Source organism: Pseudopodoces humilis, chromosome 1 (genome assembly GCF_049639895.1).
Source record: "Pseudopodoces humilis isolate 2021_Gansu_Grassland_sample_001 chromosome 1, ASM4963989v1, whole genome shotgun sequence".
NCBI lineage: Eukaryota > Metazoa > Chordata > Aves > Passeriformes > Paridae > Pseudopodoces > Pseudopodoces humilis.
The window spans coordinates 20,825,572-20,886,519 of NC_142200.1; the positions used below are offsets into that span (position 1 = coordinate 20,825,572).

The 60,948-nt window shown below is 37.6% G+C and overlaps 1 protein-coding gene across 1 annotated transcript; it reads left to right on the forward strand.

The window, feature by feature from the left end:
• Positions 1-996: 996 nt before the first annotated feature.
• RGS22 (regulator of G protein signaling 22) lies at positions 997-60,595 on the forward strand. Its single transcript, XM_088057549.1, has 27 exons — positions 997-1,129; positions 1,733-1,761; positions 4,346-4,408; positions 12,507-12,728; positions 16,472-16,557; positions 18,375-18,549; positions 18,990-19,161; positions 20,173-20,436; positions 20,552-20,801; positions 21,327-21,488; positions 22,431-22,602; positions 24,244-24,320; positions 24,838-24,943; positions 26,826-26,951; positions 28,512-28,613; positions 34,323-34,517; positions 39,104-39,196; positions 39,690-39,838; positions 42,915-43,077; positions 43,696-43,854; positions 45,710-45,772; positions 47,752-47,913; positions 50,885-51,064; positions 52,558-52,698; positions 56,156-56,371; positions 58,100-58,199; positions 58,765-60,595. Exons 1-27 carry the CDS (start codon positions 1,105-1,107, stop codon positions 58,836-58,838), a joined length of 3,726 nt encoding a protein of 1,241 aa, XP_087913675.1. The 5' UTR covers positions 997-1,104; the 3' UTR covers positions 58,839-60,595.
• The last annotated feature ends 353 nt before the right edge of the window (positions 60,596-60,948 follow it).

A 60,948-nucleotide genomic window follows, 5' to 3' on the forward strand; every position in this document is an offset into this window, starting at 1 on the left:
TTCCTTGGAGTGGGAATGCACATCTGGACTAGAGGGTGCTAAATATAATGTGTTTCTAGGAGATGAAGCCATTTTCCCTGCCTCTATGGTAACAGATTTGCTGCTTGTTCATTATTAACACTCATCAGCTTCTGGACTTTAAGCTGCAGTCCCTGGGCATGTGCATTTGTTCTGTTTTTACTTAACCATGGATTGTACCAAAGTCATATATGAGTTAAAATAAAACTTTTTTTCACAGTTGAGTGTTACAACTGGATATACTACTCTGCTCTGTGAAGGGGGATACAAATTATAGTTTTCTGGGAATGGCAAGGTCTTAGTCCCTTTTGGGCACTTCCCAGGTCCAGCTGATGGATTTGGCTTCTCAAAGGAGCCCTTCGTGTACCTTGCATCCATGACATCTTGTACAACTCATCCCAGTGGGATTTTTGCCAAGCTACTAAAAGAAGTGCTGGTCTGGAAACAAGCAGAGGCAGAGAACCATTGAGTGAACTTTCATGCCAAAAAAATCCTGAAGGATTTATGCAGTTCTAGAATAAGCTACTTGCAAGGTAGGATGGTTTTCAGATCCCAGTTGTGAAACACCTAAATCCCTCTGAAATCCTCATATAGGACCCCGAATTCCTTCTCTGCACACAGCTTTCGCTGATCCCACCAGAAACGTGACTTTTTCTTACATGCTGGAGCCAAGGCAGAAACTAACATTCTGAGAGTGTTTCGTTTCATTTCTGGCTCCAAGTGTCCTCAGATTTCTGCTTCTCAGGCATCTCCTCTGGGACTGTTCTCCCTGAGGGAGCGCGGGGCCGGGCCGGGCACTGCCCGGGCCGTGTTTACAGCGCCATGGTAACGGCGCGGCGGCCACAGGCCCCGGCCGGGCCCAGCGGCCCCGAGGCGCTGCTCCCCGGGATCTCACCCGTGAGGCCGCTGCTGCCGCTGCCCCCCGGGATCTCACCCGTGAGGCCGCTGCTGCCGCTGCCCCCCGGGATCTCACCCGTGAGGCCGCTGCTGCCGCTGCCCCCCGGGATCTCACCCGTGAGGCCGCTGCTGCCGCTGCCCCCCGGGATCTCACCCGTGCGGGCGCGGCCGGCGGGTGCCGGAGCCGGGATGCGCTCCAAGAGGCTCACCACGGGTACGTGGCGCTCTCCCCGCAGGGCTGGGCTGGCTCCGTGGCGGCCTCAGGTACAGAGTCGGTGGCAGCAAACAGGGGCATTTTGAACTGACGGGTGTAAAGCTGCCCGGCAGAACTCATCACTCCGAAGAGAGAACTTTACTCCCTTCAAATGGCGTCACTAAAGGCAGGATGTTCTCCTAGACTGAATGAGAATCTTTTATTCGGGAACACAGTTGTATCTTTTTAATTTTATGACATGATTTGTAATATTTGCTGTTCAAATCTTTGAGAGTTTCTTATAAATCTGTATTCTCATTAAACAACCAAGCTTCTAGTTATTAATTTTGCAGGGGAAAGCTGACATGAAGTTAAATTATAAGAAATAATATATTTAAATAATACTTGACTTATATTTAAAGAATTCTTGTGATAGTTAATATTTTCATGCATAGGTCAACATTACAGCTTATTCTTAGTTTATTTTATTTCTTCAGACTAAGTTATTTTATTTCAGAATACCCAGGACAGTTGTCATGCCTCACTACTTTTTGTTGTATTGTAGTTGAAATAGATTAACTGCATTGCTTGGATAACATATGATATTTAATATCTTCTTTTCAGAACCTCCATGTATAACAGAAGAAATGTTAGTAAGTATGCTTATAAGGCTTGGTCATGATTTTCATCATGCAGCAATGGAGCAAAAAAAGCAAAAAAAACATTTTGAAAAACATAGTCTGTTTTTTTATTTCTTTTTTGTAAGTATGGATTACTGAGAAATTTCTTAAAATTTTGGCAGACAAAATACTTAGTTTGAAAATAATTAGAAAAAAAGTAATGAGACTATGGAGAATAAAGATGGAAATGAAAGTGAATTAGGATGAAAGAAGGAAACAAACTGGAAGATTCAACATGACAGGTTTAGCAATCTCCTTACTTTGCCTTTTTTGCCCTTTGCTCATAACACATTGTAGGTTTTCCCTGATGTTTGTCTTCTTGTTTGAAAGGTATATATGTTTGTCTGTTACCGCATAAGAAATGACATGTTTACTGTTGCAGCTCAGGTAATGTTTGCCTATTCCCTGTTTTGGATGCCTTTGTAAGTGTATATTTTAAAATAGAAATGTATTGCTATTGCTTTTGGGAATTTCTAGATACTGTTTTATTTATAGTGTTTATTACCATAAATAGAACCAACATAAGCACAAGTTTTGGACCAAATTTAGCACACCTTAACCTCCCATTGCAATTCTAAGGCAGGTTTTTCTAGTCATAATTTAGAATGTGCTGCAGGAGAAACGGCATGGAAGGAAAATGAAACCAAATGCTTTCTGAAACAAAAGTCTAAACTTTAGTTAAACTATAGTACATGCAACTCCCTAACCTATAATGTGCACATAAGAAAGTGCAACTGATTTTGAATGAAACTAAGACTGTCTACAAAACTCTCCAAAACCCAGAGGAAAGTGTATCATGTGTAGATGCAGTAAGTAATAAAGCCCACATTAATAAGATCATAAACCTTTTATCTATTAATCAGCCAGTGTGTCTACATTTCTTGCTTTTATATGAGACTACAGAGAGTAATATCCATGGGAAATTAAAAACATGTTACCTGCATGATCCTAAAGAGCTTATACTTCAGCCAATAATAAATTAATTGTTTTTAATAAGTCCTTTGAAATAATAAAATATTTTCATCATATGTTATCATTTCTAGTTCTATCTCAAGATTCATTCTTGTCAGTGTCAAGCCAAACATGAGGCTGACTATAGCTTGTTCTAATTAATTTCTTTTCCTAATTGTGTTAACATTTGGAGAATTGAAACTTCTGGATCTGGTTGCCTATTGACATTACTAAGAGGATTCTCTGTTGATTTCAAAATGGGTTAGACACTTTGGTAAATTCCCCTGTTTAATCAGTGCCCAAATATCTCTAGGTCCATGGCACTGCAATTGCATTGGGCCACAGGCCTGTGATCCAATAAGGCATGAAAGCCTTGCTTTCAGCACTGGCAGTATTTTCTAGGAATGAGCTCGGGCTACCTTGCCTGTTTTGCATCAGTCACCACAGCAAACACAAGCGCTAAGGAATAAATGCTGGCAGACTAGGGCCAGACAAACCCCATCGGGTCTAGTCCTGACTTGTCATGCATGCTATCTCAGATTTCTTCCTTATCTGGGAACATGCTATCTCTATTTAGGTTAAACCACTGGAGTTTGGATCAAGATACTGCCTGCCTGTACACAGTTCATAACCTCTCTTTAGTGCTATTCCTCACTTGTACAGTTCAGTGCTATCAACTTAAGAAAGAGAAAAAAGATTTGTGTTGCAACACCTTTGCTACTCTTGGCAAATATATTAAAGTGCATTCTCCTTGCCTTGCAAGGCTGAAATTATAGAATATTTAGATAAATTTAACTATTAAAAAATATTTAAATGTCTTCATTAAACTGAAGACGCATATCCGAAGACCAGTGGAATAATGATCCAGTTTTACCCTCTGTTGAATTGAAATGGGGATGGTGGAGATATTGAGTACAGTAAAAGTAAACTTGGAGCCATACTTTCGGATTTGTCAACAGCAGAAAAAATCAACTTCTAGTCTACAGTTTTTGAGTCATGTTAGCAGGATTTAAAATGCAGGGGTCAGAAGGGATGCAAAAACACCTGCAGATACAGTCTTCACTTCTGATGGGGTCAACAGGAAGCCTCTCAGTTCTGTCGGATTCAAAGTATGGCATACACTGCTTGCTTACTGAGTCTAATTATAGGTTAGTGTATTCCTTTTTAGTCCCCAACATCCCCAAGCAGCAGTGTGAGAGCAGAAGGTGGCCCTGATGAAATATTATACTCTCCTTCTTCCCAAGTGCAAGAGAGAAAGGTACAATGTGGGGAATTTCTAGATTAACTTACGCACATCTTTTCAAAAGTTAACGTGCAGACTTTTAGCATCTAGAAGCTGTTTGGTTTATGAAGGCTTTATCTGTAAATTCATTGGCAAAGGATTTACCTTCATGTGTGTGTTTTAAATTGCTAAAGACCTTGGTAGTGTGCAATGGCTAGAATATAACAGTGATGCAATGACTATATCCTCAAAAATGGGAAATAATGCTTTGCAAAAGCTTCCATGTCACGTCTCATGGAAAAAAATATTGTTTAAGGCAATAGTGCATTCAAATATTAGTGCAGATTATTACAAGCCATACTTTGTGGTTTTATCTCTCTATAGGAAGAATGCTTAGCCACAGATGATATGCTTGTGGATTACTTTAATGAATTTTTGAGTCTTCCGGTAAGTACCTTAAAGAAATCCCTTGCAAAATACAAAAAAATGCCTTACTAAGATTAAGAGGAACTTAATCCATCTTGGAAAATTTTGTGTTTTGCCATAGAGCTGTATTTTAATGGTAGTAACTCTTACTGCTCAGTGTTATAATCAGTAAGAATAGCCCAGTATCTGGACTTCTGGGGACAGATGTTCTCTTGCTAATTTACAGAATCACAGAAAGGGTCAGGTTGGAAGGGAGTACAGTGGGTCCTCTGGTCCAACCTCCCTGTTCAAGCAGGGCCATCCCAGAGCATGTAGCACAGGATTGTGTCCAGATGGTTCTTGAGTATCTCCAGTGAGGGGGACTCCACCACCTCTCTGGGCAGGCTGTTCCAGTGCTCAGTCACCCACAGAGTAAAGAAGTTCTTCTTTGTGTTCAGATGGAACTTCCTGTGCATCAGTATCTGTTCATTGCCTCTTGCCCTATTGCTCTGCACCACTGAGCAGAGCCTGGCATCATCCTCCCTTCAGATATTGATAGACATTGATAAGGGCCCCTCTTATTTCTCTCTTCTTGAGGGTGAACATGCCCAGCTCCCTCAGCCTTTCCTCATAAGAGAGCTGCTCCATATTCCTTAATATTTTTGTAGCCCTCTGCTGGACCACTCAAGTAGCTCCACATCTCTCATGTACTGAAGAGCCCTCAACCTGCTGGCAGTCCTCTTCCTAATGTACACCAGGCTTTCCTGGCCACAGGGACACACTGCTGGCTTGTGGACAGCTTGTTGTCCACCAAGATCCCTAGGTTATTTATGGATTTAAACTTATGTAATTAATCATTTATGTATTTAAATCACAGTGCACTAAAATGATATGAATGGGAAATGAAAAAGACATAAATAATTATTTGAAAGTTGTCCACTTCTATTACAGTGTCACAACATGATGACATAAGAAATGTTTTTCCTTTTGCAGTTTTCTGGCAATGCATTCAGTGATTAATTAACATTTAAGCTCAAGAAACAACTCTTCATGGCTTGGAAGGTTTTAAAGCTGTCACTTCCCTCCTCTTCCTCTCCCATTTGTAGCTAGAAGGATGCAGCCTTATACTGTATTCTGTTACAGTATCCAGTTACAGTTAGACCATCATACCCAATATCTTGTATTTAACCAGTTCTCCTATATTATGCTCCTTTTCCCTATTTACTAGCCTGCCTCCCCACACTCTGTTGAGAGTCACATGTACAGTCCTGCTTCCTTAGTGTGGCAACCTCATCCAACTTCATCTCAGTAGTCTTGGCTCTGACACTTACATTCAAAGTCCCTTGCCAGGTGACACAGGCCTTCCCACAGTGTCACTTGTGGCTCCCACTCGATGTGCCACAGAGCTGCCCCACAGCCTGTTCCCTTCCTAAGGCACTTCAGTCCAACAGGCTACACTACAAGAACATAGATCCATTCTACAGCTTGATTGGTAGGAACCAGTGCCAGTATTAGGAGAGGGCAGAATATTTCTTGATGCTCCTTGGACCTCAGACTTTGGTGAAGGCACTAATGAAGTAAGTTCAGTTGTGATTCATAACTGAATGATTTGGCTTACTAAATTGAACCAGACATAGCTGTCTCTCTAAGCCACATCACAGATTTGTGTAAATGTACACAGCATGGAAATTGCACTACTAAGGATGGTAGGATGGGCTCCTCATGCCAATTTTTAATCATAAAATAAAATCTGGGGGTATTAACTCTATGTCAGAGTGTGAGTTTTGTGCACAGTATCAATACTGACTTCTTTCAGGAATTCAGTCTTTTCATGCTTTCACCACACTGCAAGAGGAGTATACAAAGTTAGAGAGAGACAGATGGAACAAAACCTATGGTGAGAAGACTGATTTTTTACTTTCTCCAATACATTCACGTCCCCAACCCACCCCCCAGCTGCCTTAGGATATCTGTTTAAATCCAAGCCTAACTACTTAGGTTTTAAACCCAGACCTTCTTCCACAGGTTGTTCTAGCACAGGAATACCGTCCTCCATGTCTTTGCTGCTGATTTGGAAACTATGCTTCAAGTTTTCCCCAAATTTCAGAGGATGGAGTGGCTAAGAAGTTCAGCCTTTTTAGTCTCTTAATCTTCTTGAACATACACAAATTTCAGGACATCTGTTAGAGGCCAAAATTCTCCTTAGCCTCAGAGGGCTCCTCATCCCACAGTCCTGGCACAGCCCAGCAGCTCTGAACTGCAGCAATTGTCCAGACACTCCTGATTGCTCTGGAAGCCCACAGAAAAGAGTTCACAGTTACTCCTGAGTAAACACTGTTTTATGCTGGTAATCTTGGTAGGTTTCTAAGATGACGCATGGTCTCTATTCTACATATTTACATATCTTCATGAAAACAGATGCTCTATTAGCTATTTTTAACTGTAATGTTCTCATAATTGGTTTTACTTTCTCTTTGATCTTTTCCTAAGGATTTACTCTCTTCAGGATTAATTTCTATTAATGCCTTGAGTTCTGTGGTTTGAATACCTTACATTCCTGATTTCCCTCTCCTTCTCAGAAGGTTTCTACTAAAACAGTGCATTGAAATTTCCATTTCTTTATTCTTGTTGTGCTTATACACTGTTGCCTGGGAACAGTATTACCCAGGTGTGCTAGTAGTTAGGCAACAAGTTAAACTGAAAATATTGTGAGACTTGATACAAGAAATCAGGGGGAGCAAATGCTTATTTTAAGGGGCTGCTTCTGCATTGATTTATAATGCACCATTAGCAGATGGAAAATTGTATCACTGGGGACTTGCTATAGCAGCAGTAGGTTTTTCATGTGGTTTTTTTTTTTGGTTTATTTTGATTTACAGCATATCCCCTAAGTGATTCTTGTGTTATAATGACATTCAGTGTAATCTGACAAATATCTAGGTACTCCAAAGAGCTATATACTGTAATAAAGTGTAATTTACAGGAAGTATTTCTGAAATACATAATACAAAAAATCTCAGGAGGGAACTTGTTGCCAGTAGTACAGTGATTTCACAGTAGCAGAAACCAATTACATGACACACAAACGAGTTACACCTTCCTTAGTAACTAATGTAAAATGAAAGATTTAAGAGAAACATTGGCCTGGATACATTTCCATTTCTAGGAGTTCAGACTAGAATTTGAATCTCTGATCCATGTATTAAAAGCATCCAGGGATATGTTTAGTCAGGAATGAAAATTCAGAAGTCAGAAATTGCCATCTAGCTCAGTGTTGAAGGCAAGCACAGTAATGCCAACTTGTTTCTCCTGCACTCTGCAGGCTGCTTGCTACTCGTTCCATCCCAAGCCTGTGCTGGGTCTTACCTGTCATTTTTGGGTTACCAGTGATGCTGAGGAAGGCACACTCCTCTTTGCAACCTCAAGGAGTTACACTAGAGACAAAAGCACTACCTTGTGCCTCAATTGAAGCACATTCAGGAGATGATAATTTGGTGGCAAATCCCTGGTTCTTGGTTTCCCTTGAAGCAGAAATCCAGAAGTGATCATAATTTTATACATTTTAGATTTGAAGAATATTTCTTTTAAACATTGTTCTCACTGTGAAAGCTCTCCTCCAAGTAGTCTGGGGTCTAGCATTTGATGCAGGTGATGATTCTGAAAACAGTTAAAGCCCAAGTAACAAAGCTCAGGCCAGTCTGTCTTTCTGAAGACAGAAAGGTCCTGAAAACCTGCTGCTGTCACAAATAAAACTCTTGCTTGATCTGAATAGCAGATTACAGAAAGGGCAGAAAGCAAAAAAGCAATCCATTCTGCTGCACATTTCAGGTCCTTCAATGCTTTGAAGATGAGTGAATAATTCCATACATCAAATCATCAGTTCAAGGCATCAGTGCATGCTCATTAGTTTCCTCTTGTTTTTCCCAGGTGTGATGAGGGAGGCTGCAGTTGCCAATATAACCTCCCTTAAAAAGGCTTTGACAGAAGTAAGGGCATACATGCATGTTACATTGAGACTTACCCAGGACTAAAACTTGCATCATGTCTTTGACATTGAAGGAAACAAGCAAAGCATTCCTGACTACATTCCTTATTAATAGTGTGTTTAGTCTAAATGTTCTTCTCTCTTAATTAGATTGTGATATGTGATTATTACTTTTGTCTTACTCATCAACAGAAGGGAAATCCTGGGCTCATTAAAGTCAATTGGAGATTTTGCACTGACCATGTGTAGTGCTAATTTTTCCAGATACTTGATAGAGCAGCTCAAATTCTTTTCTGGTGTGGACTCTCACTGACATTTATTTGTGATATACATATACCCTTCTAAAGGAAGTTTTGGCAGTGCTCATGGATGAGATCTCTATTCACTCCCACTCTTAACCTAAGAAGCAGCCAAGCTGTGGTCATTCTATTTTTCTTGGGATCAAACTACTTTATTTGGGTCTGGCATGTGAGCATATTTACACATTTGTTAATTGTATCCAAAGTTGAGTGTATCTGAAAACTGTTAAGACAGAGAACAGTGAGATTTATATGTCTGATATCCTGGCAACATGGTGATGGATGCTGTTTTGGTTTCTGTTATGGGAGGACTGGGAGAAATTTGTCTTCCCTTCAGTTATGTGTATAACTTCAGGTTTCAGAATTATGTATTCTGTTTGTTTTTCAGCTGAAAACCATATTTAACGTGCATTTGACAGCTAAGAAATTTCTTTGCTGTCAAAAAAGTACATGCATTTGTTTATTTATTTAATAGTATTGCTGTATCACATTCTGAAAACAGCTTTTTGTTATTTGCTCAGAGATTTTTTTCTGAAGCTGAGATTACTACACTGAGTTGACATTGGTCATACTGGCTTTGGGGGGAGAACTGTCTGTGAGTTAAACAGTTTGCAAAGTCTGTATACTTCTTATTTGTTGGTATTCTCAAGTCCTTGATCTTATTTATTGTGCTACATTGACAATGTATGAAGCCCAAGCTTCAAGGCTCCTGCCAAACCTGATTTATTTTTTCTTAACATCTTGAGGTATAATTTTTCTGGAGAGTTCCTTTTCTATCTTCAAAGCATCAAAAATTGGCTCAAACTAAAGAGAATGATACACTTAGTCTTTGGTTAGTATATTTTACTTGTCTGTAAAAAGCCAAAACCACTTGCCAAATGTGGGGTAAGAAAGACATGTCTTAGTATATTAGATTGGCATGGATAATTTTTTCCCTTTATAGTGCAGACTATCATCCGCTCCTTAACACAGGCATCTTCACTGAAGAGATTCCTCTTTATTGCAATGACGAAATATTTGTGGTGCCATAAACCTCTCTCATTACTGTCCTGTGAAGTGTTATAGGGTTTTACAGTATTTGACTTCCACTGGAAAGGTTTTAATTTTGCTAAAGAGTACTGAACAGTTTATTGGTGCATTTTTTTTGTGGCTTGTAATGTGTGAGAATGGTTTGATTGTGTGTTTTGCCTCAAAGTTCTTCAGATACTGAAAGGGAAATGGATTGACTGATCCTCTTTCCTGTATGGTAACTGGGAAAATGTTTCCTACAAGAAATCAGGTTCTGGGGGTGTTTTTTTTGTAAAAAGCCTGGCTTTATCTGTTCAGCAATCTCCTTGTAAATATGCTAAGGCTGCTGCTAGTCCTCCTAGAGATTCTCCCTTAAGGGTGAGTCCTTCAGCCACTGACCATCTCGGTGATGTTCTGACGGACTTGATCAAATATGTGAATATCCTTCTTGTACAGGGGACCCAAAACTGGATGCAGTATTCCAGATGCATCCTTACTAGTGTCAAATCTGCTGGCTACTCTCTGACTGATTGAAGAAGTGTGCATGCCTTTTCATCTCCCTGGGGATGAGTAACTGCATCCAAACCCCAAAAGTCTGAACTAGAACCCCCTTTTTCAGTTAAGTATGTAGTGTATGAAGTCTAAATCTTCCTATCCCATCAGTCCATGTTCTTTTGCAACATTAGTATATGTCTCATAAATGATTGGTGGTCAGGCTCCCAAAACAACAATACACTTTACATTTACTAGCATCCATTTCACTACATTAAATTTGCCATAGTTTTCTGTTCAGCTAAATAGAATATTTATTACAAAACCATAGATCTAGAGTAAGTTACAAATGATTAAATAAAGGTAGATATATGTGCTAAACTAATACTGTATTTGCTTAGTTTTCAATTTGAAAAACATGGAACTAAATCTCATCATATCTAGTCACAAAGCCCTTTATTATGAAATTTGCATTTTGTTTGCTTTTTTTTCACAAGTGAAAGTGCTTCAAATCCTAACAGGTTCAAGTACTTTTTTTCTTAGTGTACTTTCTCCTGTTTCTTTATTTAAAACATGAAGGAATATATAAGGAAGAAAATATTTTAAGGCTATTAAGATTGCACAGTTAGTCACTTAAAAGCTGGTAGCAGCCTAAATTAGGTTTGAAAGTAAATGAAATGTGCACGTTGCAAACTAGGAGGAGTTCTGAATGTAGGGGAATCTACTACACATAAAAGGTTTTTAGATGCTGTTCAGTACATCTGGAAAAGAAAAAGCACTAAAACCCGCAGAGTGCCCTGGAGAAAATTAATGCCAAAAGAGGCAGAAGGTGTCAGAGAACAAAAACCAATCCATGATTTCAGCTGAAGTTAGGTAACTGGACAGACTCATGCAATTCAATGCAGGGCCCTGAGCAGTGACTGTCTGATGTCATAGGCACTAATCATACACTTAAAGCTCTCACATGCTGTGTGCTTTGCCAGGCTGAGCCTCCACAGTGAGACATTATGGGATAAGTAGGGAATGTTGAAAAAACATGTTGCAGCCACATGGTTCAATTCTGGGCATTGCTCTACAAGACACTGATCAACAAGGGGGCTTCAAACAGAAGTTACAAAATAGATGACACTAACATCATTACTTTGGACTTATACAGGTGTGAAGAATCAAATTGTTCTGTAATATATTTCTATGTTATATTTAGCATGTATTAAAATATTTAGAATGTATATGAGTTATGTCTATGTGTGCATATATGTGATATGTGAAAAAGTTCAAGGAAATTAAAAATACAGTACTTGAACAAATAAAATATTCTTGTTAAATGCAGGGGAATGACAACTGTACAAACACCAGGTGGGATCCTGTCTGGAACAAAATCAATATGAGTTTTGGCACTAGGTCTAGGTGTGGCCATAGTTTCCTGAGTACTTAAATACAACATGCTTTGTTGTCCAGCTGAGTACAGAGATGCTTATATATTCTACATAATATGAAGTCTATAATGCACATAAGTTCTATATAATCTCCTGTTCATAACTGTCATGGGTATCCTCTATGACTTCTGTAAAGTCCATCCATATTTTTCCTCTTCATTTCAAGTAAGAGAATTTGAAAGGTAGTCTTTTAAGGAAATACCCAATACCAGAGCTTAAAAGATGAAAGATGGCTCTGTTTTAGTGTGCACACATGCAGTGGGGCTTTGTGAGTTGTCAAAAGTCACAATTTTATGGCTAAAATTGAAGTTTAATCTATCTCAGCTATTATACAGTATTTGACTGAACAAGTGATGTATAATAAAATTTACTACAGGACATGGGTTTTGGTAGTTGTTTGACCTACAAGTAACAGTATGGTGAAAAACCTTTCCTACACATGAAAATCTTCTGCTTCATCCTCCTCAAATGCATCTCACATTTAAAAGGTCAGTTTCATTGCTAATATTTTCATGCCTTGATTGTTGATAATAACAAATGGAAGAACAATACTGGAGATCTGATCCTGTTGTAGGTGAGTACTTCTCTGTAGGACAGTTACTAAAGTCACAGTTAATTATATATTCTAGACATTAATGTACTGAATAAATTATTTACCTGTGAAAAAGAATGGTCTGTTATCTAGAATTAATTCAATTCTTGACAATTAAGCATTGTTGAGATAAAAGAAGTAGGAATGCTTTGGAAAGCTATACAGCAAAAACAAGAATGCAGAAAAATTACTATTTCAGGCCTCAAGAGAAAGAAGCCTCTTAATGCAATTTTTTATTCTGTAGGATGCCCCTATATGATAAAAAGTAACTTGTTAAATGACAATTGCCTTATTACAGTACCATAAACTTTCTTAACTTCTTTTGTAGACATTTGCCCAGCCAGTGAAGTTTAACTCTGATGTTGGGGCTTTTGAAGTAGTTAATTATGCCCCACAATGCCTGGAAAGCCAGCCGAAAAAAAATCTACATGATCAGAAACCTCCAAGCCCCATTTATGATGTTCTAAGCAAAGGAAAGAATGATGGGCAGCTCTCCAAAAGGCATGGTGCTTCTTCACCCTTCAGTATTGATCAAAATTACAACACTATGGTAAGCATCTTATAGACCCTGAGTTTATATTTAGATCTTACTGTAGAGATACTGCCAATAGTTATTGTTGTGTTTGGCTTGGTAGCTTGGGAAAAATGTTAATTTATGTTAGGAAAACATAATGATGGGCCAAATTATGCCCTGTAATGCACATGTGTCTAGCAGACAAGTGAATGGAATTACAGATGCACATCCTGTAGCACAGAATTTTGAAGATTCTGTAGGGCAGGGTTCAGCTGTGTGGTCTGAATACTTTTTAATATTAAAAGAAAAAATATTATGACAACAGTTACTTTACTAGTGATCCCTGGAATGTGCAAATTGACTGAAACTAATGCAGCTCAGTCTTTCCTTATTAATTAATTTCCTTGTGTGGCTATGAGCTCATCTGTGGTCTGGCAGCACATAAGTCTCTCTTCCATTAATTCCTAAAGGATTTACACAGTTAGCATCAATTGAAATGGCCAGAAAAAATAATCTTTGGCAAGAAGAAAGCTAAATTAATGGAAAGATGGGTTGGAATTTAGGGGGAAAAAAAAAATCTGGCTTCAGGTTTGCTTAGACAGTATCATCTTTGGTATTCTTACCTGCCTATTTCCAAGGTCATCTTCAGCACCAAGTTAGACAGGTTAAAATCAGGAGTTGAAGCATCTTATGTATCTGAGAGAATACAAGTCAGTATAATTTGATGTGGGATTTTACCTTTAAAAAACAGGTATCAAGGACAAAAAGTATTTCACTGGGATGATTGGTTTATTCTTTTCTTGCTTATTTTGCATGGTTGTGGCTGATGTGACTTCATTTTATTCAAGGCCAGTCTAAGGTCTTGGTCTATTTTTTGCAGTGGCTGCTCAAAACTATGTCATAGCTGGAAAGCTGAGAGCAAAGCAGGGAGTTGTAACAGACTGCTGCTTTTCCCAGTATAAGATGAATGTTTTTCAGAAAAAAAAACAGTGTTGAGAGAGGTCAAAAGGCAAGGATGTTTAACAAAATTATACTAATGTGATATTGCAATTATCTGCATTTAAACTGGGCAAATGATACAAAAGGACAAAGCTCACAGACATCCCTACCATGTTAAAGAATAATTTTCACAAATACTTTGCTTGAGAGCATGAAAGCAGAAGAGCTATTTTTGGTTTCTTATTTGGTCTCAGTATTAAACTGAGGAAATGCTGTGTGTTTGTGCAAGTGTGGCTAACATTGCTCTCTGGGCTAACCTCCCATCATTACCACTGTGGCCTTTCTTGAGCAATTCAAAGCCATTTCACTATTACTTTCTTCAAAAGTGTGGTCTGGAGAAACGGGGCTTCAGTATTATTTAAGATTCTATTTCTTTCCCTGGGATATTTTTCATAAATGGGAAGCATTATAGCATTTTGAGGAACAATATGCCTCAGTACCCTTTCTTCTCCTTTTGGGGCGAAAGGGTGATATTTCTTCTTATTTTCAATTCCTCCTTTACTTGATGGGTTACATAGATGCCTCATCCAGTTCAGCTTGGCATCTCAATCTGAGCAGGAACAAAAATAGCTTATGAAACAGCTTGCCCCAAATGGTTACTGCAGCTGCACAAGGTGAAAGGACTCATCTCCTTTCATTGCACTACAAGGACTGAACCAGGAGAAGCCACCCCAGATCAGCTCTATCAAATAGTTCTGTTCAAATCAAATAGGATTTGATCTTTCACTTGTCTTTCAGTTGATGCTGTCTGCTTTGCTTTGGCTGCCTTCACACAAACTAAAGAGATTGACAGTTGTTTTGAATGTTATATTGCTTACAAAAGGTCACCTTGATTTGTCATCACTGGAAGTTTACTTATGAAAGATCCTAGTAGGCTTTTCAGGCTATGGTCTGAATTTAAACACATCTTGACTAAGAAATGCATGCAGTGGTATTTTTCTTTGTATTTTAATTCCCACTCATATTGTTACAAATTTACAGATAAGCAAAAGTTCTCTTCATGTGTGTTTGCATGTTTGCAAATCATTGATATGGAAGTAAGTATCTTCTCACTGATAGCCAATATCGGTGGTGTGAAATACATTGAGAAAAAAAATCTGTGAACTTGCGTAGAATCGATCACAACTATGGAAAGAAACTGGCTGGCATCCCACAAACCTTACTTCAGAGAAACCCCAGTTCAGCAAAGCACTTAAGTATGTTTCTAACTTTAATCAAGTGAAGTTAAACACATGCTTAAACTTAAACACGTGCTAAAAGGTTTGCTGGACTGGGTCCTAGCAAAGACCAAGGCTCGTTGGGTAAAGAAACTAACCAAGGTAACAAACCCCATCAGATTAAATGTAGCATTTTTCTCTGGGGATGGGGAAAGAATAGACATTTTTTCCTTCTGATATGACATATAATTTTGTGTACCAGCCATGTACAGATGTGAGCATGTTATGAATCATTCAGATAAAAAACTGGGCTGTAAGTCAGTAAATGCATAAATATTAAATGCCAAAATAAAGAAACTATCTTCTGTATTTCAAAAAAAATTGTCAATTTCCAAGAAGAAGCATACACTATGTGGTTGGGAGTAATTAGTCTCCATCTCTGCAAATTACACTGTATGAGCCACTGCCAACATAAGCTTTCCATATTTTGAAATATTTTCTTCTCTCTAAATGAAACCACCCACTTTCTGAGTAATTCTGATTTTTTTAATCCCCTACAGATACGTATGAGGCAGAAATAAACCTTGCCCTGAATGGAATATTAGCTCATGGAAAGAAAATTCAAGCTGTGATCTACATAAACTGATTACCTGATATAACAAGTAGTATCCATCCTTGCCCACACTTCACCTGTTTTTATGGACAAGGGTGGTTACCGCATTCTTCACAATAATTAGTCTTATCTTCACTAAAAGGAAAAATACACCTCTGATGAATAAAATAGATCAATCCCCTAAGAGTGGAGAAAGTACACTATTAAAAATGAAAAAAAAATACTAGGAAGGGCTCTATGTAATTTCTAAGGGAAGCAGCTATGGATCATTGTGGCCCGTAGTCAGAGATCTTACTCTTATTTCATTGGAACTAGCTGTCTCTGTGTAGCTTGCTGCTCAACACTTCCCTTTCACCCCTCAAACCACTCCTTGGAGGCACTTATCTTTCTGCTTCAGCAAGGCACTGAAGCTTAGACTGCCTGAGCAGAAATTTCTTGTAGCCCCAGGTCATAACACACGTAGGTTTCCACTATGAGAATTATGTGTACAATGCAGTTATGCAGTGATCCAACATAAAAGCATGAGAGGTGAGAACTAATTGGATTTCTCTTTGTTTGATTTTGGTTTTAATATCCACAGCTTTCTCATTCTGAAAGTATAACTTAATTTAAGGGTTCCTTACTCCTCAAATTCTTGAGAAAAATAATAGCTATTCTTTATAAAATGTGTTAAAATCAGAAAGCAGCAGTTTCCTATTGCAGAATTTTTTTGTGCATCTAATTTGCATTTGAAATTGTACAGTAAAATAATGATTCATACATTATTTCTGAAGAAAAAACACTCATGATTTGTTACAAAAGTTGAACTCTAATAGGTGAAATCAGATTTAGATCTTTCTAGCTTTTAATAGGAAAGTAATTGTTCCAGCATAAAGGTGATGTTCATTCTGTATTTGTTTTCCTAAGACAATGCTTCTGTAGAAGGGGGATGTAGAGAATCAGTTACGTGGCAGATATGTCAAAAAAGTCAAGAATACTGCAAATCTTCGGCTTTTTTTTTTTTTTAATAGCAACTTGATCAAGAGCAAGCAATTGAGTGGATTAAGAAAGAAAGGCTTCCAGCATTTCTAGAAAGTGACTGTTATTTTGAATACAGGTAATGTAGTCTTTTATGCTGTCCTTCAGTTTTAAATTTGTATGTTTTCCTGTTTTGGTTAATTCATCCAGGTAGTATTCTTGAAGTGGTTTTGCCTTCCTCTTGTCCTGTTTTCTTTATTGTAGCATTTTAGTGATCTGGATAAAGTGACTTTTTTCACTCATCTTGATGTTATTTTCCTTGACCATGAATTACATCCTATACTACACCATTACAAAGAAAGAACAGGATTTTCTGATTTCCAAATCTCTGTTCCTTAGAGATATCATGGTAGCAATACATCTTTTGCTAATCAATATGTAAGCCATATAAGTAGAAGTCACAAGCCTGTTAAATGGATTTGGAAAAACAATGGCAAGTCTTTTTTGTTTAAATTATTAATTTTGTGTCTTTGGGCCTTCTGTCAGAGTTTAGCAAAGTTCTCTGTGGGATGCCATGGCATAGCTGGATGATTTAATGTTACAAACTTGCAGTGTTTTTCCAGATGTCCATTCAGCAGATGTTCAGGAGATCTAGTGTGCTTTTTTGGAAGGGTCTACCTCTATATCCCTTTAGCCTGTGTCTAGATGCAGATGATTATATCATGTTTTATGGGTCCAAAAGGAGAGGCAGCCTGGAAGCATGGTTCTCAAAACTCATACCTGCTGATTGTAATGGCAGAGTGGTTACTGGGGTATAGACTTCTACGTTAAAAAAAAATTAAAATGTTTTTTATTTTCAATAACCTGGAGACTGCACTTAAGTTCAAGGGAGAAAAGAACAAAGAATAAGCAAACTGTGAGAGTGAATTATACCTTTGTTAACAGCTTGCTTTGCACATTATCTGGGCCTCATGAAACAATAACTTTGATCTTCTGCTATAGCAAACTGTTTGATCAAGCAGAGTTACCAAGAGAATTGCATAAAACCAACTTGAAGCATGTACCTAATTTCAATTGACATAGTAGTTTAAGCTGCTTTCCTGAATCAGAATCAAGATAAGTTCAGATGCCAAAAGAGAAACTTGTGTTTAAAGATGAAGACACCCTAGCCCTAAAATTAAATCCTATTTGATCTCCAATAGTGGGCAAAAATAAAACTGAGCATTCATTTGGTTGTAGGCTCAAGCATAGGCTTCATCTTCCCTTCACATGTGACTTAGTTGGCTTTGTACTTCTTTCTAACTAAGTTCTGCCCAGTTCTTGAGGCCAGAGCATCCTCACTGTTGTCAAGTGGTTCTGAGATTGCCTTTCCTGAACATTGTAATATTCCCACTAATACAAAGCACATAATGCTGGAGAACAGTTCTATGAAATCCTCACAGAGCAGGCAGCTGAACATGAGAGTGCCAGCTGTGTTATCATCTGCAAGTTAGATCAGTGTGATCAGTGCCGTGGCATTCCTGCTGGAAGATTGCTTCTGTCAGGAGCCAGAGATGTAGGGTCTGGTCGTGATACAGGGCTTCTGCAATCTGGAAGAATAGTTCAGTTTTAGTGAACAAAATGTTCAAGGGATTCTTGGCAAAGCTTGGTAATGCCAGCAGGGCACTATCTGTGTGCTGATGAGCTGTGCAGTGGCAGTACTGGCATTTACAGACATGACAGCAGATGGAGGCTGAAATAATACCTAGCTGGACTCAGGGATCCTTGTGGGTCCCTTCCAAATCAGGATATTCTATAATTCCATTATTCTATGAAGAAAGCAGATGATGAAGTTCTCTGTAGCCATTTTTTTGATAGACAGTTTTTAAAAATTGCCAATTCTGTGGGAAAAATGAGCTGTTTCTCTGATTAAAAACTAAAATTAATCTTTTTTTTTGTCTCAACATTTAATTTCAGACTAGCTAAATTGATATCACAGGTAGAATGGAGCAAGACTGGCATTAATTTCATTATAGATAGTGACTACTCTCCCTGGATGAGGAAGCAAAGCCCTCGTTCTCCCCCTTCTGAGGAGGACGACTCTTCATTGACTTCATTGATGATGAAGAAGTTCTATGTAACACTTGGCGAGGTAAAATAAACATGTTTAGTGGGTGTAACATCAAGACAGATTGAATGACTTGAGTAGAATTATTGTGTCTGAGGTCACAACCTCATGGGACAACTGACTCTTGAATAACCTAGTCTTGTTCAGGGGGGGTGGAAATAGATGATCTTCAAGGTCCCTTTCAACTTAAACCATTTTCTGATTCTCTGATTCTCTAAATAGCTTTTATATTCAAAGTTTTTTGTACTATAGAAGAAGGTTGATAAGTTATAATACAACTTAAAGGGAAGCTCAGCTTATACAAGTATGCTCAGCTACTGTCATACAGCTTTCTGCATTGGGAACTATCCTTACAGAAATCCACACAGGCTGCATAAAATTCCTATGGACAGTAAGCTGTGGATCTCAGAAATACTGCAGTAAACAGAGAAATGTTAATTATTCTGTGAAATTTCTTTTCCTAGGCTACAGTTTCTCAGGTAAAGGATTGGTTTACATTGGCAAAACAAGGTGATTCTGTGAAAACTACAGATTCATCTACACATGCTGTAGCTTCTAGTAAAATTCAAGATACTCAGCATTTGTCTGGGCAGCATGAAAGAGATGAATCATTACCTGAAAAAGGTTCCCTTCTGGGTAAGTAACAAGGGCTCAACCCTGTGGTTTTTAACACAGCTCAGACTAGGTGGAAAGAAAAGGCCTTCGAAGGAATTGTTGCTAACTCCACTTGTTACCTTCTGAGTATCACATGGTATCTGAGGCTTCAGCCAGGCATTTGTTTCTTTCCATAACTATAACATTAAGTGAAAGTTTGAGCTAGAAGCCAAGTAATTTTATGATACTAGTAGTTTCTTTTCTTACACATTTCTATCTCACAGAAATCTGTAGGTTTCAGTTGAGTTGTTCTGCGTTTTGAGGGGGGAGAGGCATTCATATATTTTGAAAGACTTTCTTGTCTGGATTCTTTGGGTATTTGATAGCATATGATTGTGTCAGCCATCTTCTTAGAGCATTTATGTTGGGCACTTAAAGGTGTTTTGGCTGCCAATTTTTATGAACCTCATAAGATGTAACCATTTGGAATTCTGTCTTTCTTCAATTTATTTGAAATTGTTCAGCAAGTTCCAGAGGTTCTGGGAGAGAAAATACAGATGTACATATGGACATATACCTCATTGCAGAGCCTTGCTTCTGCTTTTTACACAGTAGCAAGAGGAAGAGAAGCCTTAGCTCATATGTTAGGAGCTTGCTCTCTCTCCATTCTCAGAGATATATCTCTTTCCCTAATTGCCTCAGGTCCCGAGAAATGATTTTCCATGTTTCACTTCATGTACCTGCTTCAAGAGGCTATAATTTTGATTTGTCAAGTGAAATAGTTTAAAATTAAGAAAAGTTATTTTAAATCACAGTGATTTTTTTGTTAATATCAACACATTTTGCCATATATAGTTAGGAAATGATGTAATTGCAGAGCAGGGAATCTCTCTGTCACGTTCCTAATCCAAGTATCTGTCTGTGACAGTGGCCAGCACTGGTTAGATGTGGCTTATTTTCAGAGAATGTTGAAAAGAATTTCTAAGTAGTTAGACAAAGAACCAGGTTACCTGTCTAAGGAATGCCACAAACAGAGTTTCCTTTCCCCTTCAGGGACATCATCTGCAAAAGCCTATGTTACCAGTGAGAGATCTGAAGAGGCTGAGGAGGGCTGCTCTGTGGCCATTGTTGAGTCTTCTTCCCACACACAGTCAAGAGTTTATCTAAACCCAAAATGGCACAGTGCAGCAAAAGAAGAAAATGAACAGGGAAGCACAACTTTTCAGACAGCAGAAGAATTCATACCAGCATCCTCTCAAATTGCAATGAAGGAACCCACTTCAGAGCTGACCCACCAGCCAGCTGCTGACACTGAAAGTAATGTGAAGTTCCACAAAAAAGCCTGAAGTGTTTACACACAAGTTAGTGAATAATGAATTTGCTCATGGTACTGCACAGTCACTCTTTAACCAAAGTTCTTCTCCACTTACAGCCTTGGACTGCAAGGAAGATGTAGAGAAACAAGGTCCTGAACAAGTAAGCTTGAGTTCAAGTTCAGAAAGTGTTGGGCCAGACAGCAGGGCTGCCTGGTGTATTAGTCACGGGACTTACGACACTGGCAACAGACATGAGTTTGAAAGATTCAAGAAGTTCATTAAAGGAACACTTGGGGAGAGGTACTGGTGGCTCTGGATGGATATTGAAAGACTAAAGGCTCTTAAGAACACTACAAGGCAACAAAGGTACTTCCCATTATTTAATAGTTACTCCCATGGCTTTAATACTTGTAACCTGGATAGATCAATGCAGGTTTTGAGATTTCAGAGTGAATTGTAATGTCTGAATAAGCAGACACAATTAAATGTTTGGAATGACTCTGCTGATAAAACTCTTTTTGCAGTCATGTTTGCAAAGCTTACATGAAGTCAGAATCATCATATTATTAAGGCTGTGTTAGAAAGAGATTTGGAAAACTGACCACAACAGAAAGAAACTAAAGAATAACAGAAATTAAATTCACAAGTAGGACATCAGAATGAAAAACAGCTTTAATGAAAGATCCTGCTGGATTCAGATAGTCTATACTACAGTGCTATACATTTTGACTTATACATAACTGTCTCTAATTTGTGGAAAAAATATTTTGGCTTCTGCCACTTGCAATTAAAAACATGTTGCATGGCAGTAGTTTAAGGAGTAGGAGGAACTGTAGTCAGTTCTGTACAGCACTTGATAAATGTTTATGTGACTATTTCTGTTGACTGCAGGCAACTCAGTAAGATGAAAAAACTGTACCTTCTGAGCAGTGGAGACTATTTCCTCAGTTCAGAAGTGTTGCTCAGACTTGAACTACTGCATGGAGATCAGTGGAATATAATGCATTTAAGACAGATTCAGCCTGAAGTAGTGAAACCGCTACTTCTTTACTGGTATGAAAAAATGGATGTGAAATAAAATTCTATTGTTTAATAAATGTCCATTTTCTTTGATAAGCCTATTATTTCATGTCACTTATCCCACTGCAATTATTAGAAGCAATGTCATTGTAAGTGCTAGCACATGAATTTTTGGCTGAGCCTAAACTACGTTACAATCTGCTGAGAACCAGGTAGAGCTGCCTTAATGAACCCTTGTTATTTTTCTACCAGATCATCTGAGCTACTTTGTGTATCTCTGCCTTGGATAAAGTTCAATTAAAGTTTAGTCTGCAGGACAGGGACACTCCTCCAGGCGCAGGAGGTTAATTCTGTCCTAACCTGTTCCCCATACTGCCCTTCCCAAGTTCTGAGGATGCTCTGTGCATACATCTTCGTGGAATTTAATCCTGAGACTTTAATGTTCAAAACCTGTCATACAAAATGCCTTTTACATATTAACAGCTTAAGTGAGGATATAAAATCTAACCTATTTCCAAAATGTGGGCTAAATTTTTGAAGGCGTTCTTTCCTCTCCAACGGGGTTCAACAAATTCTAGGCATAAACAAATACCTGCAATTGTGGATCCTCACATGACTTGTGGTCTCTGTCGTGGCCTACTATCCTTTCCTATGCTTTGCTGTAGGATGGATGGGGCATACCTTCCTGCAGACTGATAGAAAGGCAACTGTGTGCAATGGTGCAGAATTTGCAATATAAGTTTACTTATGTGAAGTTTGGTTTTAGATTTGGAAGCATGAAATATCTAAACATACCTTTGACAGTAGCTGATTTTTAATCCTAGGTGCATATAGCACCATATCTTGGTACAATAAACAACATCACTGGAAAAAATGAAAAAAGAAAAAAAAGCAAAAAACAAACAAAAAAAAAGCCAAATAGCCCAGTGTTTCATTATTTTGGAAAGTTCTACTTATTAGCTTTTTTCTCCCTAGGGGTCCCAGATTTTGTGTCACTCATTCAACAGCAATAGATGCTGCGAGTGCAAAACTGAAGTTCTGGCACACATGTCAAGAGAGACCAAGAGTGGATATTGATCCTTTCCCACAAATAGTATCATTGTTACCATTGACCCAAAAGTCTGACATACCACCTTCCCTTCTTCAGGTAAGTAGGATCACAACATTGGAAAACAAAGCTTTGCCCCATCAAAAATAATAACAAAACTCCTTGAATTCAATGGAACAATAACAAGGTACTTGGTTATTAGGAAAGATTCAGCAAGCTGGTATATTGAAGATAGTTAAACAAAAACATGCAATAAAATTCATTATACTTCATGCAACAAGTTGCTATAAGTTGAGTCAAATTATCTTCTCAGTTACCCTGGCTATTTCCTAAGTCCTTTGGATAGATATTTTAGCTGGAAGTTCTCAGAACTGCAAAATTAAGTCTCTAGCAATGCAGCTTTGCCACTCAGCCTTGTCTTAATCCAGAGTAATTCTTACAACTTCACTGCATTTAACCTGAATCTATTCCTCATGTCTGTAAAAAAGGCAGAATTCTGCTCATTTTCTGTCACTACAGCACTTCAGTCAGCTACACGTGGTTTTTGTTTTCTACAGAGGGCTGTGAGCCATTCCACAGACCTTTTCACAGTTTGTAGCTTTCAGGTGGCCAGTTCAGCTTTTGTCTCTTTTCTTTCTTGAAAGCCTGAGTGTGAGAGGTAACTGCAATAAAAACTACAGTTTTTCAGCAAGACAGTGTTAAGCTTCAGGATATGTGGTACTTGGAGAATGTGGATTGAAACTGTGATTCCAGTATCAAGAACTGTACAGGCTATGCTACAGATTTGTCAGCACATGCCTCTGTTACTTCAGGTTGGATAGTTTGGGGCTGCAATTACTTCCTTTGAAATCTGATTCATAGAGATAATGGAGGAAAACAGTGGGACAGATTTAGAAGAAACAAGGTTCAGAAGCCAGGTTCCTGTTGATCATGGCAGAAATGGAAGCAAGAAGCACCTATGTCTTACAGTGACCAGTTCACAACTGTGCTAATGAGCCAGGACTAGCTGTAGGTCAGGCAGACAGAAACCTGCAGGTTTTCCAGTCCCTGTTGAATTTGACAAAAATTAAGGCCTGGTACCATGAACATCACAGAGTCAGCTGATGGCCCATTTCTTGCTCTTATTTTTATTTTTTTCCTATGAGAAATTTGGACTTTTGAATCTTCGAGCTATACTGTGCTTGCGAGAGCTTAGATAGAGCAGCAGCTCTGGGTGAATTTCTGAGGGCACTCTGTATGCAGTTGGCATCTCCAAAAAGTCAGAGCGTGATTTTGTTAAAAATAATAAGTGATGGTGTGGCAGAATGACCCCTTTCTCTCCCAGGTTGAGTGATTGTATCTCTCTTCCAGTGAGCTAATTTAAGATAATTTTCCTAAAGTTTCACAAAACATGTTCACCTGCTCTTCACCTGACATCCTCTGTAGTTCTGCACAATGTGCTTTTAGCACATGTTAAAAATGCATTTTCTAAGCTCTAGTGGTTATTAAGGTATGCTGAAAAATATTGAAAAATATTCAGAAAGTTTTGCAACTTGCCATTTTACATGTTGTGATTGACAAGGAAGAATACTCTTGAAAACCCTTGACTGTTTTTGACCACTTAATGAAACATGTTAAGAAAACACAGAGGTGGAAAAAATAATCAGAATTGCCTTATTTTTCTGTTACATCTTTTACAAAAGTAGAGCAAACTCACCAAAAACTCTATTAAAACTAGCTAAACCAAATTTCTCTTTGAAGAGATCATCAGGATTACCACCTACTCTCACAGGGAGTCAGTTTCTCCAAAGGAATGACATTTCTAGCAGTAGAATGTGGTAAGTACTAAAGTCCCTTGTGTATCTTTCTACACAGCAATATACCTCAAGTATTTATGAAAGTATTTTAGATTCTACAGTTCTCATTATTGCTTTTCTTTAATACAATTATCTGCTTAGTGAAGCACAGTTATGGTACAGATTGTGGGCGAATTCCTCCCTGGCTGATTAGTTTCTTGCTTGTTTATGCCACAACCAAAAAGGTTTATTTCCCCAAACACAAGTGTCTTCTCTTATATAATAGTTGATATTCTATACATTCACATTCCTATAACCCATCTCAAATGTTAACCCTCAGAGTGGTGCTATGCCAATGATTTCCACAGGGCAATATGAAAAATGTATTCTTCTACATTTTTTTTTTTCATTATAAATTTGAACTCCATGCACCACGTTTTCCTCTACTATTCACTATGTAATTACACCGCTTTTCTGCCCCTTCTTATTTATTTATTCTATAAGCAGCCTTAGATTTTTTCTAAATATGTATTGATTTTTTTTTTTGTTTGTGATACAGGCCAATGTTTGTGAGCACAGACATGTTTCATAGCGTAGCTCTGGATGGGACCAAAGACTCAAAATACCAGGGTCATAGAAAGTATACCTATGCTGAGCTGCTCCATGTAAGTATGTCTTGAAAATATCAGCTGTCTTGAATCATGGGTTAAAATACTTTATTCTGCAATATGAAGTAGCCAATAATGGGGAGAAATTGGTTGAATTTTAACAATGTCAATACTTTATGCAGAGGTATCACTAGAATGTCAGCATTTTCTCTGTTGTATCTGTCACCATTTTATAGGAAATCATGGCGCACACAGAGATTTATTTTCACTAGAAAGTGCTGATCTTCTCCATAGTGACCATGTGTTCAGTAGGCTATTATGGAAAACTCTCTGGATAAATGCTTCAGTGCAATTATTACCTAGGAAAGTATATCAGACTTACAGTGAAAACTGAATCTGCCTTAGAAAGTCATTAAAATTATAGCACTCATAACAGGAAAATGGTTCATTTGTACAATCCCTCTTTATTGCTTATGTACTTCTTTTCTTTGTTGTATTATTGCCTGCTAAGCAGGTCTTCAGTCAAGCAAACCTCAGGAGAGACAGGCTGCACAGATAAGCCTTTTCTCAATAACTGTTAAAATGCTGACAAATCAAACCTATGAGATGTCAACATCAGGCAATCTAAAATATATCCAAAACCTTTCTTGTTTGTGGAATGGTCTCAAAACAGCCTGCTCTTTCATGGAGGCACTGATACCCATAGCCTTACAACTAAAAGAAAAAAATAAAGTTTAGAAATCCGGGCCCACTCATATGTGCATGGGGTTTGCTGAGCACTTCAGCATGAGTTTGTTTGTTTTGCAATTCAAAATCACACTTTATTTATTACTTCACTGCAATCATTTTACTTTGTTGTTTTTGACAGAAAAAAAGGTTAGTCTTTGCAGTTAGGGGATATTTGCAATTAGGAATGTATATTCAGCAAAAGTTCATACCATGAACTATTAGTTTTTATCCATCATATGCAGTTTCCCTCTTAGTGACAAAAGAAAATATCATACTTTAACACTGGCTAGACTGGAACATACAGTCAAGACCTTACAATTTGCCATCACAAATATGGTGCAAAGAGGAATGCAGGGATTCATAGTATAACTTCATATTGGGGAGAGAGATCTTCCTACTCTGCTTCAAAAGTCTGGTTTCCTCCTGCCTTTTTCCATCCTTGTTACTAGAGGATACTCTTATTAAATAACTAATACTAGGTATTTAGAAAGAAGCTGATTGCCAGCCACCACACTCATCTGCTTCCACTTCTGCTATCAGAGACAGCAAATTAGCCTTAATTTCTCTTTCGTGATCATCAGAAGCTAATTTACTTACAGAAGCCTCTTCTGGCTTCTCTGTGAGCATTGACAAATATATATTCTTCCTAAAATGCTCTATGAGCTAGCCATGGTAATGAGCATGGATTTCTTGCTCCCTAAATTGCTCATGATTTTGTTGCTCCTGTCAGTGGTGTATCTCCAGAAGATGTATCTTTTGTTCCATGATAATTAAATGTTTTGAATCTTGACCACCTCTTAACTTCTCTTAATTCAAAACACAGTAGCCTGAGCTGAGACAACCCTTGATAGTTAACTGGTGTCATTGAGTATCACTGGAATTCCCCAGAGCTAAAGACTTAATGACAGAATTAAGGCCAGGTCTGTTTTTCTGTTTTAAGTATTGAGGAATCACCTAAGGGATGCTATGATCACTTAGCTACTCTGCATGTCTTCAGTCATCAGATTTATTCCATTGGATGTGAATATATGTGGGAAAATGGTGTGGAGGGCAATGATCAACTGTGTATGTTGTAGAAAATGGAGTGTACTTCCTTGAGATGAAGATACTAATTGAACACGCTTCTTGGCCCTCCACTGTAATGTAGTGACATTTGAAAATAATGAAAGTCTGTTATTCCTTGCTGTTTAACTATGTTTTATTTGTCCAGGAGAAAAGTGCTGCTGGCAGTGTTGTCTTCAGGGGATCAGGAATTGAAAGCATGCTGCAGTCTCTTTATTTGGAGAACAGAGCAGGCTACTACTTCACACAATTCTGTGAGAAGTCAGGGAATAAGGTATGAATATTTTCCTACTCTGTGATAATTTAGTCCACAGTTGACTGAATGCCAAGTTATAGAGGGCAGCCAGACTGAAAAAAAAAAAGAAATGGAGAAAGAAAGATTGATGACTGGATGAATTATTACTTGTGAGACTTCAATCCCTCAACAACAATAAACTGTTCATGTATATATGCAAACTAATGACAGGTCTTAACCAAGCTGTCAGATTCTCACTGTCTCAAACCTATTGGAATTCTTATTATACCATCAGGGATAAAAAAAAAAAAAAAGAAGAAGAAGAATTTTAAAAATTAACCTTTAACTTGGCAGAAAAAAATGAGGTCTTAACCCACACAAACAATTATTTAAAAAAATGGGAAATCAGCTGTGCTATTACTCATGATAATCTGATTTCTTCTTACTTTTTGGGTTAGTGATGTCCAAAATCTCCAATATTTTTAAAATGTTCTTATGTTTCCATGAATCTCCTTGGATTTCTGAGACATACCACAATTTCTTCTATGTATTCAGCAGATCTATCATTCATTGCTGGGTGTAAATTGAGGATTGAATTAGAACAAGTTATGAATATTGAGTTAGTGTTTAGTGGCTTTGCAAAAAAAGTCTTTAGGGGAGGTTTGAATGCAATCAAGATGGACATCTATTTCACCACTAGCAAAACCCAGAATCCAGCATCAGTAGCTAAAAATGCCTCCGGCTTCTACAAGTCAAGATCCAATGTTTCCAAAGCTGAATACCTTCAGCTAAAAATATTAAATTGGTATAGATAGAAATCTAAATAAACTTATTTTTTCATTAGAGATAGGCAACCACCCACATGTCTCTAGCCTTTCCAGGTGCCAGAGTCCTTTCAAAATTATTTGCTTAAAGTTTTCTCTTCAGCTGTGAAACCTATTTCACTCATGGTTCAGGTCTGCAAGGCTACAGTTTGTGGAACAAAGTTCCCTACCCCTATCTTTTTGGAACTAATTCCTTATTGGTTAGTGATGGGGGTTTCAGGGTATTTTTAAGGTCTAATCACCATGAACATATGATTAAAACAAAGGACATGGGGAAAGATCTTTTGCTGTTTGTTTGATTGAATTTATGACATAAGGTGAAGACTCTGGGTTTCAGAAATGCATGTAATAAAAATATAATGATAATCCCTGTATGATATGTCAAGTACACAGTATTTAATTGTTTGGGGTATTGCTTCAAAATGCTATTTTACCATGGCACAAACTCTGCATGTTCATTATCAGCGTCTCTTCTTTTGCACTAGCTTTATGTCACTGAAATGTGGTTACTCTTCAAAAGTTAACTACAATGTTAATGATTTTAATGGCCAATTATGCATAAAGGATACAATAAAAGATAGAGTATCAATGTGATGATGCTATTAAATATGTTGTCCTTCTGCCAGTATGCAACAGAAGATTAAATCCATCTTAAATGGAGCTTGATTTATGATGACCCCAAGGAGCTAAATAATTACTTGCATTGGGAAGCCAGTTTTTTTTATAAAATTGTGATATTTGGGTAGCAATAACTTAAAATATTTTTCATTTCTAGTTGTGGAAGAACTGTGTGTACTTTTGGTTCGACCTACAGACTTATAGTCAGCTTTTTTACCAAGAAACACTTCAACATTTTCAAATACGCAATCAAGCTCAAGTAAGTTGTAAATAATGTGTTTTTCTTTCAAAAATACATTTATTCATTCCTTCACAAATGCATTTGTTCAGTATAAAGACTGAAAAGAAGATAGAAAATAGAAAAGTTTCCAAATCTTGACAACCCACAGCAAAGTAAATCTGTGTTGTGGACAATAAAAGAAGCTCTTTGGATTGTTTCCATGGAATTTCTTGATTCAAATGTTAAACATGCATAGTTTGATTTCCAGGCTCTGCAGCCTGTTCCCAGTTTAATCTGTTATACTCAGTTTACCTAAACTCCCCTTTGCTACATTGCGTCATATTTGGAAACTGTCTGCTTAGTGTTAACATCGGAGATAGTACTTTTTCTAAAACATCTAATTGTGCTGTACCTTTCCTTCCATCTCCTGTGGGGGTTAGAATTGCAGATCTCATAGTACAGACCTCAGAGAACAACCTCAATAATGAAAATTGATCTTTGTTGGCCCTTTTTGATTGTTATGATTGTCAGGGCATCATTCTTATCTTTCCCGTGGTTGTCATCCCCTAAATAGATTTTTAGACCCTCATTTGATGTTAAGTGGTGATTTTAAGTGATGTTAAGTGTTATTTCCTATAAAAGAGTATTTTAATTGAACATGCACTTTGCTCACAGTGGTGCTGAAGGCAGAGTAGATTGGTTCCATCAGGGAAAGAAACTGCAACAGTGTTATATAATTAGAACTACGAAGAGCTTTTAAAATCACTTTGTGGAATTTTGGTCTGATTTTCCTCTATAAAACTTGTGTAGGAGTATACCCTATCTGCATATTTCAATTTGTACTGTAATACAGAAAAGCTTCTTCACCTATCATTGTAACAAATATCTGTAGAGAGCACGTGAGAGTAATCTCTTTATATGACATGTTCCTGAGCATCTGGACATCCCTGAATTTGAAGTCTTGAAGTCTTCTTTTCCTTCTTGGAGGTTTGGGAAAATGGCAGAATTTTGCATATTTGTCCAGAATTCTCATCTGAATCGGTGTTGTTTGTACAGAAATTCCAAGTAGAGGCCAAGGCATGGATTCCTCCCTCTCTTCCGTCTCTATACTGCTACCCTATTTAGTTGTTTGCCCCTCCAGTTATGGCCTGAGGCTGTGGGCAACTGAATGTCCCCTTAAGTCTGACTGTCTCTTGTATCCATCCATGTGTGTGGCTGGGGACCTCCTCACAGCAGATATGCAAGTTGACCATATCTAGTCTGTGTCACCATTTTCCTACGTGTTTTATTGCAGGCCAAAACTTAGCTTATAGTCCCTGATGGTTTTCATTTTGGTTTCATTTCACACCAGTTTTCATTCTTTTTGCAGTGGTTGCATGGCTGAAAATTTAAGGTCCAGGTCTTTTTCACTAATCTTACTTCCAGTGCTGGCCTGGTGGTGACAGCAGAACATCATACAATCATTGTTACCAGGCAATTGCAGACAGTACATCCACACAGCCGTGAAAGTAAATACATCAAAACGAAATATGTGAAACTGTTCCATTAGCATAACTAACAGCTGAAATGTAACATAACAAATCAACACATGTGCTGCAACATTTGGTATCATTCTCAAGCTTGCCTTTTAAGGCTGCAGAAAAATTATACTTGTTTTCATTGGAACACCATAAAGAGTCAAGCTGCAACCAATCTACAGAGTCTGCTTACGGAGAGGATGCCTTCCCAAATTCTGCACTCACCTTTGGCATAAGAAGACAGTCGCTCCAAATACTCCTAAGAGAATGTGAATCAGATTCACATGACACATTGTCATATATATTTTACTGTTTATTACAGAAAGGGACATGTATAGACAAATAGAGTGTTCCATATGTGTGCTGCCTGCTTCCTGTTAGAAACAAGAACAAACCTTGTTTTATTTGTTAGGCATTGCTATTTCAGCAATAAAATAAAATAGAGTAATAAGATGCTTTCCAAGGTATATATGCATTCACCTGGGGAAAGAAACCACACTGAGAATGAAATCTGGTGGATAAGAACAATGACAAGTACCAGTAATCATCCAGGAACATACATGATTATTCACTATAAATATATGCACAGGAGGTGTAAAAAAATTTGAAAATTAAACCAATAAAGAAACATATAATGTCAGATTTTAATTTTAAAAAAAGTTATTAGAACTAGAAAATTTAATACAGTTGTGAAAAACACAGTATTTTAATTCTAGAATCAGTTTAGATAAAGGGAGTCCTCATTACTGTGGACTTTTAGGGTCAGATTCAAGATTTATGTTAGTGGGAAGTGATGATGGAGGTTAAGGCAGTTTAGCCTCTCTGTTTAACACCAGCCAGTGCATTGCATTCTTCCATCATACGATTCTGCCAAGCAGCTGCACAAGCCCCTCATTTAGATCAGAGCAATATTCATTCCTTTGGGCAGCAGTACAAAGCACTTGGACTTAAATCTTTCTCACATTTCTTGCTTCACTCCAGTCATTCTGAAATTGCTTATCAAAGCCTTCTCATCTGGGGATGAATTCACACCAGACCCCAAGGCCTATACAATCCCTGATTTGGAAAGTCATAAATGAGGCCAAAGTCTTAATCTGAATTTTGTAACCATTTTGTATAATCAGGTTTGTGCAATTTTAAGTAATTCCATTATGCAAACTGTTAAAGATAAGGTTTGGATTCATCACATATTTACATTTATAGGAGAATTTATAGCTGTCAGCTAGAAAAATTACTGTGTTTTTCAATAGGAACAAAACAATGGATCAACAAAGCTTGATATGCACTTGATGTCATATGCTTCAGATTTTTGTATGAATTTGTTTACCTATAAGTTCATTTAATGTAATTTTTCCTGTTGATCCCATAGGATATTGACCAATATAACAGTTTCAGTATTCCATGAGAATGAGAAAACCTCAGGAATTCCATGACATGGGAATAAAACGAGGCTATGATCATTACTTTTTATAAAATGTGTCTTGCAAACTGCATTGCCCTGTGTTGAAGGCTATGAACAGACACTTTTCCTCTTTTTGACATGTCTAGAACTCTTCTCAGTTTTTTTTCCTGCAGTCCTTGCAATCAAATCTGTGCAGATTTAGAGAGGCACCTCAACTCTGTGCAAGGGACACAGGGATGAAAGCTACTTCTCATTTCTCTCCTATCTGCAAATGCAGACGTATTCACTTACTTGGTCAAATGGGTCAAATCCCATTGCAATGGATTCTTATGAGAATTCAAGTAAAAAGATGCCAAACCCTCTGACACTGTAAATATGCATCCTTCAAATGAAGAGGCCATAATGATTACACCCCTGAGGGTCTGGTTCTTTGAGTTTGGATAAGTACATTCCTCTAGCTAGCTTAACCACTTCTAAATTTTTCCTTCATGTGTATTGCCTGCCCTAACTATTGGTTCTGGAGAAAAATGTCTGTCTTTACTATGTTCTGGTTTTGCATGTGAAATGAAAAAGAACCGGGGGCAGTTCTGCAGGTAGAGCAGCCTACAAAAGCAGTCCCTAATGTGGCAATATATTACAACAGCATTCATGTGAGCAGATTATCAATAGCTTTTGGTCAACATTTCTTGGTCTGGGCAATTTCTAACTTGGTAGGCTGATATTTTTTGCCAACTCTAAAGAAGAGTAGCAAATATACTCAGGTTAACCTATTTCATACAAGATCATTGGGAAAGGGAATTCCAGCCAAGAAACTAGTGGTGTGTTTGTTTTTATTTTATTCTTAAATCTATGCTCAAATGATCACTCATTTAAGGAACCAGGTCAATTTGTGCTGAAATATTGAGGACCTCTTTTTGAAGCTTTTTGTTATTTTACAGATCCCTTGTGTGGTAAGTCATAACAGGTGGAGTAACGTAGTCCTAATGACAACTGAAATGGTTAACCCCTTTTTAAAAAGGCTATTTTTAAAGATACCACATCTTGGTATCATTGGACTTGTCCCTTCTAATTTGGCTAATTTTATATATTAAATGTTTTGGATCAGAGTAAACATGATTTAGCTGAAACTTTCCTAGTGTTAGGGCTCTTCAAAGTATCATTCAACTTTTGAAATCTATTTAAAGCTGTTAAATTTAAATGTACTTAGGGATTTACTGAGAAGGATTTAATTTAGGATAAATACAGTCTTGTTTTCAGGTAAGACTCTCCCTATGGATGTTCTATTTCTCTTACACCTTGCACCTGCATATCATTATTGCACTGATAATAGTAGGCACAGTAGGCACAAACCATCTTTGTTTGCAGGGAAAATATAGACATGTGGAAAGAGTGTAGAATCCTGCCTGCACAATAAATACAGTAATAATAACAAGAGCTAACTGGGGGATGGATGTCAGCCATCACAGTCCTATATTCCTCAGTGACCTAATACCAGGAGAATCTAAAGGGTTTGTTTCAAATTGTAAAAAAAATTCAAAATAATGGGGGTATATCTATTGCTGTTTGAAAGAGAGAGTCTAATAAATAAGCATTTAATTTAAAACAAACAGAAACATAGTTAATTAATGTACTCAAACATTATTCCTTTGTGCTTGAAATCTAAGAACACCAGTGTTTTACTGCTGCCTGAACACAGAGTAAATGTATTATTTTCTTCTCTTCTAGTGCTTTGTACATCTACTAGTTACAGATGGATTTTAGCAACTTAGGGAAAATAAGAATTATCAGAATCCTGAATTCTTCATTGTCAAACCTGTGATAATAAATAGTGAAAATGGACTTGTGAATGCTATCCTAGAGAGAAATTCTGATTTGTGCTACTAATCAGGTCCCTGACTGTATGTTTAAAATATAGTTAGACTTCCACAATATGAAGAAGAGAAAATATTTATAAGGATATGAAATATATTTTGGCAGCATCTTTTTTTACTTGAGTTCCTAGCTGAAGTCAGAATCTTGAAGTTTTAGAAAACTATTTTGGAATATCTTCTTCCGAGATGTTCCTGGAAAACAAGTGTTTTACTCTGAGTTTTCAATAATCATTTTCATAGCATAATTTACAGAACATTTAGAAAACAAGACTTTTACATAGGGGACTGTATGAAAAAATAAAATTGAAATACATAACATTACTCTGTGCTTTAAGGATGAGCTGTATGGGAGAAGGAAATATCCTGCAGGTTCAGTTTTCTGCTTCTTGTGCATGTTGAATGGCAAACTCTGTGCTTCAGATATGAAGCATGTTGTGATTCTTGTTTGGGTAAGGGCTTAGACCTTAGCTGTGCAGTGATATCTTCTGCATGGATCCTATACTATGATAAGAGTCTCACCATTGTCAAAAAACTAAATAAGTGAACCTCCACACAGAATGAAATAGTATAATTTTTCATTAGTTTTAACCTCACATTTACAAATTACATCTCTTTGAAGAAGTAAGATGCCTTCACTAATTGGCCCAGCACATATTCTTCAAAACAACAGTGGGACTTCATGAAGAGTGCAGTTGCTGTAATAATTATTACAGTGATTATCTGAATCTAAGTATCAGCCAAATCTATCCAAGTGAAAATTTCATTAACCATTTTAACAAGTAAGAGTAAAAATGGCAGGGAGATCCATTATGCCAATAACTGAATTTTGGACTAATACTAATTCTGAACATACAGCCGGGCAGTGAGGAACAAATATGCATTAATTCTCTCCTTCAAGGGTCTGTGGCCATTGAAATGAATGATGGCTAAGATACAGTTTTCTTCTGTTTTATTGTAGTTCCTTTATGCAAATTACATTGCTCCATCTGCCAGTATGGACATTGGACTTAATCAGAATAAGAAAAACATGATTTATCACAAAATTCACCCAGCTTTTGAGGACCTTTTTGACACAGCAGAAGAACATATCCTCGCTATTCTGCTGGAACCATGGATGAAGATGGTGGAAGCAGATGAATACACTTATAGAAAGGTAATATCTGGATGGCACCATGAAAAATTCTTATTTCAGGGAAGAAAATCAAAAGAGCATTCATATGCAAACCTGTTGTATTTATACTCAGGAAGGGAGAAGTATTAAAGATGATTTACTTCTTTCCATCCTGATATGTGGAAATCCGCTGAGCTTCTTGTAGAGAGTAGACTTCTCATCTGAAAGGAAGGTGTGGGCTTCATAGACTCCTTGGCCTGTGAACTGGGGAGGAGCACATCTTGCTGTGGTAAAACTCTGATCTCAGGAAGTTTCATGTTTCTGCAATTGTAGCATTGATCAGAAGTAATTTTTTTATGATGGATTTCCCACAAGCACTCTATTTTTAATGATGAGCACATAGTAAGGTGATTTTTTAGAATGTCAGTGCAGTGACAGTAGGTATTTCCAGTGTTCAGAATTTAAGTGCGGCTACTGCTAGCATAGAGGAAATGTGATGTGGTGATTCAGCTGTATTTGCCCCAAACACTTTTTAGATTGCTGCTCTAAAAAAGTGACTCAGAGGTGTACTCAGTTCTAATCCCAAAATGTTCCGAAAGCTTGAATTGAGCATGCTTGTGGAGGTCAGAGGAGATGGCTGCAATCCTGGCTGTGCCTTTGACAAATAACAACAAGAAATGGTGATGACAATGGCAGGTGCTATGGCTCTCTGTTCTTTGTAAACTTACCTACAAGTTGCTAGCTGTATGTCAAACTCCTTCTGGGTGCCACAATACAAGAAAGATATAAAGCTATTGGAAAGTGTCCAGAGGAGGGCTATGAAGATGGTGAAGGGCTTTGAGGGGAAGACTACGAGTCCTGAGGTCACTTAGTCGGCCTGGAGAGGAAGAGATTGAGGTGGTCTAGAGGCACCAATCTCTTCTCTGTGGTGCCCAGTGACAGGCCCCAAGGGAATGGCCTGAAGTTGTGTCAGAGGAGGTTTAGGTAGGATATTAGGAAAAATTCCTTCACCCAGAGGGTGGCTGGGCACTGGAGCAGGCTCCCCAGGCCAAGCATCAAGCCTGACAGAGTTCAAGAAGTGCTTGGACAATGATCTGGGGCACATGGTGTGCCTCTGGGGGCTATATCCTGTGCAGTATCAGGACTTGGACTCAATTATCCTTGTATGTCCCTTCTAACTGAGGATACTCTAGATTCCATGATCCTGATTTCAATTTTTAGCATCTCTCTCTTGGATATGGAAGGAGAAACTTACAGAGGGGAATCAGGAGTTAGAGAGCAGGAAGTTAGTTCTTTGGCAGGAAGTTAGTTCTTTCTCCTGTTTTTCTTCACTATGACCTTAGATGAAGCATGTCCAATTTATAGGAAATATCATCACTTGTCAGCTTGTAATAACATGCCCACATTGCCCCCCCGCAAAATATTTTGAAATCCTTTTTAGACGTTTTGTAGTACAGTGTATTTTTTGTTCTATATCATGCATGCATGTAAGAACAACTAGATGAATAGATCCTAAAATCAAAGTTGAGAATGGTCTTCTAAGCCTGTTAGGTGGTGACCAGTATTAAAGAATAGAGTATAAGAACAGGAAAGAAACATAGAACCATATTTAGCACTTTGCAAACAAAGAATTCCATAGAACAGAGATTCTTATCCACATTTTTTATTTTAATAGTCTTTGATGAGGTTATTTTTCCCCCATGGGTTTCTGTAAAATGTATCTTGAGTGATGTATCTTCAGCTTCACTATAGAAGTGGGTTTCATGGTTTAGTCAAGCCATATGAGAAGAAAATGCATATCTTGATATGTTTGCAAACCCCTTCCTGATAATTTCACCTGGTGCCCTAGTTCTGTATGTCGTAAGGAACAATTGCTATCTTGTCCTATTCTCAATATTGTTATGCTTTTACAAGTTTCTGTTATATTCCACTTCAGTTAGATCTCTTTGAAACTTAAGAATCCTAGACACTTTGACCTCTCCTCCTACAGAAGGTGTTCCATACCTTTGTTGCACTTACTGCCCCATCTGTATGTATTACTTTATATTCTTTTGATGAGATGCAAGCAATACTCAAGGTCTGCATGCACTAAGGATCATCCAGTGGCAGAACCATGTTTTCTGTTGTACTTTTGTCTGTTCCTAATTGGTCCTTATCGTTCTAATTGCCTTTTGACTCCTGGTGAACTTTGAGTGGATGTGCAAAATGTGAGCTAATAGACATCTGCAATGATTCCAAGATTTTCTTCCCAAGTAATAACTACTAATGGAAAGCCCTAATTTGGAGCTCACTGGAATGACTTAATGTTTATTATCGTTGAATTCAGCTGGCCTTTTATCATGCAGATGCTAAAGTGTCCTGCTATCCTGCAGCTTTTCACAGTCAATTTAATTTTTTGCTCTGTGGAATAATTTTGCAAACTTTGTTGCCTCTTCACTCACCTCCTTTTTCAGATAGTTTCGGAATGTTTAAAAAACAACCTCAGTGCAGGTCCCTGTGAGACTCCAACAGGAACCCCACCCCATAACGAAAGTTATTTATTTCTTTGGTTTTGATTTTCTACCTTGTAATTAATTCACGAGGGGTCTTTCCCTCTCATCCTGTGATAACATAATATCCTTTAGAAACTTTGAAACTTTGAGAGTCTTAGTGAAATGAAATATAGTAATCCAAACACATCTGTAAAATATTTTCTTTGCTTTTCCACGTCTTCTCTAACCTTTCAGATAAATTGTTTTTTCTAAACTATTTCAGCTATAATTCTTTATAACCTGCAGTGCACCTTGGAATTGACTGATACTTTTCATGAATCTGAAATTTTATGTCCTTTCTATCAGACTAGTTTTAGTCTTTTGCAACTGTGTATTTTCTGTGCTCTATAAGAGCTGTCTAGTGTCTATTGCTGGTCCTAACTGAGTGCTCAGCACAGCTCTTATGCACCGTTTTTGCATTAAAAGGAGCCTGCTTTTGAGCTCTCTGTTTTCACTGTTTCTAGTGAAAAGTAAGGATTGAAGAAATATACTTTGCAGTTAATATGTATGTCAGTTTATATCTCCTTGAATTAAGCACAGGATAATCTATTGCCCTTTCAGTTTGGAGGATGCGTTACTTTGCAAGAGAAGTTATGTGCAGACTTCCCAGTGCTCTAATAACACAAAGATATTAATCCAAGCATGAAAAAACCAACTAGATCCTTTTGACAGCAGAATACAAGTGTTTGTGCAGAGTTACAATACACAGACTTAAAATGACCTGTTCTAGGAGGCACTAGAGTCTCTTTGTACTAGGTGCAGGCTGATAGTTAGGCACACTCCTTCCCAAGCACAAAGACAACGTCTGCTTTGTATTTTGTTCAGTCCCTGGCTCTAGTCTTCCCCTTTGTTCTACTCTATAGCAGGACATATTTGGCCCATAATGAAACAAGATATTTTATCAAGAATTAGGTGAGTCCAAAATTGTTTATTTGGGACACGTTCAATATATCTATATCTGTGTTTTTCTTTAAATGAAAGATGAAATCAGGGGAGTTTCTTTTTACCGTTGACTCTTGTTCTGCCGCTATCTACTTTCTCTTTAAACTTTATGAAAAATGTTCTATTATTTTACTATTTAATTTTAAACTGTATTTTCTTTTAAGAGAAGGGATAGCCCAAAGCACTTTATAACAATGGAATAAAGTTAAATTGAGCTTGAAGACATTCAGATAACACAGTGATTAGTGTGGTATTCACATTTAGATGAAAATGTCATAAATATCAATCTAAACATTCTTTTCTCTCTCTTAACATAAACACTTGTATAAGATAATCACAGCTTTCTAATCTTTGTAATGGGCATGCAGATCAGTGTAAGGCATTAGCTCGATTTTGCTAAATATCCTAAAATCTGTATTCAAATGGTTTAGTCACCCAGGAGGATCACCAAATATCTCTTTCACAGTTACAGATTATACATAGCATGAATAACTGCCGTAGTTGCATACAACTTCTAATTAAGTTAAAAAATACCAACTTAATGAATTCAAATCACACACAGTTAATAATTTAAGAAAGAGGACAAGACTGAAAGTCAGAAAGCTTTCATCTTTATTGTTTAGATATTTTAACATCTTTCTCACCTTAAATTTCTGTTTCTCCAAATCTGTGGCACTCTGTCTTCTTGATATTTCCCATTGAGAGTCCTAGTTCTAAGAACTGTTTTTCTGCTTCTCTGTGGTAGTTTGACATACAATTTGCTGCCACAGGCAATCAGGTATGTCTGACCCAATATACACAATATAATATACGCACAATATATACATGATAATATACATGATATATTATGTACACATTAGAATTTAGCAATTTTTTGAATCAAAGTTATTGGCTTAAATTTATAGTTAGGTTATTTAGTAGTATTCTGCAGAAATCTGCATCTGATCCTACAAAGATGGGAAAATCTTGTTTTACCAGAGCTATTGATAGAATTGTTTGTCATGAGAATGTGACTTCTTGTCTCTTCTAAACATCAGTCTCATTACTGGCAAATGTATTCTTTTATGTCCACTGTCACTGGCAAAGTGCCCATGTAGTTCTACATCTTTCTATAATGTGTACTGTAGGGGTGATACAAGATATTATTTTTATTAGGTGGAGTTGGTGGAAGAAACTCAACAGCTGGACTCCGTGTACTTTAGAGAGCTTCAGGCTTTGCATCAAGTGAGTAGTTCCAAGAAGGATGAGGTAAGACAAGTACCTACTAACAAAAACAAACCCTTTCTTTGTCAGAGAGGGTTCACACTTTGAGTATCAGCAATGAAAGGCTGAGCAGATGCTATTTTGGAGAAGCAAATAGTCTGATTTCTACCCTTTATTTTGGGGACTGATTGACAGCCATTGTGTTAATTAGATACACAGGTCTTCTGTTAGTTCCATCAACATCAGACCTAAAGTCTGTGGAATGTATTTTGGGCCCTTACTCTTGAGTAAATACCTCCATTTCAAGTGAATTACAGGTATTTATTGGATTATTTGATCATGGAACCTGCAGACAGTGATATGTTTAAAACAAACATAAAAGTAAAGCTTACTAGGAGCTGGAGCCTTAAATGAATTTATTTTCTCAGTGATTAGAAAGCTGTTTTACAGATAGATTATCTAATGCAAGGATTATTAGACTGAGAAAAATACAGAGGTAAAAAAATAGTTATGCAAGCAAAATAATTTCTCCCCTCAGGGTCCGGTTGCTGACACGGGGGCACTTGTAGAAGATCAGAACTTCCATCAAGCTCCCAAAGAATTGGCAGGTCCTAATCTATCTGACCTGATCCATGACAAAAAGAAATTAGAACAGTTCCGGGCTTTTCTTAATAAGCATTCTGCTAGGTAGGTTTCTTCATTATTATTATTTTACCTGTTTCAAGGTTCAAAAGAAATATTTGCTAATGATCTTGGCAATCTAAATGTTGACAGATTTTAGTTTTTTAAAATATGTTTTTGCATATTTATGAAACACACAGAAATATTGTTCAGATAACTGAATTATCTTAACATGTTTGGGGTAAAAATTCTCCTGTCAAAACATATTTGTATTACAGTTCTGTTTTCAGTTTCTGCTTTGATTTGTGGCAAACCCGAGTAGAACAATTAGCCTATAATGAGTAAAATTTTCTCTTTTTTAGTACAGATTCAATTCAGTACATTTTAAAAATTAAAGCTGATTATTATAAAAATGTACAAATAGGAAACTGTCATGTTATTCTCAGAGTGTGACAGCAACCACAGTTTTGTGTTTGCTGAACAGATTTAAGTACTAGCTTGTAGCAGATACAATCTTAGGCAGGGTCTTTGAAAAAGAGAGCCTATTTGTTTTAAAAGATCTAAACAGAAGGTGACACTTTTTCTTTTGTCTTAAAATTGTCACTTCCTTCCTTTAATTTGGCTTCCCATGAGTTGATGCTTTGCATATTGGCTGTTGCTTCTAGTCAAGCACTGCTATAGTTTTACATATTGGTCATCTTTTTCAGAAGTGCCCAGAAAGGGGCATCTGGCACAAAACTCCTCTGGCCAAGACTCAATGTCATCACTTCTGCTTATCATCACATAGGCTCCCTTTGTAGTCAGAGAGAGAAATATACACTTCTGGACACAATATTCCTAATTCTGAAGGTGACATCTAAAACCAATTTGGATGGATCATTCCTAAGATTATTGACTACAAAAGGATGGCAGATAATGACTTCAGATGGAAATTCTTATGGTATAGCTGCCTATTTCTGAGTTAGTTGTCTAGAGAAGTGATCTCCAAACTTTTTGCAAAAAGTAAAAACTTTTTGAGCATGGAACCCTAGTATATATATGTATCTATACAAAAGAAAAAAAATATAATATTTATTAATACTATATATTATTTTAATGTATTAAATAGAATATATAAAAACATAATATAGAATAATATATAATAAACATTAAATATTATATATGTAATATAATAAATATTTTAAAAATGTAATACATTATATACATGTGATACTAAAATTTTAATATTTTCTTCCTGCCTCTCAACAAATGGTCTTGCACACCCCCTTCACACATTGCAGTTAAGAGACCACTAGTCTTGAGTTCCTTTCTAACTTGATAGGAATCAGCAGGTAACAGGTCATGGACAGGTATGCTGAATTGCCCCTGGTATTTCTTGCTTCTTTGTTAATCACATACAAGTCCTATCTTACATGGTAGAGCCAGGCGCAGAGAAATGTTTAATTTATGGAGGGTTTTTTTTTTTAATCCTTTTTGTAAACCTTTACAATGAAGAAAAACATTTGAAAAAGTCTAACCAAAGTGTTTTAGCACTGTGTCCAGACTAGTTACTCTGGAGTCCAGCTGGCACACTACAATAAAGGTGCTTAATGGTACTATAAGCTGAAGGGATCCTAGAACTAATGCAGTCTGGAAAATTTCAGAAAAAAACAACAAACACATCATTTGCCTTTTCATCAAAACTTATGGTTCTGATAATGTCCCGTTGTAAGTAATCCAAGTTTCAGGGAAGAACAGGCTGCTGAGTACCTGCACACAATATCTGGTAAGAAACTAAACAAAACTCCATTAATTAATATTTCGTTAAATATATAAGATATATTCACACAACTGCAGGACAATTTGTGTTACTTTGTGTTAGTGAATTACCACTCATTACTCTCGCCAGGCTAATTGACTATGGATATGCTCCTGATACAGTATGACAGGATAAGCCACTACTAAGTGGTCTATCTAACACACTTGAAGTTTATATATTTTACTTTTTAAAAAGATGCACATATTTGGTCAGTTGTCATAGGTAGATGCCAAGGAGTTACTCCATAAACCATACTGATTTGGATTACTTGCATTTGGGTGAACTTAGTCATGTTGTGATGAACTAGCAAATGAAAGAATTTCAGTCTCTTTAGAACTTAGGGTTCTGTAAGGGTCTCAAAAGACTTTTGAAAGGAGAACATCTGTTTTTAAATCAGTCAGATGCTTCTGAACGTTTTACTCATAGATTAATGTTTTGAAAAAGCCAGTTATTAACCAAATGGAAAACTGAAACAGATTTGTCTGATTTCAATGCTTCATATTTCCTGCTGCAAATACAGTGAATATACTCACTAAAATGCTCATGGAACTTCAGCTAATAACATACTGTCAGAAAACAGTCAAATAAACCAAAATTGTAGATCTAATTTATTCTGTTGTCAATAAGTGGTCTAAAACCATTCTATGATTCTATGAAAACAAACTTAAATTTATGGTGTACACTGAAATATTATGAACAATATATAGATTGAGAATTGCATCATTGAAATGATTTGTCACTGACTATGACTAATGAAATAAGTAGTAGAATTGGTAATTTATGAGAAGGCAGCCCACAAAAAGCCCTAGAAACAAATTTTGCCATTAATTGTTTTTATCTGCTTAGCTGTAGACTGATTTAAACTCTAGCACTTCACATGCGGCAGGACGGGGGTGATTTCTTGGGCTGATGTTCCCAGCTGTCATCCCTGCTCCTTTCTCAGGCGATATAACAAGGAGGCAGAGCAGGAAGTGTCAATGCATTTCTCAGTGGCTCGTAACCTCAGTACTGATTCAAATTCTCATCTGTTTCATCATTCATTCTCTTTGTGAGCTCTGCACTATGGTTTTGGTTCACAGACCCTGCTGGATTTAGCAGCGGTGTATTGAGGAGGTTTCTCCTTTCAGGGTACCCCCAGAGGGTACCTTAAGCGAGATATCTAAGATGTAAGTTTGCTCTGCCTGTTCAGCAAGTGAGAAAAAATGACATAAAATTTCAGCCCAATCTGACCTGGTATTTCGGGCTTGAATACTTTTGTGGCTTGTGGTTAAACTAATAATGCCCTAGAACGTTGATGAAATTAACTCAATATTGAAATAATATTCTGTTTAAATTTGTTTGTAGCATGGATCTCATGTGCTGGCTAGATATTGAAGAGTTCAGAAAGATGCTCCACACAGATAAAGAAAAAAGTGATGAAAAATCTAAAGACATTAAAACCAAGTACTTAAACAACAAGTACTTCTTTGGACCCAACAGCCCAGCTACCAGAGAACAACAAGAAAAGGTAGCAGTTACAGAACCATACATAAAGAACAATCACTGTGACTGTAACTGAGATAAAAATCCACAAGTGGGTTTGCTCCAGCTTTTCCCCAAGCTATCTCCTCAAATCTTAACTATATTTTTAGCCAGAAATCTGGTTCTATTCTGATTGTATAGGTCCCTTCCTTCCTGTTCAGGGTTTTTCCTCCCTACCTCTTACAGAACATCTCTCTTAAACTATGATCTGAGACCACAGCCAGAGCATGCACAAGACAGCTCAGAAAAAGTGTAAAAAATTACTTTCAGGCACAGTGACTTGTTCCAGCTTTCTATTTTAGTATGTCACTAAAGCCACAGACAGCAAGTCTGAGCTGTGGTACTCTGATATATCTTGATACTTAGGCAATTTACTTGGTCAAACTGGGGTATTATTTGCCAGAGTCTGTATCCTATTATAGGTAGGGACAAATGTAATCTGTTCCCTTTTATGAAAAGTACATATGAGCCTTGGGTAAGCATGCATTAAGTGCCTTGCTTACAGTTAAGCTCATGCTTTGCTAAATCAAGGATGTAGAGAGATAAAGGACTTTTGGTATACACAAAAGTTTATGTCATGTGTTATTGTATTTGGATTGCTTAGCTAATGCATTCAGGTGGAGGAAGGAGACAAAGCCTTCGTGATCAGCTTTCGGCAGCGGTTCTGCTAGAAGTTCAGCAATGCACCCAGAAGAGATTAGAAAAACAATGGCTGCCATTGTTCCTGGCAGATGAACACCATGGGGTGGAGGGACAAGCAGAGGTAATTTTTTAACAACGGCAACACATACAGGCATTGTTTTTTGTTTGGCTCATAATTTACCACTGGGATGAGAGTTCAGAGGAAAAGAGTTCAGAGGAAAAGCAACCCAAAACTTACTTCCAGTTTACACTGAAAGAGATGCTGTAGCATATACAGGTTGAAACATTTATCTTGATAAGTATGAAGGCAGTTCATCTCAAGGCTTAGTTTAGTTGACAGTATTATTGTTAGATCCTAAATCTGAAAGAGCTGTTGTTAGCTCTGCTGCCAGCCAGGCTTCCAGGAGTGTGACCTAATTTTTGCTCTAGTGCTACACTCTCCCTATGCCATTTTACCTTAGCAAAGGCAAAATAAAGTTGCAAAAATACTTGCAAAATACAGTTGCACACTGCTTCGTGTAAAGGATTTTCCCAAGGGGACCAGAACACAAGCAAATGAGTGAGCTTCCCATGCTGTAATTCTTTCTCTTACGCTGTTCACATTCTCCCACCTGGAACTGCAGTGCCTGTAGAATCGACTTCAGGACTTCTGAAATTCTTCTGAGTGGGGAGGTTAAGTCCTACAAGCCTTGCTCCAGTTGGTTACTTCGAAAAGTTTCCAAATGCTGGGAGTGAGGAGCCTTTCACTCCTGCTGGTTCATTAGAAAGACTGAGGAACGGGCAGAGTTAACATCTGCCTTTCATGAGTGCCTCTGTGGCCGTGATCCATGTAAGGGGATCATCCTGCTAGTGACAGATGCAAAGACTTGGTATTTTGCACTTCCACAACAGCTCTCACATGTGAATGTCATAGTAGAAGAAAACTTCATAGTTCCACCAAGCAGACACATATGCAACTGCATTAATTCATAAAACTTGTTTTCTATCATCTTTATAACATCATGAAGGTTGTCAGAAGTGTTGTCAGGAGTGCATATACACGGAATATTTTCCATGGATTCAGAGCACTAAGCAGTCTGAAAAGTATAGGTTTTAATAAGAGAAACTGTAATTTTAATAATGATTATGTAAATTAAATTTTAAAAAATACTAACCCTCTGCCTTTTTTAGCTGAACTCTGCCTCCTTTATTCTTCTTTAGCCCTGGCAGAAGACCAAGCAATAAGACTAAGCTGCTTCCAGGTCTGGAAGCTAACTCATGCCTCTTTTTGCACCTGCTGCACTGTGTTGGCAGGGAGATTAGCCCAAGGAGTTTAGAAAATGCTGTATTCAACTCAAATAAACAGTTTACAGGAAGTACATACTTCTAATGAGCTTTAAGTCTTTTCCTAACTCCATTTATGTCCAATCACTCTTTTCTCTTTCTTATTGAAAATTCAGAGGATGATTCTTTGATTCTTTGAAGAAAGTATTTTAGAAGAAGTGAAACCAGATGATATTCTCCACTGGCTTAATGTTTCACAGTGACAAACAGTGTGGGCATGCTATGTAGTTCTTATTCAGAAAACCTGCCCTTTGTTTGAGGTGTAATTTAGCTACAAAGATCAAATCTGTATTTCTGATACAGCTGTACAAAGGAACTACAAACATTTCATACTAAAAAAAAATCAAACCTAAAATTTTTTCCTCGCATAAGTGGTCCTTCAGAATATTATGGGTAAACTCCACCACCAGTGGAGTGCACAGTTTGACTGCTATTGCCTCTAGTCTTCTCTAATTCCCCAGTCTTAATGAGCAGGTGCTCATTTACAGCTGAAGAAGGGATGGCATTCTGTGTGGGTCCACAATAAGTTTCAGACATAAAATCCATAAGAAGGCATATGAACTATTCTACCACTGTGGTCTTAATCATTAAAAGGCTGACCAGAAAACAAGAATATTAAAATAATAAAATAATAATCTTTTGTTATACTATAGGTAAGCGACATAGCTGAAGATCTTTCACACAAAGACCAGCAAAAGAAAACCATGATGCGGAAGGCAAGTGAAATTTACTATGTCTCTTGTGTCTGCAGTTTCACAGTCTTTTTCATTTGGACCTTGCACACTCTTCACAATTTCCTTGTTGACAGTATGAGGCCCCAACGTAATGCTGTTAAAAGCAATCATGACTGTACTGGTTACAGCGGACTGATTACTCACGTTACTCCTAAATTTAGCTCCCTGCTGGATGTTCACGGCAAATTTCTCTCTCTTCTGGAGAGGTCATATGTGAAAATAATGTTCTCTTGTCCTGGGCTTTGGAGCACTATTAACACTCCTCAGATGAATATTGTACCTTTAATTCACATTTATCTGTATTTTGCATGCAGTGGACTTATTTGGATAAGCTGTTCATTCCAGCATCTGGTAGTTTATTTATTATTGCAAGTGGATTACGTGCAGACACAAAAGGGAATGTGAAGTATGCAGCAGAGTGGGCAGGTTTAATCATATCTCACAGTATCTGTTTCATTTAGAATTGTATTTTAATCTCACAGCACTGAGATAATATCAAATTTAAACTTTTTAAACCTTTGTAATAATACATTTCATCAGATGTTTGCCAGTTTTTTCCATCTTGAAGAGCAGTGAACTTTTTGTGATTGCCAGCATACAAGTTGTGTACATTTGTTCAGTTGAACTTTTATTGTCTGTTGAAATCAAACTAGAGACCCGGTCACCAATTATCCATGCAAACCATCAGCACAAAAGGGATTCAGAGTGCATGTGGGTTCTGTTAACTGAGTTTTCCCTTTGTCTGTTTGTCAGGAAGATGGTTATTCTCCATGTTCTGATTCAAGGTTGTTGACTCATAAAATAAGCAGTCTTTATATAGTGGTATAGGGATGGAAGCAATGTTTTGTTCTTCCCTTCATGAATATGCCCTAGAAATACATTTCCTCAAAAGTTCCCTAAATTCTGGTCACAGGTAATAGAATATGTTTGGAGAATTGGAGCAGGGCTGACAAAATTCAACCCTACTGCTAAAATTGAGCTGACTTGATTTTAACCAAAGGACACCCTGGACAACCACCACTCTCCTTGCCAGGGTAGGCTTTGTGACAGGACTCTGAGCATAAACCCCTGTTTTTAAGATAAGCTGTAGAAACCCTTTCAGCTTAGGATCAGGTTAGATTCCCAGGACTGTTGGCAACAACAAAAATGTTTCTGACCAATGCTCATCATTGAACAGCACTCTACCCCTCCAGGACTTCAAGAGTTTTGAACCACTTTCAGAAGATGGTTTTCATTCATCCATCTGATAACAAAAGGGGGTTGTTTGGCTTGCTCCTCAGCAACAGCATGAGAACTGTTTGTTCAGGAAGGCAGGCCAGCGTGAACTTCAGTTCAAACTGTCCCTCATAAGCCATCTTTCTTTCTCCACCCTTTCCTGGCTGCCTACTGTTCTGCGCTTGGCAGCATGAGGATTTCCAAAATGTCTCAATGATTTTAAATTCTATTTTACTACTGGTAGCTTTATTTCACCGAGAGAAAACTCTCTGGCTTCTGTTGGTGATCATAGCAACACATATCAAACTTCATTTTGTTGGTGAGATCCCTGTCAGAAGAATTTTACAGCTTTAAGCTATGTGCTTTGTGTGCTCCTTTTTCTTTGTTGTTTGTTTGCATAAAACTCGAAATGTTCTCTAGAAAAGTAGCCTGTTTCCATAATCAATAACAATAGCTGTTTCTATACTTTGTAGTATGAAGTCATATGGTCTAAATCATTGTCAGTCATTTCCTCTCCCATCACATCTTCCAAAAAATGTTCCCCAAACCAAACTGGGAAAAAAAAAAAAGGAAAGGAAGAAATGAAACCTTGCCACATTTTATTGTATCCATGTCATAAACTCATAAACTACTGAAACTTAGGGTCAGTGCAAAGATAAGAATCAGACAGTTTACACTAACTAATGCCTTTGTTATTGCTTTTTGAAACAAAGTTTATTTGGTGCATTTATTTCTTCTTTTGACAGCATGTGGACAATGAGAGTGTTTCTTCATCTAGTGAAATAATTGCTTTCCGCAAAGCACTGTTGGATCCAGTGACAGCAAATCTGTTTCAACGATTTGTGGCACTGAAGGGAGACCTACTGGGGAATGGAGTGCTCTTTTGGCAAGAGGTGCAGAAGTATAAGGTATGGTGGTAAAATGGAGAAAAGGGAATAGCATTCATTCAGTTTGTAATCAAAAGCATATATTCTTGCATATTAGGATAATTTTAACAAAAATATCTGTAGACATTCTGTTGTTCATCATAAAGCCTTTTTTACTGTTTAAACTGTTTTTTTCTTCCAGGGAAAAAATGAATGGTAGCTTCTTAATGGTAGCTATTCTTGACTCAAATGCATTATTCCTGTATTTCTTTATTCTTCAAACTGTAGCATTCTTCTGGGTCTCTAAAGGTATCTATGCTACCTTGCTAATGCCCAGAGTTTGAGTATACATATATATATATATATATTTGAGTATATGTTTGAATATATGTTTGGTATACATCTGTTGAGCATTTGACATATGCAATCATTAAAATGTTCATTTTGTCTTTATAGCTGCTATCTGAATTTGGTAATTTCTCAAAAATGAGAGATAAGTTTAAAATTCAACCAAATCTACAGATGTAAAGATGGTATCTACCAAAAATCCTATATCTATAACGCAGACTGCAACTCCCTTGCACTGTGTAGAATCAAATTTGACTTGAGCTGAGCTTGGGACCAAAGTGAAATGTGATGGGAAAGGTCAGCAGGGATTACATCTCTCCCAAATACATGTAGTTTTGTGAAATTGCTTCTGTGTGGTTGAAACACAATGGAAAACCTCTGGAGTGAAAGTTTAAATCACATTGCAGCCTCCTAGGAATACCCTGGACTGAATGCAGAGACACCACAGAGCTTTCATGTGTTCCTCATTCCTTTTGCCTCTGGGATATTCCCTGATGCAAAAGAGCTACCAGAGCACAGAACCTCTCCTGAGTTCCTGAGCATAGCCTATGTGCACATGGCAGGCAGGGGGCACGAGATTAGCTAATGTGCTCAGAAACTGGGCTGTAAACACACTTGATGTTGCAGTAGCACTTGGAGATCCTCTGCAGGCATGTGGGTGTATTTTTACTGTTTAATTTTATGAATTTGAATTTGGTGTCTGCTTTTGGAGGTGAAGCTCCTCTGTTTCCAGGGGACTATCTCTTTTCCCCACAAAGGCTCTGATCCTCAGGCAAGGAATCACTGGCTGAAATGCTCTCTGGGATGCTAGAGGTCTCTTGTGGTGAAAGAGTGACTAGCTTAGATTAAAACTCTAGTATGAAGACACCTGGTGTTCCATTACATAAATCCTTTTCTAGATATTTGGCTTTTTTTGAGACTTGTAACTCTTCATTTCTACGTCATGGAGGACATGGAAACTTTCTGCAAATTAATGTGGAGTGTAGTCTTAACTCTGTAGAACTGTTCTCTGAAGAAAGCCTTCATTGTTTTTTGTCCTGCCCCCTTTCCTGCATTTATGTTAATTTTATTTTTCTTGTTATCAAGAAAAAGTACAATCTGACCATATTTCTCCATGCATGCAATTTGTCATGGTTGGCAGTTGATGCTCTTTGTGGAAGCAAAGGGCTGGAGTAGTAGGAGTGCTGTGGGTCAGGCTGAACTGCAGGAATATTGCCAAAGGCGTGGGCAGCACTTTGCACAGTGCATACTTGTATTGTCTGAGCCCTATCATGCCATCAGTTTAGACAGAACTCCCTTTAGGAGTCAATGACTGCGTCGCTCCCCATAACCCATCTGGCTGGCGGCACATCTTGGGACAATCCAAAACCAAGATTTTTTTTTAAACAAATACGAAGAAACGTAACTCTCTGGATCATTTCCATCTGTTCATCTATGCTCGGCCTCATTTCTCTTTGTATCATATGGCTTGTTTGTCTTCCCTCTTGCTACAGCTCTCTGCCTTCTATGCTAGATGAGCAAAGAAAGCCATAATACATATTCTTAGGATATATTGAATAGGTTTTTACATTGCCCTTACTTTCTTTATTATAGTTGTTATCATTCTTTTTTTTTTTCCTTCCCAAAACTAAACGTATTCATAACAAAGCAAGCCAACCCTTTCACATACCACATTTCTGGTTAAACCCATGGTTTTCATTTCTTTGCAAAGTAAATATATAGCCTTCTATACCAAAACTAAATTCAGATTCTTCATGTAAAGAGCTCTCTTGCTGAAAACTCTGGAGTGCTCATTGTGTCTCTAAGATATATGTGATAGTCTTCCAGTGTCATATAAATTTCTTGAAATATATGGATAGAGAGGAAGTTCATGTTTCAAAATGTTGGAAGAACACTCTTTGAATTATTTTTCCTTCATGTTAAAGTCCAATGGTGGCATCATCAGGGTGTCAAAATGCAGTAATAACAGATTTTACAGGAACAATAAGATCACATTCAAAAAGTAGAAAACCCCAGTGTTCCTTTGACATCTCACTCCTGTAAGTTCAGGTCCGTTTTGTATTCTATAGTGTACAGTTCTTTCAAACATTGGGGTTTTGGGAAACTAGAAAATCTTAATGAATGGTGAAAGTAGAAGATTTCAATAAATGGAAGATCATACTGGTAGCTGACATTATCCCCTCTTGTGACAACATTCCTGGTTAGAATAGCTTGTACCCTTTGAATATTTCCCCTCTTTTGTTGGAGCACTTAAAGCATTCCTTTATCTTTTAGTTACCAAGGCTATGCAAGTCATAGCAGGCTCATTGTGAAAATCAGTGTGTTTCACACTTGTAGATGTTTTTCTCTTCTCAGAAATGTCTCCTATTTGCCAGTAATGCACTTAAAATCTATGTTGTTCCGTCTGAACATGCAGGCAGAGATTATCACCTAAAAGCAGTGATTGCTATGTATCTACATTTGCAAACTAGAAGCCTCATGCATATCTTAAGTATGATTTTGACCATGCACATTTACCAAAAGAATTTTTCCCTGCATACTGAAGGAATTTATTGTATAATTATTTTTATATGACTATTGGTCTTTGATCACTCACTGGTGCCCTGTGAAAATTCTTGCATGCATCTCTCTCCATTGACTGAAAATGCTATTTTTCATCTTTCAGGACCTGTGCCATTCACATTGTGCTGATGCCATAGTCCAGAAAAAGATCACAGCTATTATTGACTGCTTTATTAATTCTGCCATACCCCCAGCTTTGCAGATTGACATCCCACCTGAACAAGCAAAGAAGATTGTGGAGCACAGGAGAGAACTTGGACCCTACATTTTTAGAGAGGCACAGGTAAGAAGCCAGGTGAATCTGTAATAGGTCTGGCTAGAGACTCAGTGCCTGATTTTATGCACAGTCTTCGTTCTTATGTGACAGTTAGGACTCCACACATAAACCTGAGCTTGAAGGAGAAAGCTATAGTCATACATTTCAGTGTCCGTAAGGTGGAGATGGAAGATAGTCTTCAGCTATATACTGCTCAATAAAGAAAATCTCTAACAGCTAGCTGATCCTGGAAAGGTGTTATCCAGGTCTGTGTTAGGAATTCTGGCAGTAGAAATGAATTCTGTCTATGTTCTTTAACTCTTGGTTAATGTCACAGAAGTAATTTGGAGTTAGAAAGTTTGTGGTTTTCATGTTTTATGAAAAATGCAGATGTGAGCAAAGCACAAAGACAGTTTAACTTGCTGAATGTCTTTTCCTTCTATATTACAGAAAGTGTGTATTAAATGGCTGTAGACCATTTTCTCTCTGATCTTTCTATTAATCAGGTTGAATAGCAATTTTGGAACTTCTACTACAGACTTACTATTTTCTTATCCCTTGATACTGCCTTGGTCTTATCTACTAAGTCTAAGAAAAGTAGTTGTACTTCTTTTCCTATAAAATTGCTACCAACACCTTTAGACATCAACTGTGAGTCCATAGTGTTCAGATGACAATAGGTGAATGATTTGTCAGAGAAAAGAGTTCATATAGGTCCTAAGAAAAGAGAATTGTTTCAGCCTGTGTAAAACCCAGTGAAGTCCAGAAATATGGCACAAAACCAAGGAAGAACTAGGCCAAAAAGCTGTGACTGGAACCTGACAGTGGCTCACATGTCACTTTCAAGCCTCTTGAGCCAGAAGCAGTGAGCATGCTTGGCTCCTTTGAAGCCAAGTTTCTCAATGCAAATTAAACATCTAAATAAATTGAAAAATGTGAGCCTTAGTACGTGCAGCAACAGAATTCACTGAGCCCCTCTGTTTGCTTTTCTAAAATTGTTTTTCTTATTCTAGTTCAAAAATGACCCTGTGAGAGATTATATCATTTAAAAATTATCCAAGATTTGCTCATAGATCTGTAATGTGGTTTAAGAGCCTTTCCAGAGGCAAAAAAGTATTTCCTTTCTCTTAAGGAGGGGAAAAAAAGCCCTCTCCCTAATGAACTGAATATTTGAAATACTTGAGCAGAACAGCAGTGCAAAAGCAATTCTACTGGTGTATATTTTATCAAGAATACTTGTAAAAAGTGATGGATGTTTTCATTAATGCAAACAATTGTTTAGGGAAATATAAAAAAAGAAAGTGCCTTTTAACTGTGTTTTAGGAAGATTTCTCACCAGTAATAAACACACTGATGAAAAGCATGTGCCGAGCAAAGCTGGGCTGAAATGTCAAGACAGAGTACGTGGGAGGAACAAGGCTGTGTGTTCAAAAAAAATAGTTATCTCATTCTGCATTTTATTTTACAGTCAACTGTTTCCTTAATATGATCAAGATTGACTTTATTTTCTTCCTGCACAGATGAGTATTTTTGCTCTTCTGTTTAAATTTTGGCCAGAATTTTGTAAGTTCCAAAGCAGTCTGGATAGTGACAAAATTCTAGTTGCCTTGGAGGAAAAAAAGGAAAAAGAGATGCGAAAGAAGGAAGGGATAACAGCAAAGGTAAGGCTTGTAAAGTTTCAGGTGACCACTGATGAACTGAATAATATGAACAAAGATACATAAAATAAAATATCTCTTTCTCAGCCTGATGCAAAGCTACCAAATCTTGTTACATTTCAAGCTTTTCACACAACCCAATCCTAAGGTGATTAGTTCCCAATTCTGCCAATACATATACATATGTTTGACTTGAAGCAGATGAGTCAGTGGAATACTCCTTTCATTAACCAGAGGAAAAAATGTATTTTAGTCACCTTTTGTGCCAAGAGAAGAGCAAAAGAAGAAGGCTGAATCAAGAACAATAAATCTGTGTACAGTACATGTGTACTGTGGGCTACTGCAGACCTGTTTGCACTGTCATGATGTATTGTCTTATATTAGAATTTACGTTCTGTATCACAACTGAAATCAAACCAAACCCAAAACAAAATTGCTTTCATATCTATTTTCCAGAAGAACCATTTGAAAATCCTGCACACTATTTAAAAAAAAATAATTATGTGATAATTGCTTTGCATAATCTTTGCCTTTCCTTGAACATTTCTCAGCTTTGAAAGTGAAATTGTTACACTGTTCACAGTGAGGTTCCAGACAATTCCAGTGCATTAACAGAACTGTGACCTCTACAATGGAATGCTTGTTTCTAAAATTGTTTTTCTTGGATTTTTAAAATGAAAATATAATGGACTTCTTTTTCTATTGATCATAGGCTTTGAAAAAGTTTATTTTTTATTAAATACAATTGTTTGGCAAGCTTTGAGGAGAGAACATTCTTTAAAGGGCAGAGAAATTACTGGACTTGCAAACTATAATTAGTAGCATTACAGAGACCTTCACGTATTCTAAATACCATGTACATGTATTGAGATGTTACATGTGATACGAACTACACAGGTAAAGACAGATAAAGACATAGGCCCACAAGAACATGTACACACTGTTGTCCTCTTTTAGGCACATGAAAGCTGAGGACCAGTGAAGCATTACTCAAGGCCACACAATATCAAGGGAAGTCTAAAATCAAAGAACTCATCTTCCTTTCTCCAAAGCACATTGTCTCCATATACATACATCTGCCAAGGCCACTGGCAATGCTTATAGTGCAAGAATGCAAGATTTCAAAATAAGTCACTTTTGTGTTTTCACAGAATTATTTTCCATGTGTTTCTTGCCTGTCTGTGAGATTTCTGATCATGACCAAGGAGTAAAGAGCAAATTTTAGGAGGGCAGAAGCCTAGCTTTTATGGAGAACAAATAGGAATGGTGAATTACGCTTCTAAGCAGAGAAATACAGTAAGAAATTTTAGAAAGTGACAGGCAGAGAATGCAGCTCAGTAAACAGTTTGTAGACTATTCTTTTCACAAAAAAAAAAACCCAAAAAAACCAAACCAAAACAAAAAATCAGTAAATTAGTTACCTTTTAAAATCCCTTAAAATAATGGGTGCAACAGATATTTTTTTTCCAGTATTTTAAAAATCCTTTCCCCTTTCTGTTACTGTTTCAAAATTTACCATTTCCTGTTCTCTTGCCTCAGATTTCTGTCCTCTCGGTGACAGCATAATTCAAATGATTCAGTATCCCTGAAGGATACTGAAAAGGTTCATCTAACATGAGCAATAGCAGGTTCACTTGTTGGCTTGTGGAAGGTGCTGATTTCTTGGCAATGAAAATAAGGACTATGTTCCTCTGCCCCACCAGGCTCACTGAACAAGAGCAAAGTTCTGGCAAGGGTTAGAAACAGCTTTTCTTACATATATCTCCTCTCCACCCTACAAATCAGTTGCTATTTTGGGTTTATGTCAAAAAGAGAAAAATCATAGTCCTAGGGGAGGAATTTGCTTTCTTCTTCCTGTACATGTGTCCTCAGGGCACTGAAGCTACCTGTGCTCACCTCAGTTTTAGAACCAAACAGATAAGAGTTGGACTTCCATGAAGTATAGTGGAAAAAACGGGCAGACAAGGAGCTTTTCACTGAGAAATGAGGCATAACTTGGTATTGTTTGACTATCTCAATATTTTTTGTGTGCCTATTTGTTATTTAAGGGGCAAATTCTATCAAAGGCATCCTGGAAACGGACTTGTTCCTTTGTTAGCTGCTAGATGCTCGTGCCACATACTTTCAAATATATAAGTCAATTTTTGCAGGCTGCCTTGATGCCAGTACTAGTAATTTGATGTATACATCTTTGCATTTTATCTCCAAAGTAGATTTTGGAAATTTTTGCTTTCAGGTGCACAAAATTTTTAGCTTTAACTTATGTTGTAGATTTGTACTTAACTCTTTCCATGTCCTTAATAAAGAAATCCATCAACATGATTTTCCTTTTCCATGTTTCTGCCATGTCTTTAGCAATAAGCATATTTGTTAGTAATGGCATGGGATCTAAATTTGCTATAACATTGCTTAATTTATTATGAGAAGTCATTTTTAAAGACCTTGCTTAATTCACCATTCTCACTGAGAGAGCCAGCAAACATAAACTGCAGTGCAGTAGTCTTCATGCTGCCTCTGTTTGCACTGGCATCCCTATTTACCAATTGAGTGTGCCACAGAAGTTACTGAGCCTGTTTCTGGAGAGAAGATCAACATCACACTGCCTGGGCAGTTCTGTATCCAAAAGTCACCTGTACAGCTATTGGGTTTACAGTGGGAATGATGAGGAAGGAAAAGGCACTTTGGGAGCAAGGAAATGAGATAGTGTGATCCTTTTCCAGATCTTTCAGGGATCTTTCAGGTCACTTAAAGTGACTTTGGAAACCATTTGATCCTCCATTTTTTTTTTTCTCATTTTCTCACTTGGAACATGGGAGGATTGTATTATTCATCTCTTGGAGAGAGCTCTTTGTGAGGTCAAATATAAAACATTGATTAATGTTTATAAAAAGTTTTGGGATCATCAGACAGAATTTGCAAAGTTGAAACAAACCAACACAAAAATGACAAATAGTTAATCTCCACAGCAGTTTGCCAAGGGTTACAATGCCTTGTTCTTCACTGTAGATTATACATGGCCTGTTTTCCTAGCTTGTACTGTAGTTCATACACAGCTACTGGACCAAGCTGGAATTAATCACAACAAATCCTGCATTCTACATTTATACCTGAGGCCAAATTAGAGGCTCACAATGTCCTCTGTGTCCTTAAAATACATTTGTTGCAGATCTGCCCTGTCATCTTGCTATATTTTGGAGCAGGTATTGAATCTGAAGGAAAGATGGTCTGCAGGAGTGTAGAGGACAAGAAACATGAACTAGAATAAAGAAATGCTTTAAAAAAACAGTACTATTTTAAAATATGCTCAACATGATGAATTATGAAACCAAGCATTACAAAACCTTACTGCAAATTACACTATCTCATGTCCAATGACAATTTTTGTTTCCTCAGACTTTGCTTTTTACTTCAGCTCTGTAACTGTTGTTCACATCTAATTATGAGTTTTTAGAATTTGCAGGGTAAAGAAACGGGGAGAAAGCTCATGAACTTGACTCAGCTTAAGTCCTTGGCTCAACCTAAGTCCTTGACTCAACCTAAGTCTTTGACTCAGCCTGACCCCTTGACTCAGCTCAAGCCCTTGACTCAAGTGCCAAAGAGTGCTTTGCTAGATGAGCTTAATACAAAGAGAAGATCATCAACATCTTTAGCACCTGTAGATGGATCTGAGAGGAAGGTAAATAATACATGTTTCTACAGATATCCTTCAAGAACAATAAAATGATCTTGGGAAAAGGGGAAGGGGGAGTTTGGTTTTGAATAGTGCTGGCAGATGGTTCTTCAGTAACTGTTCATTCTTCTACAATTAGTTTTGCTGGTTTAAGTTTACCTACCTTACAGGTGATTTTTTTTGTTGTTCTTTATTAATTTTTTTTTTAAGATGTAGGTTCTGAGTAGTATTAACAGCTAACAGAATGTTAAGGTCTTATGGTGTATGAATTAAAAAAATAATCTGTATTTAAAGATAAATAAAAGGTAGTTCAGTTCTGAAATAAGAAGCTTTTCATTATTTGTGAAATTCATATATTGAAGAATTTGGTTTAGGCTAGAGTCCTGTTCTGGTCATATGTGAAAAACTGAAGCTGAACTCCTTTAGGAAATCTAGGTATTTGAAAATCTGACAGAAAATACTACTTCAAGACTTCCTCCATTACAACTCTGACTGTGCATCAAATCTGTAGTGAAAAGGTAACAGTTATTTTACTGGGAAATGGGGAAAACAGACATGCTATATTGGGCATATCAAGGCACCATGGCTGAGTTGGCACTACCAGAACAACGGTGAACCTGTGCAGCCACATAAGCCTAGATATGTCATATGAATCAGAATTAAATCACATCTTGGCCACTGCTTATATTCCATAGAGCTCTTCACATGGCATTATGGTAGTGAAGAGCAGTATATAGAAAAAGATACTGTGAAATACCCCCAAAATCTGAAACCACAGTGTGAATTGCATAGATAAGCTTACACTATTACCCTTAAGTGGGCCTTTTTACTTTTGCTCATACTTACTTTAAAAAAAGTGAGTTGAGTGAGCTGGTGTGTCCCTGGCATACACTTAAGCCCCTGTGAAGAAGTAGAATAAACGATAATCTTTTAAAGGGTGGTTTCTTCTTCCTTCTGCAAGCCCCCTTCTACTATAGGAAGGTGCTAGAAGCTCTTACTGAACCATGTTATGACAAATTGGCTCCAAACTTCTCATGCCATAAGATAAAAACCATGCCAAATAAAAGTGAAGTTCTCATCCTCTTTTGGAAGAGCAACCTATTATTTACATGCAATCTGAACTGTGGCTGTTTTCTTCAAAAGCAGTATTTTATCCTTAGAAAAGTAAAGGATGACATCTCCAGTGGATCTGCCTCTAGTGGTAGCAGCATTCTGCTGGAGAGGGCAGGCAGAAGGAGCTGTGAGGCTAATGAGATGTTCAGTGAAAGACATATGCTAGAAACAGCTTTTCTTATATATATTTCCTTTCCACCCCACAAATCAGTTGCTATTTTTGGTTTATGTCAAACAGAGCAGTCAGTCCTAGGGGAGGACTAAGGGTGTAGCACAGAACTAAATTAAGTCTTTGATAGCACAAATGATATTTTGTGAGGGTAAAGATCTGCTGCTTTGTTTTTGAAGAAGAAAGGAAAGAAAATAGACTCAGACTAGGATTGGAGAATAAACATTGTATCTGTCAAACTTGCTTAAGTCGTGGCGTTTTGAGATTTACTTATTTACAGCAATACTCTTTTTCCCATTATTCCAATATTGTAATGAAAAAAAATCTTAATATTTGTAAGTATCCAAAAGTAGGAATATAACATAAACAAGTTTTTTATCTTGCTGTTGAAATGGATCAGAAACTACCAGTGGTATGACCTGAAGGCTGAAGGTTTTTGATGATTCTTGCAGGCTTCCTGGTCCTATTCCATGTACATAGAAGCCTTGGAGCAAGAAAAAATACTCATTAAAAAGCAAGAAGATCTGGAGAAAACCTCATCATTCCCTCCAGGTTATTAACCAAGCTTGGTAGTTTAGCAGAACAAGCTTATAGCTTAGGTGAAATTCTCAGTACAATGACTTTGCTTGCTCTTCTTCTGAATTGTGTGCAGAAACCTCTGCCTCTCTTTTGCTGTCTGTAGGGGAGTTGCTCTCTGCACTGTACTCATGAGTGGTATATTTTCTAAGAAAGGAAAAGCAAAAATTGCAGGGTATCTTGGCGCTGCCTTTAGTGCACAGGTCCTGCTGCAGAGAGGAATAAAACCATATCTTCATTCTGCAGTGACATGGCAATCACATAAACATTTCACCTCCCTAGCTTCTTGTGTTTCATCAACTTCCATTCAAGCAGATACTGAAACCTCTTTCTCACAAGTCTGTCAGTATGTTTTTAGAGGATGTGAGAGGCATTGCTTCATCCTTTTTTCATCTGTGACCTTGTAGGTCTTTGCCAAGGATATTATGACCTGTTTGTTTATTTATTAAAAATATCAATTTAGTAGTAGGGCTAGCAACAGTACTATGTAATATTCAGTTCCTTCAGTTTGATATAATTTTAATTTTTTTTCCATATGCAGGTTCCTTGTCTATGTCCACCCTGAAGCCTGAAAGTTCTGTGAAAGCCACTATTCCTATGAAGCATAAATTCTGAATCTTCACAAGAAGCAGGAAGTGAGTACCAGACTGCCAACAAGTGTGCTTTGAAATGTGAATTCTTAAAAGCTAGTTTTCCTTCTGCCAGTGCTAATGCTCATTAGTAGCAAGTTATCCCACTTGAAATCATGTTTAACTGAAGCTATACAGACTCCATATGAAAACAAGCTTATTTTTCATGCCAGCCGTGGTTAGCGGATCTAATGTTGACCAGATGGAATTTTGTTGCAAAATGGCAACAAGTCTCTGAAATTAGGTTATCTAAGCTTTCCATTTAAGATATTTTAAATAGGAACATGAGATGACTGCAGAAATATCAGACCCTACGAAATTCCTGTCAAGAACCTGACATAGAACTAGCAATAGATCACCTCTGCCAAAGCAAATTAAATATTAGACTGAGAAAGAAGTGAGACAGCAAAAAAACCTGATAAAGACAGAAAATCAGATTTTGTGTCAAAGCTTGAATTCCTAAAAGGAAGACTCCTCTAGAGGTATTTTTTTTTTTGGTATTTTTAAGCCTACATTGAAATTAGGTAGACTTAGAAAAATGAATAGGTCTTGGAATATTACTGCCTTCCTTCTCTGCTCCTCCTTCCTCTTCTAATTCGGTAGCTAGCACTGCTATTTTAGGGAACTTGGTGTCCTGCCCTCACTAGTCCTCCTAAAATTCCAAGTGTCTGAACATAATCTTCCTGTGGCAGCATTTTCTGAAAATGACTTCAGAGAAAACTTAAGCATTCCTTGTTCTTCCCTCCCATTCTCCTTCTGCCCTCTTACCATGTTCTACAGTTGCAGTTAATGTAATCTGACCAGCTGGGGCCTCATGCACCTCGCAGGTGTGACTGTATTCTGCATATCTTTGCCTTCCACACCACTGTTCTGCTCCCAATGGAGCTAGATCACTGTGGGGAGTCCTGGCAGGGTCTCTGCTCCTGCTTTTTGACTGAGAAATCTCCAACTGGGCCCAGTGACTGCAGGGCCCACAAGGCACCTGCACCCTTTGCTGCAGCCCAGCCATCTCTGGCCCACCCTGGATATTCCAGACTGGAGAACTGCATTCCTGCCAGGCACCAGGCTGCGGTACAGGCTAACACAATTAAAAGAAAGTTGAGGTCCCACTTGATTTGAGAGGCCTCTCCCACCAGCTTCTGTTGCAACCCACTCTCTAATGCCATTGGAAATTTGCCTGACACTATTCTATCTGACCACTCTGCTGGTAGGGTGAGATTGCTACACAAGACCATGAATGCTCTTGATGGGGCATCTTCCCTCCACTTTGTAACAGAGCAGGTCACACCTTCTCTATGGGGTATAAATGGCAAGGCTGGCAGCAAGAGGCCTGTGGGAGAGGCCATGTGCTGGGCACAGCCAGTCCAGTCCCAGTTGCCTCCAATGGACCCATCACAGGACATGGCTGATCCCTCAGCCAAGACAGTGGCACCTTGGGGAAACACATTTCAGAAAGAGCAAAGAAAGCCAGAGAGTAGAGGAAGAAATAAAAGGAGTGATAAACAAGAGAGGGAACACCAAGGGCAGAGGAGGAGGTGTAAGAGGAAGAGGTTAAGGAGGAAGTTGAGGAGGAGGAGGTGCTCTATGGTGGAGCAGATATTCCCTGCAGCCTGTGGAGGATCGATGCTGCAGCAGAGGAAAATAGTGAGAAGGAAGAAGGGGCTTCCCAGTGCCTCACCAAAAGGACAGAGTGCAACCATTGGTGGTAACAAAGGAGGGGAGGAGAAGTGCTTGGAGTGAGCTTGAACCTGGGAAACATGGAGGAAAAGTGTTTTCTCTAGGTGTGTAAATGTTCTTATTTTCTTTCCCTTTCTCATGCATTACCTGAATCAGTACTGACTTATTCTAATTTGCAATAAATTGATTTCCCCAATTTGAGTTGATGGATTTTTTTAAGAACTGTTCTGATTATTTCAACTGTCTGAACACAGCAATGACATTTTGTTACCTTTTCAGGCACATTAAAATCTCTCTGAGGAAGGGAATGCAGAGACATTCAATGGAGGTGTCTAGGAGACACAAATGTAATGTGCATGCAAGGTTTGTTCTTACAATTCTAGAGCAAAGATGATGACTTGGAATATTAGCAAGAACCA

Excerpts from the sequence above, each read along its gene's own strand:
- RGS22 (XM_088057549.1), top strand. The coding sequence starts at position 1,105 with ATGCGCTCCAAGAGGCTCACCACGG. Across the intron at positions 16,558-18,374 it reads GACTGTTATTTTGAATACAG|ACTAGCTAAATTGATATCAC; the intron begins GTAATGTAGTCT and ends ATTTAATTTCAG. Across the intron at positions 24,944-26,825 it reads CCTATGCTGAGCTGCTCCAT|GAGAAAAGTGCTGCTGGCAG; the intron begins GTAAGTATGTCT and ends TTATTTGTCCAG.